The sequence below is a fragment of the Peromyscus eremicus genome, chromosome 23 (genome assembly GCF_949786415.1).
Source record: "Peromyscus eremicus chromosome 23, PerEre_H2_v1, whole genome shotgun sequence".
NCBI classification, from domain to species: domain Eukaryota; kingdom Metazoa; phylum Chordata; class Mammalia; order Rodentia; family Cricetidae; genus Peromyscus; species Peromyscus eremicus.
In genome coordinates this window covers 25,305,201-25,360,504 of record NC_081438.1, presented here as the reverse complement: position 1 = coordinate 25,360,504, position 55,304 = coordinate 25,305,201, and the positions used below count along the sequence as shown (strand labels likewise).

Genomic DNA, 55,304 nt, shown 5'->3' with positions numbered 1-55,304 from the left:
GAGTACCACTGACCTAGGTCCTAGATTTTAGGAGGTCAGAAAAAGTAAAGGACAAAAGGGAGAAAGGAGATAGGGAGGCAGGCTTCCTCAGCAATTTTCTCCTTTTTCTTTTCTTTCTTTTTTTCTTTTTGTTCTTGTTTTGGTATGATTTGTGTTCGGTTTTGCTTTGTTGTTTTTCAGATTTTTGTTGAAGGTGACTTTTCTGGTCTTGTTTTGGGGTTGTTTACTGTTGGTTTTTAGGTGGTTTTTTTGATGGGGTGGGGATTGTTTTTGAGACAGGGTCTCATAGAGCCCAGCCTGGCCTCTGACCCACAATATAACCAAGGAAGACCTTGAACTTGAGATCCTTACCACCTCTTCCTCCCACCTCCTGAGACCATGGGTGGTCAGTCATCAATACAAGTACTCAAGACATGACTATGAACTACATTCTCAATGCTGTACAACAGATCTTCAGCATTTACCCATCATGTCTAGCACTTCACACTTTTGGAGCAACGTCTTCCCATGCTCAACAACTCATAATGAATAGATGAGACTTGGGAGAGCCTGTGTGGGACACATTGCTTGTCTGTTGGAATGAGATTAAACTCAAATGTATTAACCAGGCATGAAGTATGTGGAAATGTCTTTTTCTGAAAATCCTTCTTGCCTTCAGAAACTGAACTTTTGCTGGACCTTGCAACCAAGTTAATAACGTGCCTGGGAATCATTCAAAACTATGTACCTACCCTGCTGCCTTACTATGTACTCAGCCTGTTTAACTTGCCTTTAAAAGAACAATGTAACCGACCTCACCATGCCTTGCAATTCCCACGTAATCAGCATTTACAACCTAAGCTAAAGGCATAGCTTCAATCTTAAATTACGTACTCTCCCATGTCCCTGACCCAGAATGATGGGGGTGCAGGTTGTAATCGTTTGCTGAAAGCAACCTTAAACAAAATAAATACCCCATAAATGTTCAAAGCAACGTGTGGGTATAAAGACTGATAACAACTGTTTGTAGTTTCCTTGCTATTCTGGGCCAGGTGGGATCCATACAGTAACTTCTTACCTTGTAGAACTTTGTTAAAGACTTCTAGAGAAAGGAATCCCTCATGCTTTCTCATGCTGTGTAGCAAAGCTCTTCGTTAGGGACAGACTTCAGACACACACAACAAACAGGCCACAGACAGATGGAAGGCACAGAGATAAAAGTAGAGAATTCAAATTTGGGCTTGCTCTTAGTCTACACGACTCAAAGAGGAAGTCTCTCTATTCTTAATGCAATACTAATGCAGATGTACACATCTGTAACTCTAGACCTAAGGAGGCTGAAGGAGGAAGATTATAAACTGATGACCAGCTTACTGAATTCCAAGCTACCCTGGCCTACATAGTGAAAATTTATTTAAAAATTATTTAAAAAACAACAGAAAAGATCAAATCTGCCAGACAGTGGTGACACACGCTTTTAATCCCAGCACTCAGGAGACAGCGGCAGGTGGATCTCTGTGAGTTCAAGACCAGCCTGGTCTCCAGAGTGAGTTCCAGGACAGCCAGAGCTATATAGTGAAACTCCTCTGTCTCAAAGCCACCCTCCCACCAAAAAAAGAAAGAAAAGAAAAGATCAAACCTATATAACACTGATATGGGTTGTTGCTGTAGTTCATGGGAGCTTTTCATTGATTCTTCCCCATTAATGAACAATGTCTGACTACTGCCAGACAAGGATCTGTATCTACTTGCCAAAATAATAAGATTTTAAAATCCTCTTTAATATTCTTTGGTAGGAATCAGTTCTGGGACTGGAGGGCATGTCTCAGTGGTAGAGCACCTGCCTAGAATCCCCCAGTGAGGGGCTGGGGTGTGGCTCAGTGGTAGATCACCTGCCTAGAATCCCCCAGTGAGGGGCTGGGGTGGGCTCAGTGGTAGAGTACCTGCTAGCATATGTGAGGTCCAGTTCCTGGGTTCCATCCCCAATACCTCAAACACACACACACACACACACACACACACACACACACACACGCACGCACACACGCACACACGCACCTCAATTCAGATTCCACATTTTAAGGGCTCAGCATATACATGTGACTGACAGCTGCCCTTTTGGAAAGAACAGGAATCTTAAACAAAGAATCTCTGGGCATAGCTTCCTCATGTCCAAATCTTGATCTCTAGAATGAGTCCTGCATTTCAATAACTACAGATCATGAGCACTACTGTCTACTGTTAATTGCTTTTCAATGATCAAGACTGAGTTGCCAGGTCGGAAGTCACATCTGAGTCTTTACTTAGCATGAATTCCCTCCTAGAAAAGGCCACTGTCTTGACTATGACGATTAACTATTAACTGTTAACATTACATTCTTCACTCTCTCGATGTTCTCTCCCTGCATGCTCTACTCTATGTACATAGATAAATGGAATCAAACAGTCTTTGTCCTCTTGTGAGTGGCTTATTTCATTTGGCACAGTTGTCCTCAAACTTGAACTACGTTGTGTGATGTATCAGAATGTCCTTCCTTTAAATTTTTTTTATTTTATTTTTAAGTGTGTGTGTGTGTGTATGTATGTATGTATGTATGTATGTATGTATGCGCATGCGCATGCGCATATGAATGCAGATATTCAAAGAGTCCAGAAGAGAATGTCAGATGCCCAGGACCTGGAGTTTAAGGCCATTGTGAGCCACCCAGTATGATACTAGGAACCAAACGCAGATTTCTACCAGTGAGTGCTTTAACCACTGGCCATCTCCCCAGCCCCGTGCCCTTCCTTTCTAATGGCCGAGTGCACGTGTGTCACATTCTGTTTAGTCATCCGTCAGGTGGTGGACACTTCACTTGGTGTCCTAATTTGTTGGTGTGCCAAAACACTGACCGGCAACTTGAGGAGAAACGGGGGTTTTTGGCTCACACAGCCCAAGGACAGCCCACCCTTGAGGGAAGTCAGGGCAGGAACTCAAACAGGAACCATGGAGGAGAGCTACTTACTGTCTTGATTCCGCTAGGTTACTTAGCTACCTTCCTTACACAACCCAGGGCCACTTGCCCAGGGATGGCAGTGCCCACAGTGGACTGGGCCCCTCCATACCGATTACCAATCAAGAGAATGCTCCCACAGGCCAGTCTGATGAAGATGATTCCTCCATTGAGGTTCCTCGTCCCTGGTGAGTCTGGTTTGTGACATGTTGACAAAGACCAACCGGTACCCTGGGGCAGTTCCATCTTTTGCCTATGATGATTCTGCTGCTGTGAACAGGGGTGTACAAATATCTTTTCACATCCTTGCTTTCAGTTTTCTAGCATTTATGCCCAGAAATGGAATTTGTGTCTCATATGGCAATTCTGTTTTTAAATGTTTAAAGGTTAGCACCATATTGCTTTCCAAGGGGTCTTCACCAGCAAGACACAAGAATTCTAATTTCTCCACATCCTTGTCTACACCCCCTTTTTGAGGTAGGGGTAGTTTCAATAGTTGCCACTGAAAGGAAAAGTATCCACTCGGGACCGCCAATACCAAGTTCTCAGCACAAAGGAGATTTATTTGCCCCAGAGGGACAGAGGGCAGGGAATAAGAGACAAAGACAGGAGATGGAGGACAAGGGAGAAGGGGAAGGGGACACGGGAAATGGGGAGGGGGATTTGTCCCAGAGGACAGAGGACTGCCTGCCTCTGGATAGAGGGGAGACAGAGGTGGCCCATAGGAAAATGGCGGTTTATAAAGGTAAGGGTGAGGCTGGAGAGATGGCTCAGAGGTTAAGAGCACTGCTTGTTCTTCCAAAGGTCCTGAGTTCAATTCCCAGCAACCACATGGTGGCTCACAACCATCTGTAATGAGATCTGGTGCCCTCTTCTGGCCTGCAGGGATATGTGCAGACAGAACACTGTAGACGTAATAAATAAATCTTAAAATAAATAAAGGTAAAGGTGAAAATCCCATGTTAGGATGAAGTGTTTACTTTTAATTGGGCATGTTAATGAAGTGAACCAAAGGGGGCTTCTGATTGCTGGACTTCAATACTTGGATAGCTAGACCTTGATAGTCAGCCTCAGGAGGAGGAAGTGGCCAAATAAGGGAATGGACCTTGGGGGCTAGCCTTAGGAATGCAAGCTAACGGATTTTAGCAAGGCAGAGGGAATAGGGGAGAAGGCTGGCCAGGGCCATGTTTGCCAGGACCAGGCTGACTAGAGTCCCTTCAGCCACCCCAACAGGTATGAGGCAGTAGTCTCTGAATTCTAGCACAATTCATTTGGTCACAGTTCCTGGAAGCATGAGTTCCTCCTTTCTTCTCTTCCTCCTCCCCCTCCTCCCCTCCTTCCTTCTCTCTCTCCTCATGTTCTTCCCCTCCCTCCTCCTCCCCTCCTTCCTCCTCCTCCTCCCCTTCTTCCCTCCTTCCTTCTCGTCCTCCTTCTCCTCCCTAGCATGATTCTGCAAGCCTGCCTGACCTGGCTTCTCCTTTCTTTCTACCCACACCCCACCCCTACCCCTTTTTAAAATACAGCATCCAGTGTAACCCAAACTGGCCTCAAACTCACTATGTATCAAAGGATGACCTTGAATTACTGATCCTTCCCCCTCCACCTCCCAAGTTCTGGGATTACAGCCATGCAATGCCACACCTGGTTTCTGTGGTTCTGGGGGTGGAAGGCAGGATTTCATGTATGCTGCACAGGCATTCGAGCATATAAAAGTTACGGTCCCCCGCTCACAAATTACGTTTAATGACCTTTCTATGTGATTTTTAAATTTATATATTTTATATATTTATATATTTTATAAATTTATATATACTCGAGACTCATGTGAGCTAAAACTCTACCTACAGAAAATATTCAGTCACTGAGACCATCAGAGTTGTCTCTGTTTATAGAACGTCTGCCTTGGGCTGGGGAGATGGCTTAGGCGGCAAAATGCTTGCCGTGCATGCAAGAGGACCTGAGTTCATTTCCCCAGCACTGCACAGTTATGCAACCTTGGCACCGAATAATGGGAGCGCAGATTGTGAGTTCAAGGACAACCTGGGCTACATAGTGAGACTCCAGGCAAAAAAGTTTCTTCTCAAAGGCCTCTGGGCCTTGTTTTTCCTTCCAGCCATACCTCCCAGCACTACTTCTTCTCTGTAAATGGAAAAAGACTGGCTCTTCCTCCCTCCCCCACGTAGCCTCCACTGTGCGCCATGGAAATGTAGACGTTTATGAGTTGCCTTGCCTGGAAAAGGTAGTGACAGCAATTCTAGGATCCCTGCCAAGTTCCACCCTGAGTAGAAACTGTTGTCTTTTTTTCTCCAAAAATCTTCTCCAAGGTGACAAATGGGTCCTGTGGGAGGAGATAACCGGGAAAAGTGGAGGGTCTGACCACCTTGAGAGAAGTCCTTACAAAGAAAAAAAAAAGCCAGACTCCATAGTGCAGGCTTATAATTCCAGCTCCTCAGGAGGTTGAACTGAAGAATCACAAGTTAAAGTCTAGCCTGGGCTACAGAGTGAGTTCAGTGCTTGCCTGAACAAATTAATGAGACCATTTATCAAAAAAAAAAAAAGTTAAAGTAAAAATCGGGCTGAGGATGTCACTCAATGATGGAGTGTTTACTGAGTATGTGTAAAGCTCTAGGTTCAACCCCTAATACTGAAATAAAGTATTGAGAAATAGACAATAGATGGATCCATAGGTGAGTGGTGGGCGGAAGAAAGGAGGGAAGGATAGATAATAGATAGAAGTCAAAGATAGAAAGCTTTAATTGATAAATATGTAGATAGAGGATAGATTTAGATGATAAACTGATAGATGATGATAGATCATCTATGATAGATAGATGATAGATACTTGATAATAGATAGAAGATGAAAAGATAGATAATAGATGATAGGTAGGTAGAAGATAGATAGATAGATAGATAGATAGATAGATAGATAGATAGATAGATAACATCATTTTCAATGGACTAGTCCCTGGCTAGTGTCAGCTTTCAATGGTCCAGGAAAGAAATGCCCTTCTGTTGTACCCAGAGTCCCCCAAAGACCATCAAGAGACCGATCCAAATGCAAAAGCAAAGAGTTCTTATTTTAAACCTGGGTCTCTCCATCCATCTGACGCAGCAGCTGAGCAGAGAGACCCTGAGTAGCAATGGGGCAGGGTTTTTAAAATGGTTAGGGGAGGGGATCGGGGGAATTCCAACTCTGTATAGTTACAAGCTCAGGACTGGTGCTTACTTTTTTCTTACCCATTTTCTCTGACAATTAGACATCCCATTTCTTATCTGTAGGAAACTTGCTCCCTCTAACAGCTATGGTATATAATCTATCATATCCTTTAGGTGATGGCAGGAAATGTCTGGAACTCATTTTTTATGTAGCTCTTAATTGTCTGAGTCTAGGAGCAAGACATCCCTGGTGGGTTCCCAGGGCCTAAGGGTGGAGGGGCAGCACATCCCTGGTGGGGTTCCCAGGGCTTAGGGTGGAGGGGCAGGACATCCCTGGTGGGTTCCCAGGGCTTAGGGTGGCGGGGCAGGACATCCCTGGTGGGTTCCCAGGGCTTAGGGTGGAGGGGCAGGACATCCCTGGTGGGTTCCCAGGGCTTAGGGTGGTGGGGCAGGACATCCCTGGTGGGTTCCCAGGGCCTAAGGGTGGAGGGGCAGCACATCCCTGGTGGGGTTCCCAGGGCCTGCTGGCCCCTAGTCTGACCCTTCTCAAAGATGGCTGCAACCCTGTCATCTTCTCAGTTCTTAGTCACAGGGGTTTGAAATAGAAAACCATTGCTTACGCCATTTGCATTTGAGAACAAGTCAGTCTCCCGCCTAAGCCTCAGTGTCTTTGTCTATGAAAGGAAGGACAATAGTCTACTGAACTGTGCAAATGTCAGAGTTAAGAACCCTTGCAGAGGACCCAAGTTCAGTTCCCAGCACTTATTAAAGTGTGGCTCACAGCTGCCTCTAACTCCAGCTTCGTGAAATGTTGACTCCTGGTTTTTGGATTCCACAGGCTCCCTCTCTCTCTCTCTCTCTCTCTCTCTCTCTCTCTCTCTCTCTCTCTCATACACACACACACACACACACACACACACACACACACACACACACGGGGGGGGGAGATAATGAGTATAAACCTTGTTTTTAATTAAGCAGCTATGTGAATTAATAATATAACACAAAATGCAAATGGACTGGCATGATAACTCAGCTACTGAAATGTTTGCCTTGCAAGCATGAGTTCAATACCCAAACTCACATTAAGAAAAGAAAAGGGGCTGGGCAGTGGTGGTGCAGGCCTTTAAGAGGCAGAAGCAAGCAGATCTCTGAGTATGCGGCCAGCTCTGGGCTCAGGGTTGGTGAGAATGGGGAGCACCATTATAGTTAAGTTGACATCATTTTTCTCTGCATGGCCCTGCAGACCATTTTGACAGAGCAGAAGCCCATGGAGAAAGTGAAGACCTCTGAGCTTGAGCCCTACTCTATCTGAACTCAGAATCTATGTCCCTAAGTGTTAGGGAGACCGCTGAGCAGAAGACTGCCAGTTCACAATCATATATTCCTCACCATTGTTGGTATTTGCCCTTTTTCTGCCACATGAGCTGCTTGCTTTTCCCTGCTTCTAAGACGGCCTTCAAGGGTTCTCCTTCCATGATCCACATGTTTGTCTCAGAGTTGCCATACACAGGTAGACATGAGTAAATTGTAGCACATGGGGAATAGACATGATGCCCCTGAACCATAACATGAGTAAACAAATTTTTATTAATATTAAAGTCTAAATAACAACCCACATTGAGAACACCATAAAAAGGAGTTAAACAGCTCTTTTTTTGTGGCACCTCCTAGGCGGTTGGCTGTGTCAAGATGAAGCTGAATGTCTCCTTCCCTGCCACCAGCTGTCAGAAACTCATTGAAGTGGATGATGAACACAAGCTTCGTATGTTCTGTGAGAAGCCCATGGCCACAGAAGTAGCTGCTGATGCTCTGGGTGAAGAGTGGAAGGGGTATGTGGTCCGAATCATTGGCAGGAATGAAAAAGTTTTCCCATGAAGCAAGGCATTTTGACCCATGGCAGCGTGCACCTGCTGTTGAGTAAGGGCCATTCTTGTTATAGACCAAGGAGAACGGAGAGAGGAAGCACAAGTCTGTTTGAGGATGCATCATGGAAGCCAATTTCAGTGTTCCTAATTTGGTTATTGGAAGAAAAAAAAAAAAAAAAAGGAGAGGAGGATATTCCTGGATGGACAGATACTACTGTGCCTCGTCACTTGGGACCTTAAAGAGCTAGCAGAATCTGAAAGCTTTTTAATCTCTTTAAGGAAGATGATGTCCGCCAAAAATACATGGTCAGAAAGCCATTAAACCAAGAAAAAGCCCAGGACCAAAGCACTCAAGATTCAGCATCCTGTCACTCCTCATGTCCTGCAACACAAAGGCTGTCATATTGCTGCTCTAAAGAAACAACAGACAAAGGAAAACAAGGAGAAGGCTGCAGAATGTGATGAACTTTTGGCAAGAGAATGAAGGACGCCCAAGTAAAGCGCCAGGACCAGATCGCCAAGAGACGTAGGCTGTCCTCTCAGAGCTTTTACTTGTGAGTCTGAGTCCAGTCAGAAATAAGTCTTTAAGGGTAACAAAGAAATGATCATGCCCTAAAAAATTTAAACAAAATTCAAGGAGATACTAAAAATGAAAACAAGAATAAAAAAAAATTAGACAAAATTTAAAGAGATATTGACAGTGAAAAGAATAATAAAAAGAATTAAACAAAATGAAAGGCAATATTAACAATGAACACAACAATAAAAAGAATTAAGCATAATTAAAGGCAATATTAACATTGAAAAAAGTACTAAAGAAAATTAAAGGAAATATTAACAATGAAACCATTAATAAAAAAGAAATAAACAAAATTAAAGGTGATATTAACATGAAAACAATGAGAGAACTAGGCATACTTAATGTTTATTAATACATATTAATATTGAAAAAACAAGGAAAAATAATTAAATATAATTAAAGGCAATATTAATATTAACTTTGAAAACAACAATAAAAAGTTTTAAACACAACGAAAGGAGATACTTTCTCTAAAGACGGGAAGGACAGCTGGTCCTGGGTGGAACTCGGCAGGTAATAAACAATCTCAATCTATGTCAACATCAGGCAGAGGGAAAAAGGGCTCTGGTGCACCCAGTTGCACAACAGAAACTAGAAAGAGCCGCCCAGCATCTGGAACATCTGCAGCCACTTCTAGAGGTGGCTGTGCATCAGTGGGCAGAGGCTGGTCTGAAGTTTGAAGTGGTACTGGTCCAGCTTCTGGCACGGTTGGTTCCCCAAGGGCCAGGTCTGTGTCATCTTGGGTTTTCAGAAATTCCCGGGGCTCTGCCACAGAAGTTGGTCCCACATGTAGAGTCTCCACCATCCCTAATGCATCCTGCATGGGTGCCTCTGTATTAACTTCCCTGAGGAGTCCATCATCTAAGGCAGAAAGAGATGAACCATTAGTGGAAGTGCCCTAGAAGTTTCCATGATGGGGTGAGCTTCCCAGAGATGGCCTTGCTGGTTACACAAGGTCTGTTCATGTCAGAAAATCCCCAGTCCCCTCTCCCCACAACAGGACATCTCACCCGACAGGTGTCCAGCTCTGGTTCCAGGCGGGATATCTGGACAATTCCCTGGTATAACCCATCATCGAAATTACCTCAGCCTTCCTAGGAACCTACCCCAGGCCTCCTCACCCATTTTACAGTCCTGCTCCTCCAGCGCCTCCCCTTGGAGAGTGAAGTCTTTTGCAGGCTCATCGGGCCATAGATATTTCACGAGCCTCTTGGCCACGGCAAGGTTTGGAGACCTGAAGTCCTGGGGTTGTTTTGACGTCCATATTGATAGGAAGGATAACAAGGCACTGCAGGGAGGACCAGGTTGGAGGGAAGTAGAGTCAGAAGCCTGGCCTCACTTCACCAGCACAGCAGTGTCCCTTAGATGAGGAAAAGGCTGCCCAGCCCATGTGCTGCTGGGCATGGTGGTCAGGAGTGTAGAGCTGTATGGACAGGGCTCGAGACACTTTCTGTCCCTTGGAGGAGGGACTGGGCAGACTGGGCTGGGCTGTAGTGGGGATGGTTTCCCCTAGGGCCCTTTAGCTTCCGTCAATCCCTGTGCTCCTCAGGACCAAGGAGATCAATGGAGATTTATTTCTGTTTTTCTCCACCTGCACGTGAAGTCTCTGGTACCATCCCTCTAGTGGGAATCCCAAGAGCAGGGTGACTGGTAACAGCTCATTCCTCAACCCTAGCCACCCCAGACATCCCACTGTGTAGAGGGGCTCTTACCTCCCTCGTCACCCAAGCCAACTCACTTCCTTTTTTCCTGATCCTCCACACAGTCTGGCTGCAAAGGTCCATACCTGTGGCATTTCATGAGGGTGTCACCACTAAGGCCATGTGTCCCCAACCCACCAAGGGATCTAGAAGGAGCTACATGAATCAGGTAGAGAAATAGAAGCCAGGAAGGGGATGAGGGTCCTCAGGGCTCCTTGCAATGTTCTGACTTCCATGGTTAGGGTCTGGGAAAGAGCCTCTGGTCACAGCTCTCAAGGATTGTCACACAATGGGTAACCTAAGCTTCTCCTTCTTGGTTTTTTGTTGTTGTTGTTGTTGTTGTTGTTGTTGTTGTTGTTACAGGATTTCTTGGGTGGCCCCAGGGACCCTTATCTGCTTCTGTTAGTCCCATCAAACCTAGATAGTGTCTAGAAGCTTTTATACAAATGGGAAAAAGGCTCTGTTCAAAGGATAAGAAAGGATAGTGTTTGACACTTCTTGGGAAAAGTGAATGACAATCTAGTGTTGTCTCCCCTACCCCTATCTCTGGCCATGTCATCTTGAAGGTCCAGGCCCAGGACCAATGATACAATAATACTTGTTCTGTGAGAGCATACAGTCCCAGAGAAGGGTAGAGACATTCTAAAACCAAACAGGAGGCTTGAGAGCCTGACTTGTGTGTAGCCACTCACGTGTCCATAATTAAGTCCAGCATCTCCCAGGTGGTCACAAACCTATGGTAGATAGTCAATATTATACCTATAAATAGGTAATTCCCATCCTTATAGGCTTTTGGTATATGATTGATAACGTCTTGCATATAGGTTGGGCTCCGTGGATCAAATATGGGGCCGTCTTCCTGAATCCTGTCATCCTGAGGAAAGACCAAGGAAGGAAGGAGGGTTTAAATGTGAAATCTCAGAGACAATAACAACCCATTACCACACACTGAAGTGAAAAGCGAGCATAAAAGACGTTTCTCAGTGTTCTCACAGGAACACAGACCCATTCAGGAACTGCAGTGGATCAGGGGGACCAAAAAGTCTCCTGGCTGCAGGCTGGCCTGTGTTACCTCATTTTTCCTACAGGAAAGTAGACAGAGGTGTGCACAAATACTTCGCAGCACACGTCGGAACCGGCCAGGAAGCTTTGGTTTTTGGCGGCGTGAGCAACCAAAACACCTGAAGCAAGAGAACATCCTTGCTCTTCTAGTGCCTCCAGAGAAGTGAGTGAGTTGAGGCTGCTGTTGATGGCTGGTTACCTGGTAACCAGGAGCCTGAGTTCCATCTGTAATAATACTAAGGAAGTGAGGTCACTTCCTGGGGCCCTCCAGTCAGCACTTCCTCCACATAGGCTTTCTCTAGGGCTGACCAGGGCTGCCATCTTCTCTCCTGCCTTTCCATGTGTACAATGGGACACAGTGGTGTCCATATGCCCATGCCACACACTGACCTGGGAAGCCTGGCTCCAGCCAGACCCTCAACTTCAAGAAGGCAGAAGAGGTTTCCCAACCATTACCTCTATACCACATGCATTCCAGGAAAAAAGTAATTTTCTCTTAGGGTCTTCCCACTGTTCAAAACCTCCTCCCTGTAGATCATTCTGGTGTTGATTTCCTAGTGTGTCATCTTTTGTATATGATCACAGATTCCCTATACCTGAGAAACCCCATACCACTGTCACCAGAGGTGAAGGAACAAAAAGGCACTGTGCCCATGTCCTCATACCCACACAAGGGCACACAGAGGACCCACTTACAAAGTGCCTAGGTACATGTCAGTATAGAAAAGGCCATGCTTAGATGGCCTTAGGGATATTTAGGTTGAGGTTAGTGTTAGGGTAACAGACAGTAGCAAACTGTATGCGTTCATGTTTAATCGTGCTTTTCAATTATAGGTAGTTATGAGCCATCATGTAGGTGCTGGGAGTGGAATCCAGGTCCTCCAGGAGGGCAGGCAGTGCTCTGAACTGCTGAGCCATCTCTCAGCCTCTCTCCTAACTTTTTGATTGTTTGCTTTTTTTTTTTTTTTTTTTTTTTTTGTTTTGTTTTTTTTTTTTTTTTTTTTGGTTTTTTCGAGACAGGGTTTCTCTGTGTAGCTTTGTGCCTTTCCTGGAACTCACTTGGTAGCCCAGGCTGGCCTCGAACTCACAGAGATCCGCCTGGCTCTGCCTCCCGAGTACTGGGATTACAGGCGTGCGCCGGCACCACCGCCCGGCATTATACTGAATGATTGTTTGCTTTTGAGACAGGGCTTCTCTGCTGTCCAGCATGGCCTCAACTCAGAGATCTGCCTGTCTCTACCTCCTGAGTTTTGGCCTTAAAAGCTACCATGTCTAGATTCCTTTCTCCTAAATTTTCACAACTTACTTCAATTACCTGAAATTTGAATCCTTCCTGATTCTATTTGGAAATCAAATGTCAGCAGCAGTAAATTTGCTGCCTTCATTTTAAATGCCCTTTTTTTGTCCTGTCCCAGTTAAGTTGTTTGTGTGAAAAATGTGCAGTTGGGTTCCAGAGGGTGCTGGGGTCAGTTCCCCTGTGGTTTTTCCTGTTTGGAAAACAGTGTCCGGCTTGCCTCTGGATACAGAGTAACCATTCCTTGACCCCTGCTGTTAGAGGTGCATGTAAGCCCATGTTGGTATGAATAAAGAGAGCTGCTTCCCTGATGAACTGAAACTGGGTGTCTAGAGTGCTGTTTAACCTCAGTGTCCTTCATCAGATTTCGTGCTCGAGCTGCGCGTGTCGTGGCAAGTGGAGGTCCCACTGAGATCTGGAAAGGGGTAAGCGAACGAAGCTCACCCTAAAAGGAGGGGTAGAGGTCTGGAACATTGGTACGTACCATGGGTAATTCTACTGCAAAAGCTCAGTTGGCCACTGAGGAACAGGAATTAAGTCAAGTAAGCAAGGAACAGGAATTAAGTCTAGCACCGCACTCACATTTGCGGACACCATAGCTGAAGCAAGTCCTTGGTTTCTGACGGGAGGAGGTTTGACAGATAAATTTCCTACAGCTCTCTATGGAGAGTTGTGAAAGATGCTCTTCTGACTGATAAAGTGAAAGTGAAAGAGCAACTTTCAGAGTGTGAGCAAGCATTTGCTAACGCTCAGGAGGCCGAGATGAATGAATCTTTGAAAGGGGAAAAGGAAGAGGTCGAGGTCCCCTGTAAAGAGTGTATAAGGATATTTGTGAAAGATTTAATGGATGAGGAAGAAGACGATGATCTTGCCTCTGTCTCAGATTTAGTAGAGGAGGAAGAGCAGCTAGAAAAAGAGATAGAGGAACTACAACAGAAGTTGTGTCGTGCAAAAATGAAAGCACAGTCAGCACCTTCTATGCCTCTGTTGTCTCGGCCCCTGCCAAGAAATCCTCATTGGATAGGGGAGGAAAAAGAATCAGAGGACAGATATAGGCAAAAAAAGGGGGTGATGTGGCATGAAACATATCCAGTAACTGAAACTCAGAATCAAGCTGGACAGGTGGTCCGGGAGCATGTTCTTTTAACTTTCAAAGAGATGAAGCAGTTGAAGGAGGCAGTGAGCAGTTATGGACCACAGGCTCCATTCACTGTGACTCTGTTTGAATCATTTTCCGCTAATCATTTGATGCCAAGTGATTGGCAGCGATTGTGCCGAGCTGTGTTATCTGGGGATGATTATTTACTATGGAAAAGTGAAAATCATGAGAAATGCTTAGAACAGGCTTACATAAATGCTCGAGCTGGACAACCCCAGAGAAATTATGACATGCTCACGGGATCAAGACAGTATGCTAACCTTCAACAACAGATTTTATATGATCTCGGTACCTATGCTCAAATAGCTGCTGCCGCAGTGCAAGCCTGGAAATCACTACCTAATGTAGCTGCAGGAGAACAGATATCAAAAGTGCTGCAGGGCCCTTCTGAGCCATATGCTGACTTTGTCTCACGCTTGTTACAACTAGCTGGAAAGATATTTGGGGACTCTAATCAGGCTATGCCCGTTATTAAGCAGTTGGCTTACAGTCCTGGTATGTGTCAAATGTATGTTGCAGAAGCCTTATCTCCCATAAGGAACAAATATCCAGAGACATATATCATACATTATGTGGATGATATTTTACTGGCTGCACGCACACAAGAACAAGTGCTGCAAACCTATGCAGATTTACAACAAGCACTTGCCAGTACTGGACTAGTTATAGCACCTGAAAAGGTGCAACAGAAAATGCCATATCAGTATCTTGGTTATACTATTCAGCAAGTAGGTATTGCTCCTCAAAAGTTACAATTTAAAATTTCAGAATTACAAACCTTGCATCAATGGCAGCAATTTTTAGGAGAAATTCAATGGCTTAGACCTACATTTCAGATAACTACTGGAGATCTAAAGCCTCTTTATGATATTCTTAAAGGAGATTCTTCACCTACATCATTATGGGAATTAACCCCAGAAGCAAAAGCAGCATTGGCTCAAGTAGAACAGGCTTTATTAGATTTACATGTTCAGCAGATAGATTATGGCCGGCCTTTACAATTACTAGTCTTGCCTTCCAAATTTTCTCCCACTGGAGTGTTTTGGCAGACTGGGCCTATTTATTGGGTTCATCTGTCTGCTTCACCTACTAAGGTATTGAATCCTTATTATGAATTGGTTATTCAACTATTGTGGAAAGCTAAGGAACTCAGTTTGACTACCTTTGGAAAGATGTTTGACAATCTTGTATTGCCTTATGTACAGGAAATGTTAGACACTTTGCAAAAGGAACATGAATCTTGGTGTTTGTTTCTCTGTACCTTTTGTGGCCAGACAGATAATCATTATCCTAAGCATAAACTTATTGAAAGTTTTAAGGTTTGTTCATTTATTTTTCCCAGGGTAGTAAAACAAAGCCCTCTTAATAATGCAAGGACTGTCTTTATGGATGCCTCTGGGAATGGATATGCAGTGATGGTTAGTGAGAACATTACTGGACGAATATCTACTTCCAATATGTCTGCTCAGCAAGCAGAGTTGTTTGCCTTACAGCTAGCTCTTGAAATGTTTCCTACAGACGACCTTAATATCTATACTGATAGCTGTTATGTAGCTAAGGCCATTGTGGTATAGAAACTGCCCCATACATAGGCCGACACTCTGCTGTGCAAAGCCAACTTCAACAAGTTCAACTATTAATCTGGGCAAGGAAGCATCCTGTGTTTGTTGGGCATCTTAGAGGACATACAGAGTTGCCTGGTCCACTAGCTGAAGGCAATAAAGTGGCAGATCATTATACTCGATGGGAGGTACAATTGGGTGCCATGCCATGAATGTTCAATTGTTTCCCCGCTGTTACTGCTTATGATAATGCTCTACAATTGCATCGTAAATTTCATGTTAATGCTCAGACCTTGCAACATCGTACTAGTTGTTCTAGACTTGAGGCTTTATGTGCACCATTTATTCATGTGCCTTCTCTGGGTGTCAACCCTCGAGGACTTATCTCAAATGAGATTTGGCAGACTGATGTTACTCATATTTCTAGCTTTGGACCATTGGCCTATGTGCATGTGTCAATGGATACCTTTTCTCACTTAATATTTGCCTCTCTGCATAAAGGAGAACGTGCTCAAGATGTTAAAAAACATCTAATTTCAGCTTTTTCCTATGTGGGGGTTCCTTAGCATATAAAAACAGATAATGGTCCTGTGTATACCAGTGCCAGCTTCACAGGATTTTGTAAACATTGGAATATTATTCATAAGACTGGCATTCCTTATAACCCCCAGGGGCAAGCCATAGTGGAAAGGGCTCATCAACATCTTAAAACCGATTTGCAAAAAATAAAAGAGGGTGAGATGTATAGGGATATACAAGGACCTGAAGCTTTACTTTCCATTACACTTTTTACTTTAAATTTTTTGCTTGTTGATAGCAAGGGAGTTTCAGCAGCTCAGAGGCATTTTGGTGGCCCCTCTGTCTCTGATGCTAAGGTGCGATGGAAGGATTTAGCCACCCGTACCTGGCAGCCTCCTGCACCTATGTTGGCCAGAGTGAGGGGAGCTGTGTGTGTTTATCCTTCAGGTGCTGAAAAGCCCATTTGGCTCCCAGAAAGGTGTATATGCCTGGCAGAAGAGATTGATAAAAATGCATCTGTGGATACTGTGGCTGATGATGATGCCCATGATGATGCCTCAGGGAGAAGCTGAGCCGTTATGGAGTTTAGTAAGAAATCCGCCTGTGTTACTGCCTGTGAGTATTGATAGCCCTGCTTTTTCCTGCTGTATTTTCTTCTAATTGGACAATTGGTACTGCTGCCAGCAATGTAAAACTCCAAGACAGCTGGCAAGAATAATACCAGTGATATCTCCTTGAATCTGAAAGGCAGATTTCATGATTGCCTAGTCCTGAGTAATACTTCTTTGGCAGACTTTGTAGGTAATTCCAGCATGTCTCGTGTTGTGGGTCTCCCAAGTGCTCCTTTCCCTTTTGTTGTTTGGAATGGTGATGTGGGAGGGGAGGGACTACTGAACTGTTCAGTTCTAAATTGTAGCTTGAATAATTGCTGGAGTGCAAATTGGTCCCATGCAGTGATTGTGAGAATACCTGCATTTGCAGTGATGCCTCTGGAGAGTCCTTCTGATCAGTTTCCGCTGCAACTGAAGAGGACAAGAAGAGACTTTGGCATTCCTGCCCCAATTGTTGCGGCTGTGGCTGCATCTGCTGTTGCTGCTACAGCTGCTGGGCTTGCATTATCTCAGACTGTTCAACAGGCTGCCGTTATCAACACATTATCTGAGAGGGTGGCTGGTGCCTTGGACACTCAGCAAACATTGAATGGACAATTACACTTTGGAATTCTGATGCTTAATCAGCAAGCAGCACTGTTACAAGAACAAATAGATATGTTGGTTGTGGATACGCCAACATATGTTACATGCTTATGGAATGTCAGAAGTTTGTATAACCCCTCATGCAGCTTTTAATGCATTGGCCAAGGTTGCAGAATTGAATGCTTATTTGCGAGGGCCTTGGAATGGAACATTTTTGAACTATACAATTCAGTTAGCACATGCTATTGTAAGGATTGATGAAACTAGAGTTGTTCCTGTAAATGAGCAGACCTGGTGGTCATTAATGTCTAATGCTGTTGGGTGGATTACTAGGTGGGCAGGGTCTGTTTCCCTCTTATTAATCTGTGCAGGTGGTATGGGAATTGGGTTATTTCTGCTATGCCAATGGCAACGCCAGTTCACTCGACACCGACAGCAAGCCCTTCTGGCCACGTCACCCTCTGAATCTGCACAAGTGTGGTTACAGATAGTACCCAGAGACGGGCAACTCCTGTGGTCCTCATGCGACCTAAGGCAGGGGGCATAAGGGCAGCCCCCTATGACGGGTAAGTTTGGGGATTGCAACAGGTGACCTAAGGCAGGGGCTATCTGATCTTCCACAGGCTGTTCTAGCTGATGTGTTCCTTTTGAAAATAAAAAGGGAGGACATGTCGGCAGCAGTAAGTTTGCTGCCTTCATTTTAAATGCCCTTTTTTTGTCCTGTCCCAGTTAAGTTGTTTGTGTGAAAAATGTGCAGTTGGGTTCCAGAGGGTGCTGGGGATCAGTTCCCCTGTGGTTTTTCCTGTTTGGAAAACAGTGTCCGGCTTGCCTCTGGATACAGAGTAACCATTCCTTGACCCCTGCTGTTGGAGGTGCATATATGCCCATGTTGGTATGAATAAAGAGAGCTGCTTCCCTGATGAACTGAAACTGGGTGTCTAGAGTGCTGTCTAATCTCGGGGTCCCTCGCCAGATTTCGTGCTCCAGCTGCGCGGGTCGCAGTAATCAAACTCTGGATACTGTCGAAATCAGGAGGTGGGGACCCCATCCACTTTTAAAAGTTTTTTTTTTTTAAATAATACCTACCATTGAAGGTACATGATATCTACAACCAAAAATATAAGAAAAAATTAAGGTTTTAGAAAACAGAAAATTTCTCATGCTTTTGGATTGACATGAATAAAATAAACTGTCTGTTTTGTCAAAATCTATCTAGTGATCTTGGTAATACCTATGAAAATTCCAATGATCTTCTTCACAAAGCAAGAGGAAAAAATCTACAATGCATATGATGGCTAAAAAGACTCTAGGAAAAAAATAATCCAAAGCAGGAAAAAACACTGCAGGTTATCAGAACATTTGATCTCAAGACTTGGTTCTAAGTGGCAGGAACAGCATGGTACTATCAGAAAACAGAAGAGTAGACCAGTAGAATAGACAGAGGACACAGAAATGAAGCCACACAGCTAGAACCACCCTGGTCTTTAACAAGATTTTTGTTTTTTATTTATATGTCTGTGTCCAGGTGTATGGCAGTGAATGGGAGTGCCCTTGGAGGACAGAAGAGGACTTTGGATCCCCTGGAGCTGGAGCTACTTACTGGTGGTTGTGAGTTGACAGATTGGATACTGGGAAGCAAACCTGTATCCTATGTCAGTGCAGAAAGTTCTCCTAACCATTGAGCCATCCTTCCAGGCCCCAACATACTTTGGACAAAGATGCCAAAAACATACATTGAGGAAAATGATATTTTTTGAATAAGTAGTTTTGGATATTCACACATAGAGGATAAAATTAGATTCTCATCTCTCCTCCAACCAAAAGTGCAGTTCAGATTAGACAAAGACCCTAAGGTGAGACCTGAAACCACTAGAGAAAAAGCTACAGAAAACAGCTCAATATATGGGCATATGCAAGAACATTCTGAGAAGAAATCCAGTACACAATATATTCCAAGAACTCAACAAATAGGCCTCCAAAAATTAAAAATCATGCTCCATTAGCAAGGAAGCAATCCCCAGCATAAAGAGACAGCCTGGCAAATGGGAGAAGATCAGTCCGCAGATTAATATCTAGGCTCTGTAATGAATTTCAAAACTTGAATATCAAAAAATCTTCCAATTAATAAATGGACAAGTAAATTGAAGAAATACAACTATAATTTACAAAAACTCCATAAACATTTGAAAAAAAAGGGCAAATACCACAATCCACTGGAAATATAAATTAAAATTGTGTGGTGATACTATCTCATTATAGTCAGAACTGTCATATTAAGGAAACAAAAGCTTCCAGGGAGGAGGTGGAAGTGAGCTCTTATACTCTGCTGGTCAGAATGGGAACTGGTGCAGCTGCCATGGGAATCAATATGGGGGCTGTTGGTGACTTCCCAAATTCTTTGACAAAATATCTGAGAAAGGAATTTGAGGCAGGATGGTATATTTATTTGGGCTCCTGTTGAATGGTTTAGTCCATCCTGGTGGGGAAGGAGTGGTGCAGGTGTCTGAAGTGGCTGATCCCATTGTCTCTTTGGTCAGAAAGCAGATGAATCCTGTTGCTCAGCATCCACTTCACTTCGCTTTTGAAGCAGTCTGGAACCCTAGCTCATGAGATGGTGCTGCCCAGACTCAGCGTGGGTCTCCCCTGCTCAGTTTACCCTCTCTGGAGACAGCCTCACATACACACCCAGAGGTGTGGCTCCCAGGTGATTACAAATGTAGCCAGAGGGAGAGGAAGATCAATCATCACAGGAGGTTAACAATAACAAAACACTAAAGCTGTCATACTGTCCAGCGAAGCCACTCCAGGGTCTATACAAAATGAATCTAAGTCACATTGTCACAATGCATACGTCCACACCCCCGTTCAGTGCGCCCACACTGCTGCACTGTTCACAGCACTGTGGAACAAAAGATGTCACACCTAACAATGGGATACCTGCTGAGGAAAGCTGCAAACAGGGAGTGGAAGCAGCCCAAGAGAAAGAAGTATGTTGCAGTCAACAAAGCTAAAAGCAGTTAAGAGATCTGAAGAGCATTTTGACATGGGACACGGAGATAGAGAGTTTGGAAGTTTGCCCATCTGGTTTTTGGTCTTGCTTTTGTCCGGTGTTTCCTCACTCTACCACCTTCCCTACATTTTGGTATGCTAATGTATATCCTATGGCATTATATGTTTTAATTATGTAATCTATTCTTTGATGTTGATTTTGTAGGGGATTACTGTTAGGAGATTGCATGAACCTCAGAAGGGTGAATCTTGGACTTGGAAACATTGTTGATATTGTGATAGACTATGGGAACTTTTGAAGTTGGTCTAAATGCATTTTGTATTATGATATTTTTACAAGCTTTTGGGGGCCAGAGAGTGGACTCCGTAGTTTGAATGTAATTGGCCCCCATAAGCTCCTAGGGAGTGGCACTATTAGGAGGTGTAGTTTTTGGTGGAATAAGTATGACCTTGTTGGAGGAAGTGTGTCACTGTGGAGTTGGGCTTTGAGGTCTCATATATGCTCAATCCATGCAAGTGAGACAGACCACTTCCTGTTGCCTGCACAAGATGCTGAACTATCAGCTACCTCTCCAACACCATGTCTGCCTACATGCCACCAATCTCCCATGATGATTAACTCTGAAACTGTAAGCCACCCAATTAAATGTTTTCCTTTATAAGAGTCATCATGGTCGTGGTGTTTCTTCACAGCAATAAAAACTCTAAGACAATATGTAATATATATGTATACACAATTTGTGGAATACATTTTTGTTGTGTGTGTATATACAGTTTTCAGGGCTGACCACTCTGCATTAGACATTGAATAAGGGGTTCAACCCTGGGAGAAACTAATTCTCCTCTCAGCAGTCATTAGGTGCCTGTAGTCCTTTGTCTAGGGGTGTTCTACATCAACATGTCCGTTGATACTGCTGTTGTCCTGGTCTTGTTTATAGAGTCATTTTTAGGAGAAACTGTTGCAGAGCAAACTTCCTGGTATTTTAGCTTTCACAAGCTCGCTTCCATATTGGTACCTGTTCAGAGACACAGCTGTGATGTAGATGTATCCGTTGGTACTGGTCTCCCCTTGACCCACGTGGTTTATTTCCGCATTGTGTCCAGTTGTGGTTTCTGTGATGGTCTCCACATGTTTTGTAAAGAGAAGAGTCTTAAATGAGGGATAGTAGCTTCACTTATCTGTGGATATAAGGATAAGATTTCAAGTGTAGTAAGGAATTATGCTAGTCTAAAAAGTTGTGCTGGTAGATTCTTTTCTAAGGTCCATGACCTCACTAGCTCTGGGAAGCTACTCTGAGTAACAACAGCTTATGAAAGAATTTATATTGACTTACAGTTTTATCTTCAAAAGCAAAAATAAAGCAGAGAGGATGAGCTGGAAGTGAAGCAAGGCCATTCGTGCTCAAAGTTCATCCTTTGTTAGGTACATCCTCCAACAAGGTTCTACCTTTTACAGTTTCCCTAAACAGTGTCACCAAATGGGGACCAAGTGTTCAACTATGGGAGCCTGTGGGGGACGTTTGTGAGACCAGCCTGATTTCATAGTGTCTGTACTAGTTTATGCCTCCACCCACAGCGCATAAGAGTGTTTCTTTCTGTACATCCACATCACTATTGCTTGTCACTTGTATTCCTGATCATAGCCATTCTGCCTGGAGTGAGATGGAATCCTGAAGTAGTTTTCATCTGTGTTTCCTTCATAGCCAAGGACATTGAATACTTTTCAAACTGTTTACTGGCTGATTGGGATGCACAACTTTAATCCCTGCACATGGAAGCCAGGGGAAAGTGGGTATGTGTGAGTTGCAGGCCAAGCCTGGTCTGCACGTGGTGAGTGCCAGGACAGTCAAGAAGTACGTAGAGAGACCATATCTCAAAAAAAAAAAAAAAAAAAAAGAGTTTACTAGCCATTCTGAGATTATAAAATCAGGAGCCTATGTTAAAAAAAGAAGCTGTAACCTTAACAGTAAAAATATGGTTGGAGTGCAGAATGTTCTTTTCCCCAGGTAGCTTTGTAGAAAAAAAATGTATAAACCATAAGTGAATGCACTTGAAAGCAAGGACATGAAAGGGAACGGCTTGGCATGTACACATTACCTCTACAGAAAAGGAAAAGGCCTGGGTGGGATACTCTTGGCTCTGTTCATATGACCAAAGATGATAAGACATACCACCAGCTGAATTTCCTCAGTGTCCTTCTATTTGCTTAGGTTAACTGTAAAAGTCACCTCACATTTCTCTTGTTTTAAGAATAAAAGTGGGAAGTGCTTTGTTCACACCACTCTTAAGTCTGGAGTCCACTGGTAATCCCTTATAGATCTTTTCACAGACCTTTTATTGTGAAGAGGTTTAGCCTCCCTGGCCAGGGAAGGTAAACAATATAACATTTCTCCTTTCCTTTTCTCCCTCAGAACCCTTCCAATATAACAATCCCTGCTCTCCACCAAATTCATGGCTTCTTTTTTTGTTAACTATTATTGTATGCAAATATGTACATACATATATACATGCATATTTCTAAATATAACCTCTTCAGTCCCTGTTACTTGTATGGATGTTTTCAGGGCTGATTATTTGGTACTGGACAAGCGACTGGTGTGCTCTCATGCTCCCAGCTTTCCTCAGTTACCTGGAGTTTTTTATGTGGGGTTGAAGCCTCATGGGCTCTTCTCTGCCCATGTTCTCTGCCCATGTTCTCAGTCTCATCCATTGGGACTGACCTCTACAACTCTGCATATTGATTGATTGTGTTTTTCTGTAGTGGTCTCCGTACATTGCAAAGAAAAGTTGCCTTGATGAGCAGTGAGGACCACAATTATCTGTGGGCATAAGGACAAATGTTTAGAGATTGTTGTTAGGGATGATGCTGGTTTAGCAAATTAGTGGCTGTAAATTCTCTACCAATAACCATGACCTCACTAGCACTGAATAGTTAGGTTTGTTTCCTGTATCAAGCATGGTTGCCCTCTTGTTGAGCAGGTCTTAAGTCCAATGAGTCCAATTTAGTCCAAGGTACACACACATGCCACAACTGCACCCGGGTTGTCATGCCATGCTGGTTGATGCGGTTCACAGGTGTCAGAGCTGGGAAGGACTGTGAGTTGTCTCCCATCTCTGGAATCTCGCATGGTGCTTTCTGGTACCAGGAAGTCTAATCCAAAGGGAACAGAAATGCAGGTCCGTTCTTGCTCTGGGTACCACAGCCATTTTATATCCTGGGTTAAACAACAGTATCCTCTTTTGGAAACAGTGCCTTTTTAGCTGTTTCCAAGGGCACAGTGCTTTTCATCCCAGTGCTGCTTTGCTGGTCTCCTTTCTCCTGCTACAAAGTAGAGAGAAGAGGGATGGAAAACAGGGAGTTTGGAGGACACTGTGAGACATACGTGCTTGGGTCTGTGGGAAAAATCTCACCTCTGGAGCCAGCTTCAGTGAGTTTACATAGCACATGACAATTTCCTAACAAAAGGTATTCATTCCACTGTAAAACTGAAGAAAATACCTTTTTTCTGAAGAACTAGAGAAGCGAGAGAGAAGGAATCCAGTTGCTTGCTGTGCTGTGTATTGAGAATGAGGACAAAAAGGAGGTAAGGATTTTTGCCCCACCAGAGGATTATCAGGGACAAAACTTGACTTTGAATTGTAAACCTCTGATATCTTCATATTTTGTAAGATCATGCCACACAGCTTCCAGAAGCCACGATCAAAGAGGATCAAGCCAACAAAACTATCTGCCTTTACCCCTGGGTAACTTGAGATACTCTCTGTCTATACTTGGGGTGAGGGCCAAACTGCTTGAAGGCCTGTACCTGCAATTAGTGTGTGTCTACACCTGGGAGAAGACAGCCTGAAAAACTGGAGGAATAAATAAATGCCTTTTCACCTACAAACAAGCAGCACTATGATTGATACTCCTTATTCCATCGTCCAGTTTATGTTTGGGCCAGGATTAACTATTGAAAAATATCAGGCCTTTTTTTTTTTTTTTTTTTTAATGGCTTAGGTCAGTCTAGATGTTATCTGTTACCACTCTATGAGGCAACAACAAACATCTATATTGGAATATCTTCCATCTCTTCTTTGCCTGCCTCTCCAGAGAGTCCTCTGAGATTTTCCTCTTTTCTTCCTTCCATCCCCTTGTGAACAACCACTAGGAAAGGGAAGGCTGCTATACTCTGGCAGAACTCTTAGATCCCTGTATCCTGCCCTCTCTCCTTAGGGACCACACTGAAGGGAGCCTATAGACACCAGTCACTCTTGACTTTCCACACTGTGACCTTGATGAATCCTTTCAGATGAATGCTGGTGTGCAATTTGCTTTCTCCTTTTCATGCAGACATGTCCTCTAATCCACGGAATAACGCCACCCACATTTACCGTGGGTTTCCCCATCTCAATTAATTTAATCTAGAGAAATCTCACGGACAAGCCTAAAGGCTGGTCTCCTACATGATTCCAGAGCCTTTCAAATTAACAATCTTAAGAAGCACAAGAATTATCTCAGCCAATTAATTAATTTTTAGAAGGACAGAGTCAACATGTCAGCATTTTGCAACTCTGATAAACTAATGGATCCAGATATACATTCCCAATTACTATTCACGACGCAACAAATTTTGTACATCTGACAGAATTACATCACCTAGGAACTACTTGTTCCACATATGCCCACTAGTTGGGATACTCAAACTTACAAACAACATCTTAAAAAATTAGGAAACAAAGTGATCAACGAACACCTGTGTTCAAACGCCTCACTCCACCCAGGGCAGAGCTTTGAGGCTCCTGGTGCTGCAGGCAAAGGCCAGAGACCAGCTCACAGGGAACTAACTTCCTCCAGGAGGCTGAGGAGGAAGAGGAAGTGCCTCTTCCATGTAACCTTGGAAACCGGGGGAGGCATTCTGGGGAGGCTTTCCCTTAGCACCACCCTTAATCTGCTCTGGCAGCCTCAGAGGCGGAGCAACCCAGACTCCTGCATAGCAGCGGTGACGGTGGTAGGGGCAGGGAGCTAACGGTGGAGTCGCTCTGCCCCTTTGGTCTGCATCACTCAAGGAGGGGGAGGGAACGGCCATCACGCTGTCCTGGCTTCCGCGGCTCAGTGCCAGCCGCTGCGCTCAGCGTAGAGCCCGGTGCTGGCACGTGCCAGGGCGACGGTCCCTGGTTCTTGATCCTGAAGGGGCTCTTCCTTGTCACAAGCTCTTTTGGCTGAATTCTTGTGACGATTTTGTTTTGCACGGTCCTCTTCAAGATGGGGTGGCTGCGGCACCCTCCGGGACCAGAAAATCCAAGGTGAGGAGAGCATTCCACTGCCAGGTTCCCTGTAGCTCGGAAGGGTAATCAATTGGAAAATTCGGGCATGGGGAGAAGGATTTCTTCTTTAAAAGAAGCACTCTTCCTTTCCTCAGGGATTTCCATTTCAATTTATAATCACCCATTGATTTCCTGGTGTTTTTTTTTTTTTTAAATTTCCTGATGTACAAGCAGTTTGTTTCCTTCCTGCTCCTTGTTATCACTATCCCGAGAGAATCTGCTGTATTTCAGACATTTACACAGTGACGCGATGAAGAGGACCTGATAAAGGGAAGAGTCAAGGAGTTATATCGTGTTGACTCAGCTCCATAGTCAAAGGAGGGTTGAATAAGGTCCTTCTTACAGCCCTGTGAAATGTTTAATGCTCAATGATTCTGAAAGGTAGTTGCTTATTACCAAAATGTTTCATTTGCTTACTGAGTTCCAGGCATTTGCCTAAGCTCCCGATTCTGTCACTTAAGCTTCTTCGTGAGCTGAGTTCCTTCATTATCTTATTCTACAGGTGAGGAAACGGAAGGCACAAGGATTAAGTAGTCTTCAGAGTTAGTAAAGCCTAAGATTTTAGATAAAGCCTGAATGTTCCTCCATTCATGTGCGACTGTAGTTATGTTTGTTTTCATGTGCACATGGATGACTTTTCAGCTTCCAACAGAATGAATTTTACAGTTCTACAAATCTCTAGGTCCAACACCCACTCGTACACTTAGAGAACTTAATGGTTTCTGTAAGAGTTTTATGCTGGGGTTTTTGTTTGCTTTTTGATTCTTCTGATTACTTAAAGTTGTTGAAGTTATACTTGTTAATTTTAGAAGTATGGTTGCCTTGAATGTTGAGCGTGTTTTTGTTTTAGGCAGATGTTGTGTTTCTTTTGGGGGACACACTGGATGCATGGGTTACAGAAGTCGATCATATGACAACTGCTTCAGCTGGAGACGTTGCCCGGAGAAGATCTCATCACATTTGCCAAGAAGCAAATGATGCTACTACAGAGAGTAAAGCAAGGTGCACAGGTACGAGGTTTGATATTACAGTGTTTTGTTTTGTTTTCTTTTGTTTTCATTACCTAACATGAAATCTAGAATGTGAGCTTGAGAGCAAGCATTACTTCTCCATGGTCTCTGCTTCAGTTCCTGCCTCCAGGTTCCGCACAAGTTTTACCCTGACTTCCCTCAATGATAGACTGACCTGGAAGTGCAAGATAAAATAAAACTTTTATTTCCCATGTTGCTCTTGGTCAGAAAAAGGAACTAGAATAGATAGTTAATCTTCATGCCAAATTTGTCTGGATTTGAAATCACCTAGGAGACACACACCTCTGGATGTATGTTTTGGAGAGTAGGCTGGGCTCACATTCAGTTTCCTTTCTTATAGAGCCCATGCCACCTGCCTAAGGGTGGTACCACCCACAGTGTTGGCAAGGCCCTCCTCCATCAATTAGCAATCAAGCAAATGCCCTACAGACATGCCCACAGGCCAATCAGATGGAGGCCACTCTTCAGTTGAGGTTTCCTCTCCCCAGCCTTGTCAAGAGTCTCCTGTTGTTTACAGCTGCAGATGACAGGCTAGCTTCATGGGATTCCCCTGCCTCTGTTTCCCATCCTGACAACAGAGTGCTACCACATCCAGCTTTACACAGGTTCTGGGGATCTGAACTCAGGTCCTCATGCTTGTGTGCCAAGTACTTTACCCACTAAACCAGCTCCTTGGCCCACATTTTAAAAAAATGGTACTAGAGGTAGAACCCAGGGCTTTGAGCAAGTTCTACAAGCATTGTGCTCTTGAGCTGTATGCTCACCCCTCTTTTTATCTTGTATTTAAGACAAGGTCTCACTAAGTTCCCAGGCTATCCTTGAATTCACACTGTTGTTGTCTTGGTCACTTTTCTGTGGCTGTGATAAAACAGCATGACCAGGGAAAGACATAGAATGAAGGGTTGATTTAAGTTTATGGTTCTAGAGAAATAAACACCCATGATGATGGAGCTGAGTGACAGATGACAGGCACAGAGGCTAGAGCTGGAGCTGAGGGTTCACATCTCACAGCACAAGCTGAAAGCAGAGAGAGCGACTTGAGCTATTGATTCCCTTACCTCTGCTTCCTGAAGAGCTGGGATTGTAGACCAGCAGCAGCACTGGGCACAGCCCTATGCCACAGATTGTCTGTTCTTCCAACTGTGACAGACACTTGGTTTCTTTCCAGTCCGGGACTGTTTCCCCTCTGCTAGGTGCCAACCTCACCTTCCCTCTTCTGACTGCAGAAGCTGTCTCCAGACATTACAAGATGTTCCACAGGTGTCAGATGACCTTTTTTGGAAGCTACTGGTTTAATCCCCAAGCCCTGTGCCTCACACCACTTCCTTGCTCTCTTGTGATTGTGAGCTCTCTGCTTCCTGTATTGGCTGCCATGTCTTCCTGTTGCATGCATTCTTATCTGTCTGGAAACATAAGCCCAAGGAAAATCCTCCTTTCATAAACTGCCTTGGTCACAATGTTTTAACATCATGGGGATAGGAAAGTAACTAATACAGAAGTTAATATCAGGGATGAAGTATTGCTGTTGAAAAGCCTGGCCATGTTGTTTTTGTTTTTGTTTTAGAGGAATGTGAAGACTTTAGGACTTTGGACTAGAAAAGTGGTTGGACACTGTAAGTAGAGATTAAAGGGTCATTCTAATAGGATCCTAAAGGCAGTAGTGCTGAGAGCCATGTGGACTAGGGAGACACAGCTCAAGGGGTTTCACAGGGGAATGATGTCAGCAAACAGACTGGAGGCCATTCATGGGATACTTTGGCAAAGAATCTGACTGCCTTCTGCCCGTGACCTGAGAACCTACTTGTGGCTAAATTTAAAAAGAAAAAAAAATGTTGCAAACTTAGCATCCCATCCCAGGTATGTGCTGGAACAGAGGCTGTGATTGTTAAGATTAGTGACCTTAATGATCTGACCATAACAAACGGAAGAGTTCTCCCAGGCCAGAACCCCACACAGCACTTCTGATTTGTAAAAGGAAAAGGCCGAAAGCATTTTCTGCTCCTAGAAAGCAACTACAAACGAAAGCTGCTGCCAGTGTGGTTCAGGGAGATGAGGGTCCAACCCAAGCTGGCTGCAGAACTTGGCAGTGCCACCTCCTTGGCGCTGGCTTCAGCATGAAGGATGCAAGAGTAAAGGGGTCATAGATTCGTGCTCTGTGGTTTCAGAGAACGGAGGCCAGACAGCATGTGGCAGGGGAGTCCCCACATGATGGCCCTGAAATGTCAGGACGTCCGTCCTAAGAGGCCATCGTGTGAAGTGAAAGATATTGGAGGTATCAGAGCTATGGGATATCTGCCAAAGAGAGCTTCATAAAGAGGGTGGAAACAGCCTGTGAAGTGAAAGATAAAGAAGTATCAGAACTATGGGATATCTGCCAAAGAGAGCTTTACAAAGAGGGTGGAAACAGCCTGAGAAAGAGGTATTAAGCAAAATATCCCCAGGTAGTGGGTAACTCCACCCATGCACTAAGCCTAATCAAACCGAATTTAAGTCCAGGTTTTAAAATGAGCAAAGCATTCTCCGGTGGTCTCAGGGGAAGAGGGGAAACCACCAGACAAGTTTATGGGCCGGACCTTAACTACCCTGTAGGAATGGTCTTGAGTAGCTCTAGGGAAGGAGCCGACCCTTGTCAGCATTACACCTGGAAAGCACACAAGACTGGACATGACCCTAATGGCTTGCTTCCAAAGCAGCAGGCATCTGCCACCAAGATGAAGATGTGTTATTGCCTCATGAGGTAAAATGGATAGACAGAGTTAGGAAGCTTCTCCGACGGTGTCTAATTTCTTTATGAAAAGTCTTGCGGGCCGCAAGAATATATCATAGAGATTCAGCTGTGTATTAAAGCTGAACTTTGACCAGCCAAGGGTCTGTCAAAAGGCAAAGCCATTTATTATGAATATTTGGTGTTACCCAGCCTTTAATATTTCAGCTGTCTTCTGCTATGAAATCCTTGTGTGCCCAGACCTATTGGTAAACAGTTCAGCTCCCCAGACCTGCTGAACCTAAGTTACTAACTGCCCTGCTGACAAGCTGGCAGAGACATGTAGCTTTGTTTCCTGTGCTAGTGAAGCTCAGGCCATCTCCTGGCCTTGAGGCCTGCTGGTTCTCCAGAGCACTTTGACTGAGAACAAAAGAGCTTTTTACATATCAAGGTGGGAGATAAAACAACATTCCTGAGGAGGCAGGCAATGAGGTGCCCAGGGAAAGAAAAGGCAGGTATATTCTGTAGACAGGGACAGAACCGCATGGCGAGAGAGAAGAGAGGATGACAGAGGTTCCATAAAGGGTAAGCAGATCTCGAGTAGAGTTTTCTGAGTGCCAGGAGTAGAGAGTAGCAGAAATGGAGAAAGAGGACACAGAGGACGATGATGAGGCTGAGAGAATTGACATTAGTCGTTAGCAGGACTATGAGCTAGGGACCTGGATGGAACTGCAGTTATGGAGACAGGATTTCATTTCCAGAGAAATAAAGTAGATGGATATAGATATGTCTAGAGTTATTCCTCCTGCCTTGAATGCCTGGTGGAGCTATAGCTGAATTGATAGAATTTTGTCTTAGAGGAATAAAGTTAATACACATGAGAACATAGTGTATGTAGATTTTTTTTCCCTCATATCCCACGCCAGATGTAGCTAACCCCCGGGAACCCTGGGTACTCCATAGGTTTTTTTTTTTTTTTTTTTGGTTTTTCGAGACAGGGTTTCTCTGTGTAGCTTTGCGCCTATTTCCTGGAACTCACTTGGTAGCCCAGGCTGGCCTCGAACTCATAGAAATCCGCCTGGCTCTGCCTCCCAAGTGCTGGGATTAAAGGCGTGCGCCACCACCGCCCGCCACTCCATAGGTATTAAAGGCACACATGGGAACCTGAAGATGTGCAGATGAACTAGGGTTGAAACTCCACTGAATTCTCATACATTTTCAAGAGGTCCCATTTATTAATTTAGTATTTATTTATTTATTATTATTAATTGTTGTTCTCAGTGTCTGTGCTACTGGTGTTATATTTAGGAAGTGATCTCCTGTGCCAATGCGTTCAAGAGTACTTCCTACTTTCTCTTCTAAAGGGATGGCTTTTAAGAGAGCTTGCTGCTCTTGCAGAGGACCCAGGTTCAAATCCCAGCACCCACACAGTGATCAGAACTATAACCTGTAACTCCAAGTCCAGGGGATCCAAAGCCTTCTTCTGGCCTACATGAGTACTGCATGAATGTAGTGCATATCTATACATGCAAGTAAACTCTCTTTTAAAGGGGTGTGTGTGTGTGTGTGTGTGTGTGTGTGTGTGTGTGTGTTCCATACCTGTAATCTCAGCATTCAAGAGGCAGAGGCAGGAGGATTGCCACAGTTTCAGGCTATCCTGGTCTCTGTAGTGATAGCAGAGGGGACTGGAGATGATGTTTGTATCATGTTTTATACTGCAGAGTAGATCTCAAGCCTGACATAGTTTTCTTTCAGTTTCTGGTTTTAATTGGGTGTTGATATTTACTGGATGGAGTTTCCCTCTGGATCCTTGGGTTGCCACCTGGCTGAAATTAGTTCTGACCTGAAAGGCTCTGAGTTTGTCACAGGGGTCAGGAAGATGTCTGTGTGCCTACAGAGGAGAATGCTGAAAAAACCCTGGAGACATTTCAGTGTGGCTTCAGGAACTTCAGAAAATGACCAGAGGAGAAAAGCAGCCCTTTGCTGCTGCGGCTTGCCTGCCAGGTGCCACCTTCTCAGGAAGGTGGAACCTTAAAGGAGCAAGGACCTGGATCCTGGCCATGTGCTGACTGTTGGGTTGTCTGTCTGTTTTTCCAACTCTGGGAATAGAACCCAGAGAGCTTTCCCCAGGCCAGAAAAGTGCTCTATTCCAATCTCCTAGTCCCAAGTTTATTTGTTTCTTTTATTTATTTATTTGGAGACAGGACCTTGCTCAGTAGTCCTGACAGCCTAGAGCTTCCTGTGTAGACCGGAGTGGCCTCCAGCTTTCAGTGATTCTCAGGGCTCAGCCTCCTGAGTGGTGGGGTTAAAGGTGTGAGCCACTTGTCCTCCCCCAGGTGCTTTTTCTCTCTCTTTACACTGGGGTTCCTGTAGGCTAGGCAGCTCTCAGAACTATATCCAGAGTCAAAGGCGACACTGAATTGATCTTCATTGTGCTCATCCCCTAAATATGGATCAGAACATGAGCCGCCATGACAGACCCAAGGGCCAAATTTTCATGATTATACTGATATGACAGGACACTCCTGTTTTTGAACTGCTTTTTTTTTTCCCCACAGAGCCTTGTTAAGGAGCATAGGCCAGACTGGAACTCACAATCCTCCTGCCTCAGCTTTCCGAGTGTTGGCATTACATCTAGTTTCTTGTATCTTTTGAATTTCTTAGATTTTATTTTTATTTTAAAAGTAATATACAATCAGAAGGGCAGGAACAGCAGGCAAGAACAAAAATCCCAGAAACATGTAACAACAACCACAACCCCCAGAATCATGGAACAGCAACAACAAAAAGTAAACGGAACTCCTTTTCTGGAGTGAAGTTTGAAATAAAATCAGAATGTTCAAGAGTGGTTACAGAGTTTCTTTTGAAAGATCACTGAAACATTCATTGCAAACCTCTCCCCCAGGAAACAGAAGAAAGGAAGCCCTCAACTCTAAGGAAATGCATCATCAGCTTTATCACCACGCCACGCCTCCCCCAGCCTTGTCCTGTTGCTTCAGGGTAAAGTGGAGCCTGAGTCCCCTGACTGGAGGCTACTGAGTGGCTTGTGCTGCTATTAGAATGAATGATATTAATAACCAAAGTCCTGGTGCTGGACTTAGTAGTTGGTAGAGGTGGCCCTGAGCATACAGCAGGCCCTGGAACCCGAACTCTAAACAAAAGCAATGCAAGCAGGGCCTGTGGTGGTGCGGGCTCTGGAGGCTGAGGCAGGAGGCTCCACCACGAGTCTGTGTTTTTTAAAGGACCCGCTCCCACACACACACACTCCAGAAGGTCCTAGTTCTATTTCCAAGTATGATAAGTTTCCCCTGGCTTTTTGAGTTCTATCCTTCGCCCCAAGAAGTGACTAGAAAAGAATGTTAAAAACCAAAAACAGGGCTGGAGAGATGGCTCAGAGGTTAAGAGCACTGACTGCTCCTCCAGAGGTCCTGAGTTCAATTCCCAGCAACCACATGGTGGCTCACAACCATCTGTAATGAGATCTGGTGCCCTCTTCTGACCTGCAGACATACATGCAGGCAGAACACTGTATACATAATAAATAAATCTTAAAAAAAAAAAAAAAAAAAAAAAACCAAAAACAAACAAAAAGAGTCTCTTGTGGTGGCAGTGTGTCTGAGCTTCAATCACTGTTTGTTTTGCACAAGGTAAATTTATATTTCTTTGAGTGGCTCTGTCATAAAAATCTCTCCATGCATTTAAACCCAGCCTCTGAAGGCTCCTAAACCCTGAATGTATGAAAAATGAAGCTGGGTGGAAGCTGCTGTTACTCTTAGCCCCCTTTTCTTTGATAAGGTTTTGTACTGAGTGTTGGATTCATGCCAGCACCGTTTGTCGAAGATGCTTTCTTTTCTCCATTGTATAGTTTTGGCTTCTTCGTCGATAATCAAGTGTTCATAGGTGTGTGGATTTATGTCTGGGTCTTTGATTAGATTCCATTGATCCACCTGTCTGTTTTTACGCCAATACCATCAGCAATAGGTTCTTATATCAAGTTCTGAATAGTAGCAAAGAGCAATATCCTTATATTTGGGAGTCTATGGCACCTCCTCTCCTGAATTAATTTTGAAATCTCACAGGTGTCTTTCTTGATTTTCCATTTGTAATATACGCTTTCAAGGTATTCCCAAATCACTCTCTGGATATCATTAGCACATATTGTAATGCCTCCCTAGTCAACTGTAAATGTATTCATTTCAAAAAATGAATACAATAATAACATATATAAAATAATAAACAATAAAATATTTAAAAGTTTAAAAGTAATACCAAATAACTTTAGGGGAGAGTAACAAAAGGTGAAGAACTAATACATCTCATCCAATAAAAAATATTTTTGCATGAAATCTTTTTGATAGTAAATAAAAAGATACAAGCATATGACTCAATCCTTCTCTTTTGAATACAAACAGATCAGCAGCAGAATATCTGAATACTCTGGAGATTGCCAGATGAAAACATAAGGAGTGAATTTCAAACTATAACTACAGAGAAGGACCTTCTGAACAAGAATGCAGTCGCTTGGGAAATAAACAAGATTTGATGCATAAGCCAACATAACACTTAGAAGCTTCTGCACAGGTATTCTGTCTTCTTTAGAATATTCTGCATGGCAGTGTCTCCATGATCTTTCTCTGCCTGTTTGTTGGTGGTGTGTAGAATAGCTATTGAGTTTGTAAGGTGATTCTGGGACCTGCCACTTTGCTGAGACTGTTGATCATCTCTGTAAGTTTTCTGGCAGGATATTTGGAAAATGTTGTGTATAATATCATATCGTTGACAAGTAGGGATACTTTGATTTTTTTTTCTTTTCCTATTGGTATGTGTTTAATTTCCTTTTAAGGCTTCATGGTTCCAGCTAATGCATCAAATACAATAATGAAAAGGACTGGGCATAGTGGACAGCACTGATTATTTTCAGATTTGATTGGGATTGATTCAAGTTCTTCTCCACTGAACCTGACGCTGCCCGTGGGTTTGTCATAGAAACCTCCATTCTATTGAGGTACCATAGGACTTTTATCAAAAAAAGCATGTTGGATTTTATCAAAGGCTTTTTCTACATCTTTTAAGATCATCATGTGATCTTTGCCTTGAGTCCATTTATGTTATTTCTCAGAATTGAAAATAATCTTTCAAACACAAAATTTTCTTATCTAGAATATAGAGTAAATTTACCTGGCCTTGATAAAAACCCTGAGTCTGGAGCTGCTCATATGAAGAAATGAAACAATGAAATGTAGTATAAAAATATCAAATTGGGAGGTCAGAGTTGTTTTGTATTCACAACTGCAGAAGGCATAGTTCATATGACAGGATAAGGTGGATAAAATAATATTTGGATGTTTACCTCCACTTGAAACTTTCTGTCTGCCTAACGTCTGGCTGTGGGTCTCTGCACTTGCTCCCATCTGCTGCCAGAGGAAGCCTCTCTGATGATAACTGGACAAAGCACTGATCTGTGAGTATTGCAGAATATCATTAGGAATCATTTCACTGTTTTTTGTTGGTTTGTTTTTTGCCTGTAGTGTTTGATTCCACCCTAGGTCTCTGGACTATCCAGTCTCCAGTTCCTGGCCATGAGATTGTATAGGGCACCCACTCCCTCTCATGGACTGGGCCTCAAGTTAAACCTGCCATGGTCATGCAGTCTGTGCCTTCTCTCTCTGCTCTCTACTCTGTGTTCCCTCTCTGCTCCCTGCTCTCTGCTCTGCTCCCGCCATCTCCCCCCCCCCCAGACCTAGCTCCCCTCTCTCCCTCACCTTTCCCTTCTAATAAAGCTCTCTGTAACTCTAGTAATCATGGCCGTGGCTCCTGACTTTTCCACCAGTAACCAGCGCCACCAAACAGTACTGTTTATCTTTCAGTAGACACTGGGTTTTATTTCTGATTTTAGAGGAAATTCTTTGAGATTCTCTCAGTTTAGATTGATGTTGGCTGTGGGCTTGCTACACACTGTATTCTATGAATGTATGTGTTAGTTTTATGCGGTGCTATTTACCCTGTGAGAAAAAGTCATGGGGCACAACAAAACCCACTATAAGAGTTTATTAGGAGAAGGGAGGGACAGGCCTGTTTGAAAGACATGTGTGGGAGAGGGAAGAGAGGGTAATGGGATCCGCCTTTCATGGACTCCCCCAACGCATGCACATATGGGCCTACACTATACCACGCATGTGCATAGATTACGTAATCACACTGCACACAAATTACATGACCACACAGCACACAGATTACATAGGTACGGCCCAGGAAATGACTAAGCATCTTGCCAACACATGCGAGGTCATGGGGCATGGCTAGAAATTCTATCAGTATGTCCCTATTTTAAGCTTTTGTCATGTGTGTTACAATCTGAATAATCACAGAGGTTAGGTACCTAGAAAGGCACCAGAAGGAGGAGAGAATCTTCCAAGGAAGTGAAAATGGAACACTGAGTTACTAAGTATAGACACTGTCTTATAGTGACAGGATAGGAAAAGGGATTCCAAGGAAATGGAACCAGGAAACAAGGAAAAGTTGTACTGTCCTTTCCCCCATGTTCCCCGTGATGGGATGGTTAATATTGATTGTCAACTTGACAGGATCTAAAAGTCCCTTAAGAGACTCTGGACTCCTCTGTGAAAGATCATCCACATTAGGTTAGCTGAGGTGGAAAGGATCACCCTCAATGTGGGCAACACCAGACTGAACAAAACAGACAAAGTAAGCTGAGCACCGCCCCCCTTCCCCTCTCCCTCTCCTTCTCCCCCTCTCCCTGCCCCTTCCCCACCCTCTGCTTCTTGATTGTGGATGCAAGATGACCAGCTGCTTCAAGCTCCGGCTGCCATGCCTTCCCACCACGATAAACTACACCTTACAAACTGAACCAAAACCAACCCTTCTTCCTGAAGTTTCTTTTGCCAGGCATTTTCACAACAACGAGAAAGTAACTAGTACATTCCATTGTGAAGCAAGTCCTTGTACCTCTGGATGCTCTAATAACGGATACCTCCAGGCAGCCTTCTCAGACACCTCTTCAAGCCTGCTTCAGAAAAGACTTAGAGGTAGATTCTGTTGCAGTTTCAGATTATTGCCACTAGGTGGCAATATGGATCCTGCTGTGGGGTCCTAAAAATTAGGTTTCTAGCAGCCTGTGAAGTAAACGTTTAAAATGTCTCTCAACGATTTCTTTTCTTTTTCGTTCTTTCTTTCAGCAAGTGTTTCTTTTAATTTATGACTCGCTAAATTTAACTAGGGTTGATTGGGTGAGCATGAGTGTGGTCTTGGGTGACAAAACTTTTCCTGGAGGAACAGGGAACCCACAACACACCAAAGTACGGATACTACCAAAGTCCAACCTGGTGAACCGATGAGTTGTATTGGGGTTGCTAACAACAATATGGGGTGGCCGGGCGGTGGTGGTGCACGCCTTTAATCCCAGCACTCGGGAGGCAGAGCCAGGCGGATCTCTGTGAGTTCGAGGCCAGCCTGGGCTACAGAGTGAGTTCCAGGAAAGGCGCAAAGCTACACAGAGAAACCCTGTCTCGAAAAACAAAACAAAACAAAACAAAACAAAACAAAAAAGAATATGGGGTGAGAGGTTACTTACTGGAACAGAAATGACTCAAAGACAGCTGCATCACATGAGGAACTGTGTATTAAAAGGTCTCAGCATTAGGAAGGTAGAGTACCACTGACCTAGGTCCTAGATTTTAGGAGGTCAGAAAAAGTAAAGGACAAAAGGGAGAAAGGAGATAGGGAGGCAGGCTTCCTCAGCAATTTTCTCCTTTTTCTTTTCTTTCTTTTTTTCTTTTTGTTCTTGTTTTGGTATGATTTGGGTTCGGTTTTGCTTTGTTGTTTTTCAGATTTTTGTTGAAGGTGACTTTTCTGGTCTTGTTTTGGGGTTGTTTACTGTTGGTTTTTAGGTGGTTTTTTTGATGGGGTGGGGATTGTTTTTGAGACAGGGTCTCATAGAGCCCAGCCTGGCCTCTGACCCACAATATAACCAAGGAAGACCTTGAACTTGAGATCCTTACCACCTCTTCCTCCCACCTCCTGAGACCATGGGTGGTCAGTCATCAATACAAGTACTCAAGACATGACTATGAACTACATTCTCAATGCTGTACAACAGATCTTCAGCATTTACCCATCATGTCTAGCACTTCACACTTTTGGAGCAACGTCTTCCCATGCTCAACAACTCATAATGAATAGATGAGACTTGGGAGAGCCTGTGTGGGACACATTGCTTGTCTGTTGGAATGAGATTAAACTCAAATGTATTAACCAGGCATGAAGTATGTGGAAATGTCTTTTTCTGAAAATCCTTCTTGCCTTCAGAAACTGAACTTTTGCTGGACCTTGCAACCAAGTTAATAACGTGCCTGGGAATCATTCAAAACTATGTACCTACCCTGCTGCCTTACTATGTACTCAGCCTGTTTAACTTGCCTTTAAAAGAACAATGTAACCGACCTCACCATGCCTTGCAATTCCCACGTAATCAGCATTTACAACCTAAGCTAAAGGCATAGCTTCAATCTTAAATTACGTACTCTCCCATGTCCCTGACCCAGAATGATGGAGGTGCAGGTTGTAATCATTTGCTGAAAGCAACCTTAAACAAAATAAATACCCCATAAATGTTCAAAGCAACGTGTGGGTATAAAGACTGATAACAACTGTTTGTAGTTTCCTTGCTATTCTGGGCCAGGTGGGATCCATACAGTAACTTCTTACCTTGTAGAACTTTGTTAAAGACTTCTAGAGAAAGGAATCCCTCATGCTTTCTCATGCTGTGTAGCAAAGCTCTTCGTTAGGGACAGACTTCAGACACACACAACAAACAGGCCACAGACAGATGGAAGGCACAGAGATAAAAGTAGAGAATTCAAATTTGGGCTTGCTCTTAGTCTACACGACTCAAAGAGGAAGTCTCTCTATTCTTAATGCAATACTAATGCAGATGTACACATCTGTAACTCTAGACCTAAGGAGGCTGAAGGAGGAAAATTATAAACTGATGACCAGCTTAAGCTACATACTGAATTCCAAGCTACCCTGGCCTACATAGTGAAAATTTATTTAAAAATTATTTAAAAAACAACAGAAAAGATCAAATCTGCCAGACAGTGGTGACACACGCTTTTAATCCCAGCACTCAGGAGACAGCGGCAGGTGGATCTCTGTGAGTTCAAGACCAGCCTGGTCTCCAGAGTGAGTTCCAGGACAGCCAGAGCTATATAGTGAAACTCCTCTGTCTCAAAGCCACCCTCCCACCAAAAAAAGAAAGAAAAGAAAAGATCAAACCTATATAACACTGATATGGGTTGTTGCTGTAGTTCATGGGAGCTTTTCATTGATTCTTCCCCATTAATGAACAATGTCTGACTACTGCCAGACAAGGATCTGTATCTACTTGCCAAAATAATAAGATTTTAAAATCCTCTTTAATATTCTTTGGTAGGAATCAGTTCTGGGACTGGAGGGCATGTCTCAGTGGTAGAGCACCTGCCTAGAATCCCCCAGTGAGGGACTGGGGTGTGGCTCAGTGGTAGATCACCTGCCTAGAATCCCCCAGTGAGGGGCTGGGGTGGGCTCAGTGGTAGAGTACCTGCTAGCATATGTGAGGTCCAGTTCCTGGGTTCCATCCCCAATACCTCAAACACACACACACACGCACACACACGCACACACGCGCGCACACACACCTCAATTCAGATTCCACATTTTAAGGGCTCAGCATATACATGTGACTGACAGCTGCCCTTTTGGAAAGAACAGGAATCTTAAACAAAGAATCTCTGGGCATAGCTTCCTCATGTCCAAATCTTGATCTCTAGAATGAGTCCTGCATTTCAATAACTACAGATCATGAGCACTACTGTCTACTGTTAATTGCTTTTCAATGATCAAGACTGAGTTGCCAGGTCGGAAGTCACATCTGAGTCTTTACTTAGCATGAATTCCCTCCTAGAAAAGGCCACTGTCTTGACTATGACGATTAACTATTAACTGTTAACATTACATTCTTCACTCTCTCGATGTTCTCTCCCTGCATGCTCTACTCTATGTACATAGATAAATGGAATCAGTCTTTGTCCTCTTGTGAGTGGCTTATTTCATTTGGCACAGTTGTCCTCAAACTTGAACTACGTTGTGTGATGTATCAGAATGTCCTTCCTTTAAATTTTTTTTATTTTATTTTTAAGTGTGTGTGTGTGTGTGTATGTATGTATGTATGTATGCGCATGCGCATATGAATGCAGATATTCAAAGAGTCCAGAAGAGAATGTCAGATGCCCAGGACCTGGAGTTTAAGGCCATTGTGAGCCACCAAGTATGATACTAGGAACCAAACGCAGATTTCTACCAGTGAGTGCTTTAACCACTGGCCATCTCCCCAGCCCCGTGCCCTTCCTTTCTAACGGCCGAGTGCACGTGTGTCACATTCTGTTTAGTCATCCGTCAGGTGGTGGACACTTCACTTGGTGTCCTAATTTGTTGGTGTGCCAAAACACTGACCGGCAACTTGAGGAGAAACGGGGGTTTTTGGCTCACACAGCCCAAGGACAGCCCACCCTTGAGGGAAGTCAGGGCAGGAACTCAAACAGGAACCATGGAGGAGAGCTACTTACTGTCTTGATTCCGCTAGGTTACTTAGCTACCTTCCTTACACAACCCAGGGCCACTTGCCCAGGGATGGCAGTGCCCACAGTGGACTGGGCCCCTCCATACCGATTACCAATCAAGAGAATGCTCCCACAGGCCAGTCTGATGAAGATGATTCCCCCATTGAGGTTCCTCGTCCCTGGTGAGTCTGGTTTGTGACATGTTGACAAAGACCAACCGGTACCCTGGGGCAGTTCCATCTTTTGCCTATGATGATTCTGCTGCTGTGAACAGGGGTGTACAAATATCTTTTCACATCCTTGCTTTCAGTTTTCTAGCATTTATGCCCAGAAATGGAATTTGTGTCTCATATGGCAATTCTGTTTTTAAATGTTTAAAGGTTAGCACCATATTGCTTTCCAAGGGGTCTTCACCAGCAAGACACAAGAATTCTAATTTCTCCACATCCTTGTCTACACCCCCTTTTTGAGGTAGGGGTAGTTTCAATAGTTGCCACTGAAAGGAAAAGTATCCACTCGGGACCGCCAATACCAAGTTCTCAGCACAAAGGAGATTTATTTGCCCCAGAGGGACAGAGGGCAGGGAATAAGAGACAAAGACAGGAGATGGAGGACAAGGGAGAAGGGGAAGGGGACACGGGAAATGGGGAGGGGGATTTGTCCCAGAGGACAGAGGACTGCCTGCCTCTGGATAGAGGGGAGACAGAGGTGGCCCATAGGAAAATGGCGGTTTATAAAGGTAAGGGTGAGGCTGGAGAGATGGCTCAGAGGTTAAGAGCACTGCTTGTTCTTCCAAAGGTCCTGAGTTCAATTCCCAGCAACCACATGGTGGCTCACAACCATCTGTAATGAGATCTGGTGCCCTCTTCTGGCCTGCAGGGATATGTGCAGACAGAACACTGTAGACGTAATAAATAAATCTTAAAATAAATAAAGGTAAAGGTGAAAATCCCATGTTAGGATGAAGTGTTTACTTTTAATTGGGCATGTTAATGAAGTGAACCAAAGGGGGCTTCTGATTGCTGGACTTCAATACTTGGATAGCTAGACCTTGATAGTCAGCCTCAGGAGGAGGAAGTGGCCAAATAAGGGAATGGACCTTGGGGGCTAGCCTTAGGAATGCAAGCTAACGGATTTTAGCAAGGCAGAGGGAATAGGGGAGAAGGCTGGCCAGGGCCATGTTTGCCAGGACCAGGCTGACTAGAGTCCCTTCAGCCACCCCAACAGGTATGAGGCAGTAGTCTCTGAATTCTAGCACAATTCATTTGGTCACAGTTCCTGGAAGCATGAGTTCCTCCTTTCTTCTCTTCCTCCTCCCCCTCCTCCCCTCCTTCCTTCTCTCTCTCCTCATGTTCTTCCCCTCCCTCCTCCTCCCCTCCTTCCTCCTCCTCCTCCCCTTCTTCCCTCCTTCCTTCTCGTCCTCCTTCTCCTCCCTAGCATGATTCTGCAAGCCTGCCTGACCTGGCTTCTCCTTTCTTTCTACCCACACCCCACCCCTACCCCTTTTTAAAATACAGCATCCAGTGTAACCCAAACTGGCCTCAAACTCACTATGTATCAAAGGATGACCTTGAATTACTGATCCTTCCCCCTCCACCTCCCAAGTTCTGGGATTACAGCCATGCAATGCCACACCTGGTTTCTGTGGTTCTGGGGGTGGAAGGCAGGATTTCATGTATGCTGCACAGGCATTCGAGCATATAAAAGTTACGGTCCCCCGCTCACAAATTACGTTTAATGACCTTTCTATGTGATTTTTAAATTTATATATTTTATATATTTATATATTTTATAAATTTATATATACTCGAGACTCATGTGAGCTAAAACTCTACCTACAGAAAATATTCAGTCACTGAGACCATCAGAGTTGTCTCTGTTTATAGAACGTCTGCCTTGGGCTGGGGAGATGGCTTAGGCGGCAAAATGCTTGCCGTGCATGCAAGAGGACCTGAGTTCATTTCCCCAGCACTGCACAGTTATGCAACCTTGGCACCGAATAATGGGAGCGCAGATTGTGAGTTCAAGGACAACCTGGGCTACATAGTGAGACTCCAGGCAAAAAAGTTTCTTCTCAAAGGCCTCTGGGCCTTGTTTTTCCTTCCAGCCATACCTCCCAGCACTACTTCTTCTCTGTAAATGGAAAAAGACTGGCTCTTCCTCCCTCCCCCACGTAGCCTCCACTGTGCGCCATGGAAATGTAGACGTTTATGAGTTGCCTTGCCTGGAAAAGGTATTGAAAAAATTGAAAAAAATTGCCTGACAGCAATTCTAGGATCCCTGCCAAGTTCCACCCTGAGTAGAAACTGTTGTCTTTTTTTCTCCAAAAATCTTCTCCAAGGTGACAAATGGGTCCTGTGGGAGGAGATAACCGGGAAAAGTGGAGGGTCTGACCACCTTGAGAGAAGTCCTTACAAAGAAAAAAAAAAGCCAGACTCCATAGTGCAGGCTTATAATTCCAGCTCCTCAGGAGGTTGAACTGAAGAATCACAAGTTAAAGTCTAGCCTGGGCTACAGAGTGAGTTCAGTGCTTGCCTGAACAAATTAATGAGACCATTTATCAAAAAAAAAAAAAAAGTTAAAGTAAAAATCGGGCTGAGGATGTCACTCAATGATGGAGTGTTTACTGAGTATGTGTAAAGCTCTAGGTTCAACCCCTAATACTGAAATAAAGTATTGAGAAATAGACAATAGATGGATCCATAGGTGAGTGGTGGGCGGAAGAAAGGAGGGAAGGATAGATAATAGATAGATGTCAAAGATAGAAAGCTTTAATTGATAAATATGTAGATAGAGGATAGATTTAGATTATAAACTGATAGATGATGATAGATCATCTATGATAGATAGATGATAGATACTTGATAATAGATAGAAGATGAAAAGATAGATAATAGATGATAGGTAGGTAGATGATAGATAGATAGATAGATAGATAGATAGATAGATAGATAGATAGATAACATCATTTTCAATGGACTAGTCCCTGGCTAGTGTCAGCTTTCAATGGTCCAGGAAAGAAATGCCCTTCTGTTGTACCCAGAGTCCCCCAAAGACCATCAAGAGACCGATCCAAATGCAAAAGCAAAGAGTTCTTATTTTAAACCTGGGTCTCTCCATCCATCTGACGCAGCAGCTGAGCAGAGAGACCCTGAGTAGCAATGGGGCAGGGTTTTTAAAATGGTTAGGGGAGGGGATCGGGGGAATTCCAACTCTGTATAGTTACAAGCTCAGGACTGGTGCTTACTTTTTTCTTACCCATTTTCTCTGACAATTAGACATCCCATTTCTTATCTGTAGGAAACTTGATCCCTCTAACAGCTATGGTATATAATCTATCATATCCTTTAGGTGATGGCAGGAAATGTCTGGAACTCATTTTTTATGTAGCTCTTAATTGTCTGAGTCTAGGAGCAAGACATCCCTGGTGGGTTCCCAGGGCCTAAGGGTGGAGGGGCAGCACATCCCTGGTGGGGTTCCCAGGGCTTAGGGTGGAGGGGCAGGACATCCCTGGTGGGTTCCCAGGGCTTAGGGTGGCGGGGCAGGACATCCCTGGTGGGTTCCCAGGGCTTAGGGTGGAGGGGCAGGACATCCCTGGTGGGTTCCCAGGGCTTAGGGTGGTGGGGCAGGACATCCCTGGTGGGTTCCCAGGGCCTAAGGGTGGAGGGGCAGCACATCCCTGGTGGGGTTCCCAGGGCCTGCTGGCCCCTAGTCTGACCCTTCTCAAAGATGGCTGCAACCCTGTCATCTTCTCAGTTCTTAGTCACAGGGGTTTGAAATAGAAAACCATTGCTTACGCCATTTGCATTTGAGAACAAGTCAGTCTCCCGCCTAAGCCTCAGTGTCTTTGTCTATGAAAGGAAGGACAATAGTCTACTGAACTGTGCAAATGTCAGAGTTAAGAACCCTTGCAGAGGACCCAAGTTCAGTTCCCAGCACTTATTAAAGTGTGGCTCACAGCTGCCTCTAACTCCAGCTTCGTGAAATGTTGACTCCTGGTTTTTGGATTCCACAGGCTCCCTCCCTCTCTCTCTCTCTCTCTCTCTCTCTCTCTCTCTCTCTCTCTCTCTCTCTCTCACACACACACACACACACACACACACACACACACGGGGGGGGGGAGATAATGAGTATAAACCTTGTTTTTAATTAAGCAGCTATGTGAATTAATAATATAACACAAAATGCAAATGGACTGGCATGATAACTCAGCTACTGAAATGTTTGCCTTGCAAGCATGAGTTCAATACCCAAACTCACATTAAGAAAAGAAAAGGGGCTGGGCAGTGGTGGTGCAGGCCTTTAAGAGGCAGAAGCAAGCAGATCTCTGAGTATGCGGCCAGCTCTGGGCTCAGGGTTGGTGAGAATGGGGAGCACCATTATAGTTAAGTTGACATCATTTTTCTCTGCATGGCCCTGCAGACCATTTTGACAGAGCAGAAGCCCATGGAGAAAGTGAAGACCTCTGAGCTTGAGCCCTACTCTATCTGAACTCAGAATCTATGTCCCTAAGTGTTAGGGAGACCGCTGAGCAGAAGACTGCCAGTTCACAATCATATATTCCTCACCATTGTTGGTATTTGCCCTTTTTCTGCCACATGAGCTGCTTGCTTTTCCCTGCTTCTAAGACGGCCTTCAAGGGTTCTCCTTCCATGATCCACATGTTTGTCTCAGAGTTGCCATACACAGGTAGACATGAGTAAATTGTAGCACATGGGGAATAGACATGATGCCCCTGAACCATAACATGAGTAAACAAATTTTTATTAATATTAAAGTCTAAATAACAACCCACATTGAGAACACCATAAAAAGGAGTTAAACAGCTCTTTTTTTGTGGCACCTCCTAGGCGGTTGGCTGTGTCAAGATGAAGCTGAATGTCTCCTTCCCTGCCACCAGCTGTCAGAAACTCATTGAAGTGGATGATGAACACAAGCTTCGTATGTTCTGTGAGAAGCCCATGGCCACAGAAGTAGCTGCTGATGCTCTGGGTGAAGAGTGGAAGGGGTATGTGGTCCGAATCATTGGCAGGAATGAAAAAGTTTTCCCATGAAGCAAGGCATTTTGACCCATGGCAGCGTGCACCTGCTGTTGAGTAAGGGCCATTCTTGTTATAGACCAAGGAGAACGGAGAGAGGAAGCACAAGTCTGTTTGAGGATGCATCATGGAAGCCAATTTCAGTGTTCCTAATTTGGTTATTGGAAGAAAAAAAAAAAAAAAAGGAGAGGAGGATATTCCTGGATGGACAGATACTACTGTGCCTCGTCACTTGGGACCTTAAAGAGCTAGCAGAATCTGAAAGCTTTTTAATCTCTTTAAGGAAGATGGTGTCCGCCAAAAATACATGGTCAGAAAGCCATTAAACCAAGAAAAAGCCCAGGACCAAAGCACTCAAGATTCAGCATCCTGTCACTCCTCATGTCCTGCAACACAAAGGCTGTCATATTGCTGCTCTAAAGAAACAACAGACAAAGGAAAACAAGGAGAAGGCTGCAGAATGTGATGAACTTTTGGCAAGAGAATGAAGGACGCCCAAGTAAAGCGCCAGGACCAGATCGCCAAGAGACGTAGGCTGTCCTCTCAGAGCTTTTACTTGTGAGTCTGAGTCCAGTCAGAAATAAGTCTTTAAGGGTAACAAAGAAATGATCATGCCCTAAAAAATTTAAACAAAATTCAAGGAGATACTAAAAATGAAAACAAGAATAAAAAAAAATTAGACAAAATTTAAAGAGATATTGACAGTGAAAAGAATAATAAAAAGAATTAAACAAAATGAAAGGCAATATTAACAATGAACACAACAATAAAAAGAATTAAGCATAATTAAAGGCAATATTAACATTGAAAAAAGTACTAAAGAAAATTAAAGGAAATATTAACAATGAAACCATTAATAAAAAAGAAATAAACAAAATTAAAGGTGATATTAACATGAAAACAATGAGAGAACTAGGCATACTTAATGTTTATTAATACATATTAATATTGAAAAAACAAGGAAAAATAATGAAATATAATTAAAGGCAATATTAATATTAACTTTGAAAACAACAATAAAAAGTTTTAAACACAACGAAAGGAGATACTTTCTCTAAAGACGGGAAGGACAGCTGGTCCTGGGTGGAACTCGGCAGGTAATAAACAATCTCAATCTATGTCAACATCAGGCAGAGGGAAAAAGGGCTCTGGTGCACCCAGTTGCACAACAGAAACTAGAAAGAGCCGCCCAGCATCTGGAACATCTGCAGCCACTTCTAGAGGTGGCTGTGCATCAGTGGGCAGAGGCTGGTCTGAAGTTTGAAGTGGTACTGGTCCAGCTTCTGGCACGGTTGGTTCCCCAAGGGCCAGGTCTGTGTCATCTTGGGTTTTCAGAAATTCCCGGGGCTCTGCCACAGAAGTTGGTCCCACATGTAGAGTCTCCACCATCCCTAATGCATCCTGCATGGGTGCCTCTGTATTAACTTCCCTGAGGAGTCCATCATCTAAGGCAGAAAGAGATGAACCATTAGTGGAAGTGCCCTAGAAGTTTCCATGATGGGGTGAGCTTCCCAGAGATGGCCTTGCTGGTTACACAAGGTCTGTTCATGTCAGAAAATCCCCAGTCCCCTCTCCCCACAACAGGACATCTCACCCGACAGGTGTCCAGCTCTGGTTCCAGGCGGGATATCTGGACAATTCCCTGGTATAACCCATCATCGAAATTACCTCAGCCTTCCTAGGAACCTACCCCAGGCCTCCTCACCCATTTTACAGTCCTGCTCCTCCAGCGCCTCCCCTTGGAGAGTGAAGTCTTTTGCAGGCTCATCGGGCCATAGATATTTCACGAGCCTCTTGGCCACGGCAAGGTTTGGAGACCTGAAGTCCTGGGGTTGTTTTGACGTCCATATTGATAGGAAGGATAACAAGGCACTGCAGGGAGGACCAGGTTGGAGGGAAGTAGAGTCAGAAGCCTGGCCTCACTTCACCAGCACAGCAGTGTCCCTTAGATGAGGAAAAGGCTGCCCAGCCCATGTGCTGCTGGGCATGGTGGTCAGGAGTGTAGAGCTGTATGGACAGGGCTCGAGACACTTTCTGTCCCTTGGAGGAGGGACTGGGCAGACTGGGCTGGGCTGTAGTGGGGATGGTTTCCCCTAGGGCCCTTTAGCTTCCGTCAATCCCTGTGCTCCTCAGGACCAAGGAGATCAATGGAGATTTATTTCTGTTTTTCTCCACCTGCACGTGAAGTCTCTGGTACCATCCCTCTAGTGGGAATCCCAAGAGCAGGGTGACTGGTAACAGCTCATTCCTCAACCCTAGCCACCCCAGACATCCCACTGTGTAGAGGGGCTCTTACCTCCCTCGTCACCCAAGCCAACTCACTTCCTTTTTTCCTGATCCTCCACACAGTCTGGCTGCAAAGGTCCATACCTGTGGCATTTCATGAGGGTGTCACCACTAAGGCCATGTGTCCCCAACCCACCAAGGGATCTAGAAGGAGCTACATGAATCAGGTAGAGAAATAGAAGCCAGGAAGGGGATGAGGGTCCTCAGGGCTCCTTGCAATGTTCTGACTTCCATGGTTAGGGTCTGGGAAAGAGCCTCTGGTCACAGCTCTCAAGGATTGTCACACAATGGGTAACCTAAGCTTCTCCTTCTTGGTTTTTTGTTGTTGTTGTTGTTGTTGTTGTTGTTGTTGTTACAGGATTTCTTGGGTGGCCCCAGGGACCCTTATCTGCTTCTGTTAGTCCCATCAAACCTAGATAGTGTCTAGAAGCTTTTATACAAATGGGAAAAAGGCTCTGTTCAAAGGATAAGAAAGGATAGTGTTTGACACTTCTTGGGAAAAGTGAATGACAATCTAGTGTTGTCTCCCCTACCCCTATCTCTGGCCATGTCATCTTGAAGGTCCAGGCCCAGGACCAATGATACAATAATACTTGTTCTGTGAGAGCATACAGTCCCAGAGAAGGGTAGAGACATTCTAAAACCAAACAGGAGGCTTGAGAGCCTGACTTGTGTGTAGCCACTCACGTGTCCATAATTAAGTCCAGCATCTCCCAGGTGGTCACAAACCTATGGTAGATAGTCAATATTATACCTATAAATAGGTAATTCCCATCCTTATAGGCTTTTGGTATATGATTGATAACGTCTTGCATATAGGTTGGGCTCCGTGGATCAAATATGGGGCCGTCTTCCTGAATCCTGTCATCCTGAGGAAAGACCAAGGAAGGAAGGAGGGTTTAAATGTGAAATCTCAGAGACAATAACAACCCATTACCACACACTGAAGTGAAAAGCGAGCATAAAAGACATTTCTCAGTGTTCTCACAGGAACACAGACCCATTCAGGAACTGCCGTGGATCAGGGGGACCAAAAAGTCTCCTGGCTGCAGGCTGGCCTGTGTTACCTCATTTTTCCTACAGGAAAATAGACAGAGGTGTGCACAAATACTTCGCAGCACACGTCGGAACCGGCCAGGAAGCTTTGGTTTTTGGCGGCGTGAGCAACCAAAACACGTGAAGCAAGAGAACATCCTTGCTCTTCTAGTGCCTCCAGAGAAGTGAGTGAGTTGAGGCTGCTGTTGATGGCTGGTTACCTGGTAACCAGGAGCCTGAGTTCCATCTGTAATAATACTAAGGAAGTGAGGTCACTTCCTGGGGCCCTCCAGTCAGCACTTCCTCCACATAGGCTTTCTCTAGGGCTGACCAGGGCTGCCATCTTCTCTCCTGCCTTTCCATGTGTACAATGGGACACAGTGGTGTCCATATGCCCATGCCACACACTGACCTGGGAAGCCTGGCTCCAGCCAGACCCTCAACTTCAAGAAGGCAGAAGAGGTTTCCCAACCATTACCTCTATACCACATGCATTCCAGGAAAAAAGTAATTTTCTCTTAGGGTCTTCCCACTGTTCAAAACCTCCTCCCTGTAGATCATTCTGGTGTTGATTTCCTAGTGTGTCATCTTTTGTATATGATCACAGATTCCCTATACCTGAGAAACCCCATACCACTGTCACCAGAGGTGAAGGAACAAAAAGGCACTGTGCCCATGTCCTCATACCCACACAAGGGCACACAGAGGACCCACTTACAAAGTGCCTAGGTACATGTCAGTATAGAAAAGGCCATGCTTAGATGGCCTTAGGGATATTTAGGTTGAGGTTAGTGTTAGGGTAACAGACAGTAGCAAACTGTATGCGTTCATGTTTAATCGTGCTTTTCAATTATAGGTAGTTATGACTCATCATGTAGGTGCTGGGAGTGGAATCCAGGTCCTCCAGGAGGGCAGGCAGTGCTCTGAACTGCTGAGCCATCTCTCAGCCTCTCTCCTAACTTTTTGATTGTTTGCTTTTTTTTTTTTTTTTTTTGGTTTTTTCGAGACAGGGTTTCTCTGTGTAGCTTTGTGCCTTTCCTGGAACTCACTTGGTAGCCCAGGCTGGCCTCGAACTCACAGAGATCCGCCTGGCTCTGCCTCCCGAGTACTGGGATTACAGGCGTGCGCCGGCACCACTGCCCAGCATTATACTGAATGATTGTTTGCTTTTGAGACAGGGCTTCTCTGCTGTCCAGCATGGCCTCAACTCAGAGATCTGCCTGTCTCTACCTCCTGAGTTTTGGCCTTAAAAGCTACCATGTCTAGATTCCTTTCTCCTAAATTTTCACAACTTACTTCAATTACCTGAAATTTGAATCCTTCCTGATTCTATTTGGAAATCAAATGTCAGCAGCAGTAAATTTGCTGCCTTCATTTTAAATGCCCTTTTTTTGTCCTGTCCCAGTTAAGTTGTTTGTGTGAAAAATGTGCTGTTGGGTTCCAGAGGGTGCTGGGGATCAGTTCCCCTGTGGTTTTTCCTGTTTGGAAAACAGTGTCCGGCTTGCCTCTGGATACAGAGTAACCATTCCTTGACCCCTGCTGTTAGAGGTGCATATAAGCCCATGTTGGTATGAATAAAGAGAGCTGCTTCCCTGACGAACTGAAACTGGGTGTCTAGAGTGCTGTTTAACCTCAGTGTCCTTCATCAGATTTCGTGCTCGAGCTGCGCGTGTCGTGGCAAGTGGAGGTCCCACTGAGATCTGGAAAGGGGTAAGCGAACGAAGCTCACCCTAAAAGGAGGGGTAGAGGTCTGGAACATTGGTACATACCATGGGTAATTCTACTGCAAAAGCTCAGTTGGCCACTGAGGAACAGGAATTAAGTCAAGTAAGGAAGGAACAGGAATTAAGTCTAGCACCGCACTCACATTTGCGGACACCATAGCTGAAGCAAGTCCTTGGTTTCTGACAGGAGGAGGTTTGACAGATAAATTTCCTACAGCTCTCTATGGAGAGTTGTGAAAGATGCTCTTCTGACTGATAAAGTGAAAGTGAAAGAGCAACTTTCAGAGTGTGAGCAAGCATTTGCTAACGCTCAGGAGGCCGAGATGAATGAATCTTTGAAAGGGGAAAAGGAAGAGGTCGAGGTCCCCTGTAAAGAGTGTATAAGGATATTTGTGAAAGATTTAATGGATGAGGAAGAAGACGATGATCTTGCCTCTGTCTCAGATTTAGTAGAGGAGGAAGAGCAGCTAGAAAAAGAGATAGAGGAACTACAACAGAAGTTGTGTCGTGCAAAAATGAAAGCACAGTCAGCACCTTCTATGCCTCTGTTGTCTCGGCCCCTGCCAAGAAATCCTCATTGGATAGGGGAGGAAAAAGAATCAGAGGACAGATATAGGCAAAAAAAGGGGGTGATGTGGCATGAAACATATCCAGTAACTGAAACTCAGAATCAAGCTGGACAGGTGGTCCGGGAGCATGTTCTTTTAACTTTCAAAGAGATGAAGCAGTTGAAGGAGGCAGTGAGCAGTTATGGACCACAGGCTCCATTCACTGTGACTCTGTTTGAATCATTTTCCGCTAATCATTTGATGCCAAGTGATTGGCAGCGATTGTGCCGAGCTGTGTTATCTGGGGATGATTATTTACTATGGAAAAGTGAAAATCATGAGAAATGCTTAGAACTGGCTTACATAAATGCTCGAGCTGGACAACCCCAGAGAAATTATGACATGCTCACGGGATCAAGACAGTATGCTAACCTTCAACAACAGATTTTATATGATCTCGGTACCTATGCTCAAATAGCTGCTGCCGCAGTGCAAGCCTGGAAATCACTACCTAATGTAGCTGCAGGAGAACAGATATCAAAAGTGCTACAGGGCCCTTCTGAGCCATATGCTGACTTTGTCTCACGCTTGTTACAACTAGCTGGAAAGATGTTTGGGGACTCTGATCAGGCTATGCCCGTTATTAAGCAGTTGGCTTACAGTCCTAGTATGTGTCAAATGTATGTTGCAGAAGCCTTATCTCCCATAAGGAACAAATATCCAGAGACATATATCATACATTATGTGGATGATATTTTACTGGCTGCACGCACACAAGAACAAGTGCTGCAAACCTATGCAGATTTACAACAAGCACTTGCCAGTACTGGACTAGTTATAGCACCTGAAAAGGTGCAACAGAAAATGCCATATCAGTATCTTGGTTATACTATTCAGCAAGTAGGTATTGCTCCTCAAAAGTTACAATGTAAAATTTCAGAATTACAAACCTTGCATCAATGGCAGCAATTTTTAGGAGAAATTCAATGGCTTAGACCTACATTTCAGATAACTACTGGAGATCTAAAGCCTCTTTATGATATTCTTAAAGGAGATTCTTCACCTACATCATTATGGGAATTAACCCCAGAAGCAAAAGCAGCATTGGCTCAAGTAGAACAGGCTTTATTAGATTTACATGTTCAGCAGATAGATTATGGCCGGCCTTTACAATTACTAGTCTTGCCTTCCAAATTTTCTCCCACTGGAGTGTTTTGGCAGACTGGGCCTATTTATTGGGTTCATCTGTCTGCTTCACCTACTAAGGTATTGAATCCTTATTATGAATTGGTTATTCAACTATTGTGGAAAGCTAAGGAACTCAGTTTGACTACCTTTGGAAAGATGTTTGACAATCTTGTATTGCCTTATGTACAGGAAATGTTAGACACTTTGCAAAAGGAACATGAATCTTGGTGTTTGTTTCTCTGTACCTTTTGTGGCCAGACAGATAATCATTATCCTAAGCATAAACTTATTGAAAGTTTTAAGGTTTGTTCATTTATTTTTCCCAGGGTAGTAAAACAAAGCCCTCTTAATAATGCAAGGACTGTCTTTATGGATGCCTCTGGGAATGGATATGCAGTGATGGTTAGTGAGAACATTACTGGACGAATATCTACTTCCAATATGTCTGCTCAGTTGGGTCACCACCACATGAGGAACTGTATTAAAGGGTTGCAACATTAGGAAGGTTGAGAACCACTGTTTTTTTCTCTCTCTCTCTGTCTCTGTCTCTGTCTCTGTCTCTGTCTCTTTTTCTGTGTGAGTGTGTGTGTGTGTGTGTGCGTGAGTGCGTGCATGCATGTGTGTGTATGTGTGACAGAGAGAGAGAGAGAGAGAGAGAGAGAGAGAGAGAGAGAGAGAGAGAGAAACTATGAGTCTGTGACTTCTGTCACCATTTTACTCTAAGGAAAGTTAGACATTCATAATGATGTGAAAATGAAAAATTCAAATGTGGTTTTATTTTTATTTATCTTTAAAGCAATAGGTAAGTATTTAAAGTATTGTGCAACATCTTTTCCATCTGATAATATTTTACAATTAATGGAAATGTTTCATTTCCTTCTTTCTATTCAGCTCTAGATATCCCAGAACCTTCCTTCAAAAAGTTAAAATGGGGTTGTTGCTTTCAATATTTGTGACAACTGATGTATTTACTCATTTGTTTATGATAGTGCCAGGAATGGGAACCTAATGCATAAACAAATACGTGGTATAGATCGCATGTATGCTTTGAAATAAACTTGCTTATTAGGTTTCAAAAAATTCATCAGTGTTTCCTATACCCGTCTGTCTGGTCGTGTGAATCCCTTAGTACAGGTGGATAAGGAAGAGGATGGGCCAGTGATGAAATGAAATACCTTCAGGTATGAGTTACAAGGAAGTGGAGAATATGCCTCCTCTCTCAAGAGAAAACTCTCAGATACACTTGCTGAGTCCCATGGAGAAGATGTGAAGACTAAAAATAATTATTGTTGTTGGAGTTTTTGTTATTTGTTGCCTACATGTTGCCTCCCTTGTTTGAATTTTATAGTGTCTGTATCCACAACTGGTGAGCCACTATAGCATACAATGACAATCCCAATGTACTAGTTTTCTCTTTCACTTCATAGGTATGGAACCCATTCACATGGGATTTTTAAAAAGTTGGGAATTCCTGGGCCCAAGCCTCTGCCATTCTTGGGTTCAATTTTTGCTTACCACAAGAAGGTAAGTGTTCACTGGGCTCCCTATCTTTCTTCTTGTGTTTGCCAAGATTGGCTAAGGTCCATCAATAAAAAGACAAGATCTTGAGTAGAACTGAGGTAGCATTTCAGAAACTATGTTTGGCTTCCATCTGAGACAAGATCAGCTTCTTGAAGGCCTTGCTGTTAGTCTTTGGAAATTCCGGTTTAGCGCAGTTCATCAGCTCAGACCTTTGACATATCAACACTCATGCTGAGGACTTGATGTTCAGACTTGTGATCTTCCAAGGGCAATGTCCTTTGTTCCCAGTGCAGATTCTAGCAAGGGACAGCCATGCTTCTGGAATTTTTATTTGCATAATTAGAACTTATAACTGAAACTTAGCAGAAGTTTTCTTTTGAAGTGTCAGAGACTCATTGCCAGTATTTCATTTCCAACATTGTGTGTAGAGGAGAAAGTACTTTCCTTTGCTGTGTTCTGTGTAGAGGTGGCCTCTCCCCATTTTTCCATGTTGCCAGGGAGCCATAAAGGCAAACTCCCTTTGTTATTTTTTTAAAAATATTTTTTTTTTGGTGTATGGGTATTTTGCCTGCATACAAGTCTGTGTATGAGTTCTGGGTGCCCACAAAGGTGTCCCCCTAGAACTGGAATTACAGATAGCTGCTATGTGGGTGCTGGGAATTGAACCCTGGTCCTCTGACACATCAGGCAATGCTCTTAACCACTGTGCCATCTCTTCAGCCCACTCATTATCATTCTTATTCACTTGCCTTCTCACTCAGAAACTTGCTGGAGACTAAATGCTCTAAATTAAAGGAGGCCACTGGTCTCTTCACTGTCACAATTCTGTTAGTCTTCTAAGGAAAGAGGCATGAAATAAATGAAAAAGATGCTGGGTAAGGAGTTTAGTGGATCTCACTGGCATTCCCTTAGCTTCTGTTTCTCCATTGTGTCTATGGAGGGAACAGTTCAGAGAGTCTTGGGATTTTAGGGACAGCATGTGGAGAAGCGAAATCTTTAGAGACATGTTGTTAGCTGTTATTTGTAGTGAAGGGTAAGTGGCCAAGCATAGGCAATTATTTACAATCAAGGGTGAGCTTTTGTTCATTTGCAATGTTGGGAGAAAATTCGGGAAACTTTAATATCCCCATTTCAAATACCTCTAGCAATTTAATCTCCTTTCCACTCCGACAGCTACAAATAACAATGCCCCTCTCACTGCTGTCTAGGGGTAGACAGTAAACCTGATTTTGTAAGATCCAAATCATTTGTGCCCCAACTAGAGGTGAGAAGAGTATATTTAAAATAGTTATGGATTTTTATTTTCTTTCTCTTTCCAGGGCTTCTGGGAATTTGACAAACAATGTCATAGAAAATATGGGAAAATGTGGGGGTAAGTATTATGGCAACTTCCATTGGGAAGACGGGAAATGTCAAAGCCCACAGGAGTGTAAGCTATGTATTACGAAGATTTTGGAGGGCTTTTCCTACCGAAGATCCCATATGTCTGCCAGTGTTGTGCTTCACAGACAGATTTTGGTGGAGAAAGTCGCATATTTTGATTTTTCTCCAGGACTTGACGGTTCAGGAATGGTTCACCTGAGTTTCAGTCCAGTGTCTGGATATTCCACTATTTTGAACTTAAGTTACTTACTTTCAATTTTCCATTCACTTCATATCTTTTTTGGTATTCTAATATTTTGATTATGCAAAATTATAAAAAATAGTACATGGGTAATATTCATGTAGGCACCATCCAGGTAACACATGCTCCAATTTAGTTCTAATTATGATTTCTGTGTAGAGCTATTTTGTGTTTGCCCCTCCCTGAATGTCCTACGTTACACTTCGTTTCATGAGATGCCAGTGACCTATGGTCAGAATCCCTCACTTGAACTAGGTGCTCATGTTGCATAACTAAGGTGTTGGTTATATAACATCTGGATCAGATTCTGGATTCCTTGGCATGCCTCCAACTATCAAATCTAGATGGCTGGGTTTAATCCTCTTTGCTTTGCAGGTTTTATGAGGGCCGACAGCCTGTGTTAGCTATCACGGATCCAGACATGATCAAAACAGTGTTGGTGAAGGAATGTTATTCTACCTTCACAAATCGTCGGGTAGGTGCCTATTCTCTATTTATTTATATATTAGGGTCTTTTTGAGGCATGAGTGTTTACGTGCATGTGCATAGGGATATGCATATGCGTGCCCATGTACATACCTACACACATATGGAAGTCGGAG

The 55,304-nt window shown here is 43.9% G+C and overlaps 3 long non-coding RNA genes and 1 pseudogene across 4 annotated transcripts; 2 read left to right on the top strand and 2 right to left on the bottom strand.

The window, feature by feature from the left end:
* Positions 1 to 8,907: 8,907 nt before the first annotated feature.
* LOC131898523 (uncharacterized) lies at positions 8,908 to 11,363 on the bottom strand. Of its 2 annotated transcripts, XR_009375955.1 has the most exons (3): positions 10,971 to 11,363; positions 9,700 to 10,364; positions 8,908 to 9,439 (listed from the first exon to the last, which is right to left on the bottom strand). It is a non-coding gene; the product is annotated as an uncharacterized LOC131898523 (long non-coding RNA). The 2 variants fall into 2 exon arrangements; XR_009375954.1 differs by lacking the exon at positions 10,971 to 11,363 and having other exon boundaries at positions 9,700 to 10,595.
* A 6,606-nt stretch (positions 11,364 to 17,969) lies between these two features.
* On the top strand, positions 17,970 to 45,365 carry LOC131898521 (small ribosomal subunit protein eS6-like; annotated as a pseudogene).
* LOC131898526 (uncharacterized) lies at positions 33,580 to 34,218 on the top strand. The gene is made up of 2 exons (XR_009375957.1): positions 33,580 to 33,702; positions 33,965 to 34,218. It is a non-coding gene; the product is annotated as an uncharacterized LOC131898526 (long non-coding RNA).
* A 401-nt stretch (positions 45,366 to 45,766) lies between the features above and the next one.
* LOC131898522 (uncharacterized) lies at positions 45,767 to 48,256 on the bottom strand. Its single transcript, XR_009375953.1, has 4 exons — positions 48,130 to 48,256; positions 47,750 to 47,931; positions 46,482 to 47,146; positions 45,767 to 46,221 (listed from the first exon to the last, which is right to left on the bottom strand). It is a non-coding gene; the product is annotated as an uncharacterized LOC131898522 (long non-coding RNA).
* Between the last annotated feature and the right edge of the window lie 7,048 nt (positions 48,257 to 55,304).